Here is a 72089-nt window from a genome sequence, read left to right on the forward strand (position 1 = left end):
AGCGAGCACCCACCAGCGCCAAGGCTTCTCTTCTGCCTGTCAGAACCCGCCACCCTCTCCTGTCCCACACAGCCACGTGCAGCAAGACCAAGGACAATGGCATTGGGTGCAACACAAGATGGCATTACATGCTATGAGCTCTTAAAACCAAATATGGATCTGTGGTACCTGCATACTGGCAATGGCGCCAACGGGGCGTGTTATCTGATCTGCAAACCTCTCAACTTGCCTGCACGCCATCTTGCTGGTCCCGAACCCCCAAGGCAACCGAGATGGAGGTGCTCTTGGGAACCAGCAAGGAACGATGGACCGCGCTCTGTGGCCCAGTAAGTGGTGTCCGAAGGGACACTGGGAATAATAGGTGCAGCTTCCTACTCCAACGCCCGGGCCCGGGGCACTATTGAAGCATAATGCCATCTTTAGCAGGACAGACGGGGTGCTCATTTCCCAAGTTAATAGGGCTGTTATCACATGGAACGGCCTCCCAATTACAGCATCGTGGCCATTAGCAATGTGACGTGAGGTCCCGGCTGACAAGGGATTTATTTTGGGAAGAAGGACTGCTCCGTTTTAAAGAATACAATTTGAAGAAAAAAAAAATGCGGTCGCCCCCATACAGTGGTGGATGAGCCCCCAGAAGTGACTTCCATTCCTAAAGCAGCAAGGGTGACGGAAGGAGCAAGGTTAGTAGCTCGAGCACTGGTTCAAGAGGTAGGTAAGTGCCGCAGGGGCCGAAAGACGGCAGGCGGGAAGAGGGTGCTGGCGATGGGGGCAGACAGGGTGTGGTGATTAGACCGAATGGGGTTCATGAGTGGTGCGTGTGGTGCGTGAGTGGAATGGATGCGAGAGAGAAGCTCCTACGAGCTGCCAAACTCACATGATTTAAAACTTCTGTTACATATTCTAACTCCCATCCGGTGTATTTAAAGAAATAAGACAGTGGTCGTTAGCTACCATTAAAGGGTCAATAAAGGGTTCTCTCCGTGCCTCCCTACCTTTTCGTACTTATATCACGATTTGGCATAGAGACTTTCGAAAGCAGAGGCTGCAGCTCCATAAATGCCAAATAGAAAATACAAATACTTGTGGAGGAGGAGCCAAGTACTCCCACTCCACCTGCCCCGCCTACATTACCTGAAAAATACCAACCAAAGTATGTGACGTATACTACACTAAGTGAAGAGTATGGATGAGGTATGCCAGTGATTGGAAGCGCTAGAGCATGTTATAATAGAACACCATTCGAATCTGTTGATACTAGCTGCTGCACTCTAGTGGAACAAGTAGGCTCCTCCAACCTACTCCACAATTAAACCAAGAACAGTAAATGTTCCACCAAATTGGTGCACTGCTAGTTTACAAAGGTAAAGACAGGCATGTCAAATGAACAATTCCTAATGCCTCGAATGCTAATGTCCATGTAAAAGAGTGCTTCTCAAGCGAGACTTGTATGAATATTTTGTTTGCGCTCAATTGCCAAGGAATTTGGCAAATTCATACAAGTCTCGCTTGAGAAGCACTCTTTTACATGGACATTAGCATTCGAGGCATTAGGAATTGGGAATTTAACATGCCTGTCTTTACCTTTGTATACTGCACCAATAAGAAAGGAGGCAGAAGAGCAACGACTCTGTGCAGTACCCATAAGAATATCTATACCTAAGAGAATATGGGAAGTAAAGTACCCATTAAGGAAACCACACCTACATCCAAGACAATATGATGGCCATTTGAACGTGAAACAAAGAAACTGAATGACCAGGATGAATGGTGACGTCATATGAAACTGAATCACCCCCATATAGAAGATAATCAGACCTGAGAGGCAGACGATTTATGAAGAACGAAGTAGTACCGGGGATAAGTGACATCTTGGGATCAAGATAACGAGACATATGCCATAAGCATGATAAAGATGTGTAGTTAGATTAAACGTGTACAGATGCAATGAAACGCAAGCAGCAAAGCAATCATGAAGCTAGCCACATGCTTATAGTGAATAGATCGCAGCAAGCGCCAACATACACATATACATATATACCTCATAGATACCTATGGATTGACTAAATAATGAATGTTCCACTACGTATATAGCAGTCTTGAGCAACGAGGAAGGCCTCAATTCAGTCCCACAGTTACAAAAGCAATTGAATTAAACTGAGTATATTTCAGCTAAGGAGGTGGGTGAGCCAAAGAGCCAAGGTCTTATCACAACTAAAATTGGCTGACATTAAATACAATTACCGAGGAAGTACAGAAGCTCCTGTTCAAGAAGGTCAAGTGAAAACAAAGACATCAGAGGACTATTGGGGAATAAATCAAATACAAGAAAAGGCTCAATTCATGGTGTCCAGTCACGTGATGGAAGAAAGTTGGATGAATGAGAAGATCACACCTACACACGAAAGCCAGTCAGTACCCATACTCCTCAAAAAATACCAAAGAACAGTACAGACTCAAGGCCAACTTCAAACATTAATTGACACTGAAACATTGAGGTGATGATTAAGTGTTCTTTTAATTGGTGGGAAGCTAGTATCGAGACAAGCTCACCCGCACCTGGTTGTTCAGTCTGCATGCTGCTCACGTAGGTGGAAAATTATTTACGGGGGTTAGCAGCCAGCCAATTATAGAGGACCACATAGTTGGGGTCCTATAGTTTTTGTAGTCAATGGGACGTCGTACATTTAGTGTCGTTCATAGTGGCCATTGTTAAGATGGATTTCTGAACTCTGACCTGGAGGGGCAGAGGGTCAGAAGGCCAGCCTAGTTTCTTGGAACAGGGTAACCTCTGGACAAGCCAGACCAATCAGGGTAGCTATGGCAGGCGGTCAAGACTAAGTCTCAAGAGGGGTGAGGGTGATTGAAAGACCTCAATGAGCACACAAAGCAAGGACACTTACAAATTACTCCAGACAGGTGTTATATTAAAAATATAGACACATTTATTACAAGGCCTTTGTAATATCGACCATAGCAAAGAATCACAATAATACTAAAGTAAACCAACACATCACAATCAATACAATATATATACAAGACCGAGGGGTCTAAGGAGTTATCAGCACGGAATATGTAGACCACCTAGATGGGGAGGAAAACGGGCATTGCAAGTAATCTTTGACCCAGTTCATCATCAGAAATACACCTAACTAAGAAGCAGTCCAATCCCTACGAAGAGAGGAGCCTTATGCTCAATAGTACCTGCACGCGCTTGTGCCAATGGACAAAATAGGGTTTCTTCAATGGTCTCTGACAGTTCAGGAAGGTGGGTGAGGTGATGAAGAACGAGTCCCCACTACTCAAGCAGGACCTCCACTTGCGGGCAGAGGCAGGTTGAGAGTGCGGGATGGAGTCGCAGTTTCGCAACAGCAGTAGAAAAGAAATGGGCTCCTGCGCTAGGGGCCACCGGTTGGGGTATGGACTCCTCACCGGTCCCCGGCGCAGGCAGACCCAGACTTCGCCAGTTCAGTTCACGTTGCTGGCATGTTCGGATGCGACAAGCAGGACGTCTCGACACCGTGTAGATTCCGCGGTAGCAGGATTCAGGGTTGAGGGTGGTCACAAATGCAGTGAACATCCACAGGTCGTTGCCACAGCAGTGCAACACGGCAACCACGGTTACTCTGGTCCGGGCGCACTCGTCTCACTTCAGACCTGGAAATGCCAAGTGTACGAAATTTGGTGTGAGGGTGCCGTGGATACAGAGCTAGCAATAGACCTAGTTTCGAGGGCTTCCCCGAAACGGCGGCAGTGACAGAGCAAAACGTCCTGTGTAAGCTGGTCAGCCCACTGGTTGGCCCAGGGACACTTCCAAAGAGGCTTACCTCCAGGGTTTGATGAAGGTGCCGAGAATAGTTGGTCCCACTATTCCAATGGGTCGAAGCGCCTTCGCAGTCCTTCTAGGATGATCAGATGCAGAGGGGTCTCGCAGGACGACAGCGGGCTCAGGGTGCCAAACCTTTCAGCGGGTCGCCAGCGGTTCCTCGACTCGGCTTTTTGTTGCAGGATACTTGGCTCCTTATTCCTTGTTCGGTGTGAACTCAGGAGATCGACATGGTAGTGGTGTTTTCAGCCTCCTCTTATCCAAAGTTCCCTTCGCGCCAAAACGGAGAGGACCCAATGGGAGATCTGCTCACAAACACTCACTCCATACGTGGACCAATCACGGACCACAGTGGTCCCAGGCATTCAAGACACTCCAGACTCTCTGGCACCCAGGATGTGTATTGGGAACAGACATCCCAGCCCACATCCTGGAGGCACACACACAAGGCATGCAGAATCCCGCAAAAGCTTTGGGTTTCGCAGGAAAGTGCATGACCAAATAAGGACTGACCCGGGGCTAATCGACCTGGGGAAGGTGAAGGGGCAAGATGGCCAAAGGACAGGACAAAGAACCTCGTGGCATGGCCATTCTGAGAGCCAGGCCACCTATTCGTGCCAAACGCGGTAAGCGCGGATAACATGGCAAAAAAGGGTTCAAAACATAAGAAAAACGATAGCTGCCACCAGTCCCATCCGTGACACACCTGCACAGTTTGTAATAAGTCCAGCGAGAATTTCTAGGGCCTTTGGAATGACTAGAGACCCAAGAGTGCGGTAAAGTAAGTTACATTGCACTCTTGTTACATGTTGCACAAAAGCTGCAACATGAAGAAAGGACTAAGGCGAATGAAGTCTCCCAGTACTGACTGTCTTAAGGGCATGTCAGTTTCCCTACTTGAGTGAAAGTCCAGAGGAGTGCAGCTGAGGGCTGCGCTTCTCTGGCAAAGGTTAGATCAGGGTGTAAAAGAGCAGCAAAAGTTTGGGGGTTGACACATGGAGGGAAAATTACATTTAAATATAGAATCTTTCCTAACACTCGCCCCTCCCAGACTAAGGACAGGGGCAACTAATCCACCCCTGGATGAGTCTCTTGTTCAGGTCGGTTAAACATTCTGGACAACCCATCAGCATTGCTATGTTGGACACCTGGCCTATGCTCAATAGTGAAGTCAAAGCCTTGCAGACCTATGGACCACCTAAGCAACTTTGGATTCTCTCCCTTCATGTTCATCAGCCACTTTAAGCGATTATGGTCAGTTTGCACAGTGAAGTGGGTCCCATAGAGGTAGGGCCTCAGCTTCCGTAGGGCCCACACAACAGAGAAACATTCTTTCTCTACTGTGGACCATCTGAGCTCTCTGTCCTTAAGCTGGCGACTAATGAAACCAATAGGGTATTCCTTACCCTTCTCATCTACTTGTGATAGTACAGCTCCTATCCCAGAGTCAGAGGCATCTGTCTGCACAATAAAAGGTCTTTGGTAATCAGGGGCCCTGAGCACAGGGGCCTGGCACAAGGAGTCTTTTAAGCCATTGAAGGCCTCCTCACACTCTTCAGTCCAAGTTACCTTCTTGGGTTTCTTCGGAGTTGTGAGAGCAGTCAGAGGGGCAGCTATGGTGCCATAGTCTGCCATGAAATTTCTGTAATACCCAGTGAGTCCTAAGAAGGCTGTCACTTGTGTCTGTGTAGTGGGGGTAGGCCAGTATTTTACTGCTTTTATTTTACTGGATAGAGGCTGTATCCTCCCTCCACCTACTCCATGTCCAAGGTAGACCACTGATCCTTGTTCAATCTGGCACTTACTGGCCTTTATGGTCAAGTGGGCCTTCTGAAGAGCCTGTAACACAATCCCAAGGTGTTTCACACGGTCTTCCCAGGTGGCACTGAAAACTACAACATCATCCAGATATGCAAGACAGAATTCATCCAACCCATTCAACACATGATTCACAAGCCTCTGGAAAGTGGCAGGTGCATTCTTCAACCCAAAAGGCATTATCCTGAACTGGTAAAGAGCCTCTGGAGTTGAGAACGCTGTCTTCTCCTTGGCATGTTCTGCAAGGGCTATTTGCCAATAGCCTGCAGTGAGGTCAAACATGCTGAGGTACTTGGAGGCACCCAAGGTATCCACCAGCACATCTGTTTGAGGCAAGGGGTGTGCATCTGTCTTGGTGACAGCATTCAGAGCCCTGTAATCCACACAGAACCTCAATTCAGAAGTACCTGCTTTTGGAACCAAAACCACAGGGCTGGACCAAGGACTACTAGAGGGTTCAATCACCCCAAGGTCCAACGTTTTGTTGACCTCTGTCTTAATGTAAGACCGTACTTTGTCTGACATTCTGTATCCCCTAGTTTCGGTAGGTACACTGTCTCCTGTGTCTGTTATGTTTGCACCAAGGTGTCAAACCAGGGGACTGTGAAAACAGGGGGGAAAATTGCCTAAGCAAACTTTTCACCTCAGCCTGCTGATCAGAAGTCAGGTGAGGGGCCACTCGGACACCCTCAAAGGAGCTATCTGAAGAACTGCTTTGAAATTGGTCAGGGAGAGGTTCGGACTCCTCTTCTTCAACATCTGAAGCCAATAGCAGTGCTGCAATTTCAACTCTTGGGATGAAAGCCTTCAGCCTATTTACATGGAACACTTTTGGGGCCTGTCCAGGCCTTCCAAGGTCAAAATAGTTGAGCTCACCCAGGGGCTCCACCACTGTGTAAGGGCCTGACCACTTATCCTGTAAAGCTCTAGGCCTTATGGGATTCATGATTAGGACTTGCTGACCAGGTGTGAAGTTGATGAGGGAAGCTTTCTGGTCATACCAATGTTTCACCAGAGCTTGTCCTGCCTTCAACTTGTCACTAGCCAGACCCATCAGGAGTACCATCCTTTTTCTGAGCCCTAACACATAGTCTACTATGTTGGTAGTAATAGGGGGAATGGGCATCTCCCATCCCTCCTTGACTATGGCTAAGGGTCTCCGCACAGGGTGGCCAAACAGAAGCGCAAAGGGGCTGAAGCCAACACCCTCTTGTGGTACCTCTCTGTAGGCAAACAGTAAGCATGGTAAAAGAAGATCCAATTTTCTTCTTTGAGGTTCTTCTAGAGCCCCAATCATACTTTTCAAGGTCCTGTTAAACCGTTCAACCAGACCATTGGTCTGGGGGTGGTATGCGGAAGAAAACTTATAGGTGACCCCACATTGTTTCCACATAGCCTGCATATACTTAGACATAAAGGTGATGCCTCTGTCAGACACAACTTCTTTAGGGAAGCCAACCCTAGTAAAGATGCTAAGTAAAGCTTTTGCAACTGACTTGGCAGTCACAGTTTTCAATGGGATGGCCTCAGGATACCGGGTGGCGTGGTCGACCAGCACCAGGATAAACCTATTGCCTGAGGATGATTGGGGGTCAAGGGGACCAACAATGTTGATCCCTACCCTCTCAAATGGTACTCCCACAACTGGGAGTGGTACCAATGGAGCTTGGATTGTTGAACCACTCTTACCAGATAACTGGCAGGAGGCACAACTCCTGCAGTGACTTTCTACTTACACCCCCCGTCTTGGGCCAGTAGAAGTGCATGGATAACCTTTGCTTGGTCCTCTTAATACCAAGGTGACCAGCAAGGGACACTTCATGCGCCAGCTGCAGGAGGAAGGGTCGTACAGCAAGGGGAACCACCAACCTGCTATGGTCTCTTCTGTAGACTCTGTAGGCTCGCTATACAGGAGCCCACCTTCCCAATAAATCTGATGCTTCCCAGGAGGTTCACCCTCAAGCTGGGAGCAGGCCTGTCACCTTAGGCCTTCCAGAGATGGGCACTCACGTTGGCCTTTACTGAATTTTTTCCTGTCAGGACCACCTTCTACTAACAAATCGTTAAGTTCAGGATGGTCATTGGGGTGAAACACTTCAGGCATCACCACCTCCTCATCAAGTCCGGGTGATTGACCAACTACCTCCACCTCAGTGGTAGGCGAGTTAGTGGGGGATATTTTCTTTCCATCTTTTTGTTTTTTTGACTCCTTTAGCCTTGGGTTTCCCCTTTGGCTGGGGAAGGGCATTTGTCTTGGCCAGTGCTGCCCTCGTTTGAGACCTTGTGCAGGGTCTGTCAGCAGTATCTCCCACAAGCCTGAAAAGTTCTGAGATCATTGCCCAACAAGACATTTCCTGGGACACTCCTCTGAATGCTCACTGGAATCCTGACTGCTGTACCATTGATAGTAAGATTTACAGGTATTACTTGGAACATGAGAGGTGGGCCGTCAGCCAACTTAGTGGGCATCAGAGTAGCTCTGGCAACTTCCTCTGGGTCTACCAAGTCCACTACAGTTCAACTTCACCCTCTATCCCTAAGAACTGGAATATCTACTCCATTGATCAGCACACTGTCCTTAAAGTAGTGCTTGGTGTTATCTGGAATCCTAGCATACGCCTCTGAGACTTTAGGCTCCCAGGAACCCAGGGAAATTAAAACTACCTCAGCTTCTATCCCACTAGGGAAGGAGTCTGAGGAGAAGGATGCTCCGGTAATCTCTTCTTCCTCGTAGGAGGAGAAGGCCAGATTAGCAGAGTGGACCCCCAAGGTTTTGACCTTACATCTGGGATCCCCTTCACGTGGTCAGTTGCTCCACAAGCAAAACAAGATCCATTGGGTCTGTTCACACAGGGAGGCTTATTATAACCAGAGTTCTGTTTCGGAGGCTGACCTCCACTACCCTGAGAGTTCTCTTGTGTCTTACCCTTATTTTTCTTTTTGTGGCCCTTTTGGGAAGAAGATTTACCAGTTTCCCCACCCTCCTTATCTTTGAACTTTGTCCCTTCCTCCTGCTTACCAGGATGAGTCTTGTCCTTATGGGAAACTCGATGTGACACCCATAAATCTGCTGCAACGGCAAGCTTCTTAGGATCTATCTTCTTTGAATCTGCCAAATGCTGCTTAAACTCCGGGGAAGAAGATGCAAAAATATGTTCCAGCATGACAAGACTTATCATGCCTTTAAAGGTAGAAACCTTATAACCTTCGACCCAGCCAGTCAAGTTTTTTAAGGATTCGGTTACATAAGATACCCAAGTACCACCTTCTTTTTTCTTATACTCTCTGAATCTTTTTAAGGATTGGGCAGGAGTCTTTCCGAACTTTAAAATGAGAGTTTGCTTCAACATTGCAAAATCTGCTCTCTCAGCTTTCAACATTTCCATAATGGCACTGCAGCCAGAATGGGGCAGTCTGCTAAGTAACCAGGCAATTTTATCAGCATTGTCAACTTGTTGAACTTCACATGCATACTCAAATGTATTCAGCCAGTCCATAATGTCATTATTTTCCTCATACACACTGAGCAGATCTTTTGGAAACCTTGGTTGAGAGGAGGCCCAAGACCCATGTCCAGGACCCTTGGATCCATTGGCAACTTGAAGCTTGGCCAGTTCCAACTGGTGATCCCTGTCTTTCTGTTTTTCTGCCTGCTCTATCTTTAGTTTGGCCATATTGAAGTCAAGCTCCTTCTGCCTAAACAGCAGCTCTTGCTTCTTGAATTCGAGTATAGCCTCCCCATCAGCACTGGCAGAGGAAACGTTAGACATTACATCCTCCATGTCTTCATGGTTACTGTGGACCAGTGCAGCGGCAGAAGTATCAGTTCTACCAGTGAGAGCAGCCCCACCTCCTTCTGCACTGTCCTCTGAAGCTATAGCACTAAGCTGGCATTCTTGCCAGGCCATGATTCTTTGGATCATTTCCATTTTTGGGCCCTGAGAGAAGACACCTTTTTCAATGTTTCGGATTTCGAAGCATTTAAAGTTAACAAGGTACTTGTTTCCATACTGTTAGATAGGACTATGGCCTTTAAAAGGTTATACTACGACAGTTCACTATGTGTCCTGTTAGAAATAACTCGAAATGCCTTCACTCGTATGCAACACTGGATACCTTCAGTCCTATCCCACCACTGTACACCAATTTGTTAAGATGGATTTCTGAAATCTGACCTGGAGGGGCAGAGGTTCAGAAGGCCAGCCTAGTTTGTTGGAACAGGGTAACCTCTGGACAAGCCAGAACTATCAGGGTAGCGATGGCGGCGGTCAAGACTAAAGGCCTCATCACGAGTTTGGCGGTAACCCTTAAATCCGGCAGTCGCACTATTACCGCCGGATTTAAGGGTCCGCCAAATCAGGGCTTTGGCGGATTTCTCCCCAGCTCTGAGCTGGGGGGAAATCAGCCAAAATTTCACGCTATTACTGCCGGCGAGAAATCCGCCGGCGGTAAGAGCGCGAAAATTCCCCATTGAGCCCAATGGGGAATGGCGCATTCCCGAATGGGCTCAGTGGGGAATTCCATTACCGCCAAACCCGTGATCCGGCGCTAATACCGCCAGGGGGGTTTGGTGGTAGGGCTAATACCGCCGGCGGTAATACCACCGGCGTTACCGCCCAACTCGTGATGAGGCCCTAAGTCTCAAGAGGGGTGAGGGTGACTGAAAGACTTCAATGAGCACACAAAGCAAGGACACTTACAAATTACTCCAGACATGTGTTATATTAAAAATATAGACACATTTATTACAAGGCCTTTGTAACATCGACCATAGCAAAGAATCACAATAATACTAAAGTAAACCAACACATCACAATCAATACAATATATATACAAGACCGAGGGGTCAAAGGAGTTATCAGCACAGAATATGTAGACCACCTAGATGGGGAGGAAAACGGGCATTGCAAGTAATCTTTAGACCCAGTTCATCATCAGAAATACACCTAACTAAGAAGCAGTCCAAGCCCTACGAAGAGAGGAGCCTTATGCTTAATAGTACATGCACACGCAGGTGCCAATGGACAAAATAGGGTCTCTTCAAGGGTCTCTGACAGTTCAGGAAGGTGGGTGAGGCGATGAAGAACGGGTCTCCACTACTCAAGCAGGACCTCCACTTGCAGGCAGAGGCAGGTTGAGAGTGCGGGATTGAGTCGCTGTTTCGCAACAGCGGTAGAAAAGAAATGGGCTCCTGCGCTAGGGGCCACCGGTTGGGGTATGGACTACTCACCGGTCCCCGAAACAGGCAGACCCAGACTTCGCCAGTTCAGTTCACGTTGCTGGCAGGTTCGGATGCGACAAGCAGGATGTCTCGACACCGTGTAGATTCCGCGCTAGCGGTAGCAGGATTCAGGGCACAGGTCATTGCCACAGCAGGGCAACACGGCAACCGCAGTTACTCTGGTCCGGGCGCACTTGTCTCACTTCAGACTTGGGAATGCCAAGTGTACGAAATTCGGTGTGAGGGTGCCGTGGACACAGAGCTAGCAGTAGGCCAAGTTTCGAGGGCTTCCTCGAAACGGCGGAGGTTGACAGAGCAAAATGTCCTGCGTAAGCTGGTCAGCCCACTGGTTGGCCCAGGGATGCTTCCGAAGAGGCTTACTAGCAGGGTTTGATGAAGGTGCCGAGATTAGTTGGTCCACCTATTCCAATGGGTCGAAGCGCCTTCGCAGACCTTCTAGGACGATCAGATGCAGAGGGGTCTTGCAGGACGACAGCGGGCTCAGGGTGCCAAACCTTCCAGCGGGTCACCAGCGGTTCCTTGACTCGGCTTTTTGTTGCAGGATACTTAGCTCCTTATCCCTTGTTCGGTGTGAACTCAGGAGATCAACATGGTAGTGGTGTTTTCAGCCTCCTCTTATCCAAAGTTCCCTTCACGCCAAAACAGAGAGGACCCAATGGGAGATCTGCTCACAAACACTCACTCCATACGTGGACCAATCACGGACCACAGTGGTCCCAGGCATTCAAGACACTCCAGACTCTCTGGCACCCAGGATGTGTATTGGGAATAGACATCCCAGCCCACATCCTGGAGGCACACACACAAGGCATGCAGAAGCCAGCAAATGCTTTGGGTTTCGCGGGAAAGTGCATGACCAAATAAGGAATGACCCGGGGCTACTCGACATGGGGAAGGTGAAGGGGCAATATGGCCAAAGGACAGGACAAAGAACCTCGTGGCATGGCCATTTTGAGAGCCAGGCCACCTATTCATGCAAAACGCAGTAAGCACGGATAACATGGCAAAAAAGGGTTCAAAACATAAGAAAAACGATAGCTGCCACCAGTCCCGTCCGTGACACCCCTGTACAGTTCATAATAGGTCCAGTGAGAGTTTCTAGGGCCTTTGGAATGAATAGAGACCCAAGAGTGCGGTAAAGTAAGTTACATTGCACTTTTGTTACATGTTGCACAAAAGCTGCAACATGAGGAAAGGACTAAGGGAAACACAGTCTCCCAGTACTGACTGTCTTAAGGGCATGTCAGTTTCCCCATATGAACTGAGCAAAAGCCCAGAGGAGTGCAGCTAAGGGCTGCGCTTCTCTGGCAAAGTGTAGATCAGGGTGTAAAAGAGCAGCAAAAAGTTTGGGGGTTGACGCATGGAGGGAAAATTACATTTAAATATAGAATCTTTCCTAACAGCCATGTTGAAGGGAGGGCTTAGTTGCCCCACCTGATGTGAAGTATTCCATTATTTCTCTTTGTTACTCTATATAGCTATAACACCTATGCTTGGTTATTCCTTTAGAGCCAACCATGCTTCTAGATAGGTTTTAGAAGTTTGCCAAATAGTATGATGTTGGTAATGAAGCAGGTCAATACGTCAGATATGACCATTTTAGGGTTTAAGAACCCAGCTTTTTTATGAAATGATTGAGAGTTGAGTATCGAGCGATTGCTGATGTTCGTTGTACTCCCTGTTTTACTTACTTATAATAAAACAGACACATTTTTTGCCAAGCGATTTGTGTCATCTGACTCATTGATATTTGATTAAAATCTGCATCCCCATCCATCTTCAGCGTATTGCTACTCATCTTAAAGGGCTGGAAGTCTCCAGTTCACTTGGTAGCAGAGATTGGTGGTTAGATAAGATACCATCGGCCGTCGACATAAGTAACTTTAGGGTCTTGGCAATATCGCACAACCTTTGCCATTCGGCTGACAGGACTTGAAGCTCCCCATCGATTGTTGTTAGAATAAAACCCAAAACTTGCAAAACGGGTGTGACAGGGCCCCTATTTTTACATAGGAACCCCTCCCACATCTATGCAAAGCGGATCAGAAAGCAGCTCGAAGAGGCGGTAATGAAGGCGGTGATCCTGAGGGTCCGAAGACGAAAACGTGAGAACGGTGAGTGAATAAGACCAAAGAGAGTGGCAAAAGGGATGCATGCATAATAAATAACGGAGAGTAATGGAGGGAGGCGGGATAAAATATAATGCAAGAGTAAGAGCATAAAATATATGTATATGGGGAAAAATATTGACTTGAGTGTTGCCAAGTAATATATGAGGAAAATAGTTGTGAGGGGTAGCCACGCTATAAGGATATGCCCTGTTCCTAGATTTTAAAGAATGTTAGCAGAAGCCTTAATTTAGAGCCCCCTTTTATGAGGGACATATAGGAGATGAGATACATTTAAAGACTTTCTTAAGGGAATTGACTTAAGTTCCAGACAGAACAAGAATTGTAGAGGGTAAGACGAGTCCTAAGGAAAGGATTGTGAGGTGCACGTTTATGTGGCCAAGTCAAGTCTGTATGTTTTGTTTTATGTGGTTGGAAAGTGTGATGATGTTAGAGCTGGAAAAAGAAATGTTTTAAGTGATAAAGAAACGTGAAAGTCAAGACGTGAAATGTGATTATTGTAAGATTAAACTTTGATGGTTGTTTTTTAGCAAGATTTAAGTACAAAATGGTATTGTGACGGGAGTGAAGCTTGCGACGGTTGGTGCTCGCTTATAAGTATATGTTCATTGAAATGCAAAATTGAAAACTGTAACTAGAGCATAAGTGAAGTGGTACTAAAAAGAGAAGTAAAAGTTAGAAATGGAAGAAGTTACGCCATTAGTACATCTTTGCAAACAGCTACCAAAGCCCATGCTTAAACTTAAACAGTACACTGCAGAATGGGTTAAAGGGCCCACAGACAAAATGTTTATGCCATGGCCCCAGGACGGGTCATTATCGAGAACAGTTCTACAGCATATGATGACATATTTGCATGCTGCGTATAGAGGAAAAAAGTTAGAAAAGCGCCTAGCGAGTCTAGAGCTTTGGAAAATGTTTGAACACGAGAAGGAGGAGGAGCCTCCTTTAGATTGGATACTCAATATATGCAAAGAGGGGGGTGAAGAGCCTTCTGCTCCACCCGCCCTGTCTGTAATGAAAGACGAAATTAAGAAAGACGAAGGGTTATACCCATTTAGAGAACTTAAAGCAGCGACGGGATATAGCAATCCGTCATACGAGTCACCTACACAAAGTAGTGACGAGGGCCCAGAGAAAGACACCAAGAAAAATATCACCTCCAAAGTCCCAAGGGACAAGGAGAGACGTGATAAGGAGAGAAGTGATCAAGCAAGTTCATCTCTAGGCATAAGGAGAGAAATAAAGAGATGGAAGGGAGATAAGAATAAAACTGATGAGATAGCGCTCGTACAGAACGAGTGGTTGGGAGGTCAGATTCTACTTAAACTCGATGGTAAAGGCATCTAAGATGTAAGACAAAAGGGAAACCAAGATGAACAAGATAGAAAAGACAAAGAAAGGGAGGAACGATTGAGAGATGAAGGAGCGAGTAGAAAAGATAGACAAAGACGAGAACAGTTATACCAAGAGGAGCAAGCTAAAAAACAAGAGACAGCAGAAGAACAAATAAAGTGTGATAATAAAAGAAGAACAGCTGAGGAAAAAGAAAGATTAAAGGAGAAAAGAATAGAAGGCAATGAACAGGAAACGATAAGAGAGAAAAAATACAAAGGTCGATGGGAATAGGAAAAGCGAAGGGCAAATGAACTAAGGGATATGAAAAAGAAAGAGGAAGATTAAATAAGAGAAGAGGCAAGAAAGAGCAAAGAAATTGATGATGACAAGGAACACAAAACGAGACAAAGAGCACACAATCTTGAGTATAGACTGGGAAGACATAGAGGAATTATTTTCTGAGTCCGAGCCATTTCCAAGTATGTCTAGAGTAAATCTGGTAGACGAATTTGACTTACAAATCATTGGGGAAACGATCGATAAGGTATATCTCGAAATGCAAGCCCAGAAAGAAGCACAAAGGAAGGGAAAAAATGAACGTCTTGAGAGTACTCAGTTGTATGACACAGAGGAAGCCTCCTGTAGTACGAGACAGAAGGAGCTATCTTTAGACAGCTGAACATTAAATAGAGATGATGACGAGAGGAGTTGCACGAGTTGGGCACAAGAAGTATCAGATGAGGAAAGGGAATCCTACTCGAGGAAGGTTAGGAGTTTTATATGTGAACTAGAAGAACATCTGCCTTGGGATAAAGAAATAAGTTGGTCGGATTTAAAATTACCTATGTCTTTGGCATCAGAGCCAGTGGCACTGGCATATTACTACAGCAGTAGGTAGACAAATGATGAGAGATGAGAATGAGTTTGGAGCATCACAGTTCCTCTTATTAGAAAAGGGAGGGACCAGGCCACAGTATATACCATAGCCCCAGATAGAGAAAACTTAAAATGTAAACTCCTGAATTTAACCTCTGGTGCTGGAAAATGGATACATGAGTTAGAAAAAATGACGGGAGGGAATACATTCGCTATAGGGGATATTAAAGGTCTACTAATCACCATACTTGGTGAAAGAGCTGATGACGTATGGAAGTGAGCAGGTTACCCTGTTGTGACTACAGTCAACACCGCGCATGATGGAGCGCCATTTAATAACTGTAGAGCAGCAATTTGGAAAGCGCTTCGAGGGCTATATACGGACACTTCCGATATGGGAGCTATAATGACAAGAAAAATTAAAGAAGGAGAAAATCAGTTGCTTTATATTCAAAGTTTTCAAGACACGTGGGCACTTGAAACCTGGGAGGCTTGGGGGAAGTCTATACCTCTATTTTATCATATATTATGCCAAGGGCTGCCAGAGTAGGTGCAGATGCAGCTCAAGAAATTATTGGGGATAGAAGCAAAACCATGGTCGGAAATTCAGTTGACTATCATACATTATTGCAGACTCCTACAGGATAAGAATCGCAAAAAGAACGATGCACGAAAAGGTGACAAAGCAAAGTTAGTGCAGAAAAAGTTATCCAAGTATGCCATTGAAGGGAAAATGTTAACTAAGGTGGGCGGGTCAAACCAGCAGCAAGCAGTACCTATGCCACAAATATACAACCAAAGACAGTTTGATCAGACAAATAATGGATATACTGCAAGAGGAAGGAGATATCAAGGGAGAGGTTGGCAAGGTAATCTAGTATATTGGCAGAATATTCAGGGAGGTTTTCAGAATAACCAACAAGGGTTTCAGAAAATGCAAAATGGTCATCAAAACATGCAAAATGGGCAGATGGGAAGACAACCGCTTGTGTGTTGGACCTGTGGAATGACAGGGCACATAGCTCGTATGTGTAGAAGCCAAGGAATGGTACAGAATGCTCAGTTTTCAAGACAGGGAATGCCATATCCACCTGCCTATTCGCAGCAGAGTGGAAGTAGAGTTGTGCAAGATCAAACAGTGCAGCAGCAAGCGCCGAGAGTGCAGCAAGGCTTGCAACCACAGCATGTGACAGGTAATCAGCCACAAGGACAATCGCAGCAATCTCCTATGCAACTTCAACAAAACACAAGCACAGAGCAAACTATAATGCATAGAATAGGAGATGTCACTGTTGATGGATGGAGGAAATCCATTCATGAGTGATGGAGTGAGACTGTATCCACAATAAGATAGCTCAATGGGAGACCTGATGTGTTCAGTCCTATCTATTATGCCAACTCCTCGTGAGGAGCTGAGGATAGACGTAGTTATTGGCGGCAAAGCTTACTCCTTCTTCGTGGACACAGGTTCAACACGCTCGTGTGTACGTGAGGGCAGATTTTTAATGTCTGGCGATGCGATGAATACTCAGGGCTTTACAGGAGCTACGAGTCGAGTTCCTTTTACAGAAGAATTACCAATTTCCATAGGAGAGCACGATATGAAGGTGCCACTACTTTATTCAAGGCCAACACCTGTCAACATATTAGGATGAGATTTAATGACAAAAATGAATATGACCATTTCATTTAGTATGCTCAACACTGGGAATGCATTATTTAAACATGTGCAAAATGATCAGGGCATTCTCAGGGCAAGTAGCGCCTAGAGCAATACCGCTTGAACCCGAGGTGTTCCATTATGGAATACGCATCCTGTTAACATGACTGCCAGGTCTAGTGGGCAGAACCATGTATTTGTATTTGTATTTTATTTATTTGTAGCACGTGCCAGGCCCACAGGCATCAGGGCGCGAAAACTTAATCGATGTAATTACAGGAATATACAGTATTATACAATTAAGCGTAAGCTTGGGTCAAGCTCAAAGTAGTTATAGATACATACAGTAGTGAGTGGACTTGGATCACAGTGTTACATAGTCAAATGAACTTAAGCAGTTTATCATGAGGAACACAAGTTAGACAAGGCATAATTTTCAATAGGGTATTAGGGGCAGATATCTCTAGGTGATTGCTGCAATCAGAAGGCTGAATCAGATTTGAGCGAGGAGCCATGATTTCGTTTTCTGTTTGAAGGAGTTGGATGAGGGCTCAGAGCTGATGGTGGTGGGAAGAGAGTTCCAGAGCTTAGAAGCCATGACAGGGAAGCTCACACCCCCAGCTTTTTGAAGTTTAAATCTGGGCAGAGATAGGCTGTGTGTCTGAGCAGTTCTTTGGGGTCGGGACGAAGTGTGGAGAGAAAGGCGGTTGGAGATGTAAAGGGGGGCCTTATTAGCTAGGCATTTGTGAGTAAGGGCAAGTGTATTCATGAGAATACCAGATGAGCTTCTATTTAGACCACAGATACCTATGGATGAAGAAGAGGGACACATTTTCCTCTTAGCCTTAGAAGAAGCTATAGTTCGAGGAAATATGGCTTTGCTCGATGCAACTGATGATAAAGGAAGACGATGGAGCACAGTAATTACAATTGAGGAAGGCTGCAGAGTGACTGACGTCAATGATGAAGATTTGTTTGGAGATGACAGATCTGACGATTTTGTGATATTTGAAATGTGCATCACTTATTGGGTCAAAGCGATTAAGAGAGAGGTCCTGCAGAGAATGATTCTAGCAAAGAAGCATCCTGAATATTTTGACGAAGATATGGCAGAAGAACATTTAGTTGGACTGTGGCTTAATTGGACACTCCCTTTTTCTGCTATATACAAAAGGGTAAAAGGAAACATTTGAACACTCTGTGCATCTTAGTTGCAGAGTAAAGGAAGGTTTGCATTTGTGAAAGCCACAGTAGGTTATTAACTTTGGACTGAGGCATGCTTAAAGCCTTGATAAGAAAAGTGAAAAAGGTTATTAACTTTGGACTGAGGCACACTTAAGCCTTGTTAAGAATTAGGATATGCCAAACTTTGATTGTGGACACAGCAATTGGAAAAGAATACAGTATCCTGATTCATTCCATACAGAGTTCTTGTTCAGAGATACACATGGTGTTACTCAGTGATGACCTTTCTAGGCATATACTTACGTACTTTGAGTTGGTATTACGTATGTATCCGTCACTGGTGGGGAGAACTTGTTGCATTCCAGATTTTCTTGGTAATACTGACAATAAAAATATTGTTAGAAGATTGCTCATAATCATAACTGAAGAGTTTTAGAAGTTACCTGAGTTCAGTGAGGAAAACACAAATGCCCCTATCACCCAATGCAGCACATAGACTGGTCAGTGTGATGTTCTTTAGTTTAATTAACGAATACCCGCATCACGTTGGAAGACACACGGATGTGGTATCATTTCTTAGGGACCCAAGAAGTACTACAAATTTGAATGTGATCCTGGAAGGCATCATAATCCAGGTAGCGATCTTTTCTGAAAGAAACCACAGAACGGTATTGAATCTTAACCCCAAGGGACAGATCGAGGAAGTGATAAAAACCAAAAAACTTTGTTTATGCTGACAGGGAAGCTACAATGTCATCTGATCTGAAGCAATTTCAAGGTATTGATTAGGAACTGGTTGATGAAGCTGAGTTCATATCAGCTCGCAGAAATCATCTTTTTTCATGAGAAAGAAACATTTGCACCGCGACTGGTGGAGAAATTGGTTCCAGAAAGCAGCTAAGCTGATCGAAGACGAATGCTGCAGAAGACAGGTTTCCAGAAACAATCCAAAAATGTAGTGCCATTAAAGATATGTTTCTTTCCTTAGCATAAAATTATCGAGATGGGCAACCAGAGCAGCAATTTAGTGCTGCCCCAAGAGGACCGACGGTCTCATTGCCCTAGAAGCAGATGCTGTAGGATCACCTACCACTGCATTATTTACACATGTATTGTATTCATACTAATATTGCTTTCACTGACAGTTAGAACTGCTTTTTATATAGAAGCAAATGATGCAAAGGTTCCTATATATATATATATGTCTGAGCAGAAGGAAAAGGTAAACGTGGCAACTACAAGACAACCCAGGCCATTCATAGTCATTCCCGTCCCCAGGAAAAATGGAGAGATACCTAAGATTGAAATGCATGTCATTAGTAATGCATCACACACACTTGTTTCAAACACTACTTTTGAACGCCGGAGACTGGGTCGGCGAAACAAGCAAAATAAGGGATTGACAAAGGTTGGGCCCACACAGATAATGCACGCAGACACACCTGGTCCAGTAACAAGAAGCCCAAGCACAAGTCCCACAAGACAATCACGCGCAGAGATGATAGCAGAATCTATATGGCCGTTCTTAGCCATTGCCAGAAAAAGACAGAGGGAAGAAGAAAGACTTGCTGAGCTTTCTTCTACGCAGATAGCCCGGATGGATGATCCTGAAGATCAACCAGCCAGAAGAAGTTATAAAGATGTATTTAGAGATGTGGTCATAGAAAACTGCAGGAAGACCTTGATAATTAAAAGAAGCACACAAGAAGACAATTATGAACTGAATGGTTATCTAGACAGCACAGCACACTTGGGAAATAACATATGGTACCAACATATGACAGAAGTTGGACGTCAGATGAAGACTGCTTGGTATATGTACTCCTGCCATACGCATGGAGAAGCCAAAGATCTTTATAGCACTTGAAATTGATGCCCAGGCAGCTCATTGTCTGTCGCACATAAAACTTTGCAAAACAAGAGGTCAATTTATGGGAAGCGATGCTTCTCCTAAATGGGCAATTGAAAAAAACAGATCCAGATGAAGATGACTACATACAATATTTAAAGACGAGAAACAGAGCCCATACAAGAAATCACATGATGAAATATGAGAAGCCAGGAGTGAAAGGAGCTGGCATTAGATGGAAGTGAACAAAAAACTTGAAGTCAAAGGAAAATCTGCAGAAGAAGCTTGCAGATGGAAGAACAGAGGACAAATACACATTTGGGGAACAGTACTATCATCAGACGGATGAGAAAAAGGAGTGGAGATCTGCAGAGCATGGGTAGTTATTGGCTATTACCAACCTACTATTGATATAGTACAGAATGGAGACAAGCCATTATGGCCAAGACTTGCTAAACTACTGACATGGGTCGAAGTCAGGGGAGGACCATTCCAGATAGTACCATTAGAAAGTTCTAAGTTTTGCTTTAGGAACAATGGTACAAGAAAAACGGGGGAAATTCAGAACTGTGGACGAATATTCGATGCACCAGGAATTATGCATGGAACGGCAGTAATCATTGATCATTATTGGGCTTGTGGATCAAAAGCCTACATCAGACTGCCTAAAGACTGGGGAGGAATTTTCACAATAGTGAATGTCCATGAAAATGGAACTTTAGCAGAGGCCATAAACATACTGACGAAACTCCATGGCCAGATGATAGAAGTAGAGGATATTGCTGGTTTGGAAATCGTTTCTCTTGGATTCCACAATGGATGGCAGATATGTTACAATTACTTGGAGCCTTGCTATTATTAGTGATGCTTGGATTCTGTGTGATTAAGATAATAATCTTGCAATGTAAGAAAACAGCAAAGAAACCCATAGGTATTATGAACGATGTTGAACCAGGATGGAAGCCTAAAGACTTGACTGATGAAGAGATCAGAGACTTTGTGAAGTCTAGCATCCATGCACCCGAGGAAATGAAGTTCTTGTATCCAAAGGACCACAGAAAATATGTGGGAAGATGGATCTATTGCAGTCCAACTGGACAGCGCACGCTCATGGCATGGAACAAGGATGAGCATGTGAAGTCAGCTGGATGCCTGAAGGGAGTCATAAAAATATGGGTCCCTAAGAGGCACTTCTTCAGACCAGGATGTCTAGGAATTGAAAACGATATGAGAGTGGTTGATACATCGCCCAAAGGGGGGAGTGTAGAGGAGGAGCGAAATACCCCCACTCCACCTGCCCCATCTACATTACCTGAGAAATATGAACCAAAGTATGTGACATATATTACACCAATCAGAAGGCAAGAAGAAGAGCAATGACTCTGTGCAGTGCCCATAAGAATATCTATACCTAAGAGAATATGGGAAGTAAAGTATCCATTAACCATACCTACATCCAAGACAATATGATGGCCATTTGAATGTGATTCCTGATGAAACAAAGAAACTGAATGACCAGGATGAATGGTGACATCATATGAAACTGAATCACCCCCATATAGAAGATAATCAGACCTGAGAGGCAGACGATTTATGAAGAACGAAGTAGTACCAGGGATAAGAGATGTCTTGGGATCAAGATAAAGACACATATGCCATGAGCATGATGAAGATGTGTAGTTAGATTAAACGTGTACAGATGCAATGAAACGCAAGCAGCAAAGCAATCATGAAGCTAGCCACATGCTTATAGTGAATAGATTGCAGCAAGCGCCAACATACACATATACATATATACCTCATAGATACCTATGGATTGACTAAATAATGAATGTTCCACTACGTGTATAGCAGTCTTGAGCAACGAGGAAGGCCTCAATTCAGTCCCACAGTTACAAAAGCAATTGAATTAAACTGAGTATATTTCAGCTAAGGAGGTGGATGAGTCAAAGAGCCAAGGTCTTATCAGACCTAGAATTGGCTGACACTAGATACAATTAAAGCGAAAGAACAGAGCTCCTGTTCAAGAAGGTCAAGCAAAAACAAAAGATGTCAGAGGACTATTGGGGGATGAAATCAAATACAAGAAAAGGCTCAATTCATGGTGTCTAGTCACGTGATGGAAGAAAGTTGGATGCATGAGGAGGTCACACCTACGCACGAAAGCCAGACAGTACTCATACTCCTTAAAAAATCCCAGAGAAAAGTACAGACTCAAGGCCAACTTCAAACACTAATTGACACTGAAACATTGAGGTGATGATTGAGTGTTCTTTTAATTGTTGGGAAGCTAGTATCGAGACAAGCTCACCCGCACCTGGTTGTTCAGTCTGCATGCTGCTCACAAAGGTGGAAAGTTATTGACGGGGGTTAGTAGCCAGCCAATTATAGGGGACCACGTAGTTGGGGTCCTATAGTTTGTGTAGCCAATGGGACGTCGTACATTTAATGCCAATGTTGAAGGGAGGGCTTAGTTGCCCCACCTGATGTGAAGTATCCAATTATTTCTCTTTGTTTTTCTATACAGATATAACACCTATGCTTATGTATTCCTTTAGAGCCAATCCTGCGTCCAGATAGGTTTTAGAGGTTTGCCACATAGGATGACGTCGGTAATGACACAGGTCAGTATGTTGGCTATGACCATTTTTGAGTTTAAGAACCCAGCTTTTTTATGAAATGATTGAGAGTTGAGTATCAAGTGATTGCTGATGTTCGTTGTACTCCCTGTTTGACTTACTTATAACAGATAAACTCTTTGCCAAGCTATTTGTGTCGTCTGAATTATTGATGTTTGATTAAAATCTGCATCCCCATCCATCTCCAGGGTATTGCCACTCATCTTAAAAGGCTGGAAGTCTCCAGTTCATACTATTGCATGTCGATGCCGGCTGTTATTGTTTCTCAGGGACCAAGATGGGTTTGAAACTGCAGTAGGTAATCCTATTCGATTTTTTGTAAGAAAATGAAAGTCACAATTGATCGTGCCCAAACAATGGTACTAGTCTGCCTCGCTTCCCACAAGTTTACAGCAAACATTTGGAGTAGTGAGCTCCTACCATTATCTCGGTGTGAAGTTCCAGGAAAAGACGGGCCGGTCTCCTTTACACACTGGGCCACCAACATGGAAATAAACTTCTCTTAACTGTTCAGAAGGTTTTCAAAGCTAAAGCCTTACCTCCTGGACTTTGGGGCTTCGAAGGACAGAACAACCTGACCAAAGTTGAAAACAAGTTTGTTACACAAATCCTTGGTTTACACACAAGTGCATCAAATATTCCATTGCTACTAAAATCTAGAGGTAAACTTTGAACATTTTGAAGATTGAATTTGATCAATTTTAACGGCACAAAGAAATGCTGTGCTTTGTTATTGACTCCCAAGATGGCAAGTCATGCAAGTGTTTTAAGCACGTTGCCACCTTAATGAATAGACTTCTATAACAGAACCTTTCATTTTGCTTTGTTTTGACTCCAGACCTGACATTTTGAGGGTCCCCGTGCACATCCTGGTGCCTCATTGTCAGTTGCTGGGCAGAAGTTGGGCCGGAGCCTGTCCATGATTGAACAGACACTCCCAGTCTCAATCATGCAGATCCTTAACATTGGTGGATCTTGTTAAGCTTCCGGGACAATCATGGATAAAAGGAGGACTTTTGCAGCCATTCCACAGATCATATCGGAGCCACCTCCCCTAGAAGCAAATGCAGGTGCTGACGCCCCGAGGACGACCTCTGCAGCTGACCATCACCAGCTCCAGTGAAGTCCAGGCAAATCCCTTCTCTCTGCCTGTTCTCTCGAAGAACCTCACCAGTGCTTTGAGCGCTGAACTTGCGAGAACAACCAGATTGTGCCCCTGCATAAAAATCTGTGCCTTCTGATCCGTCCTAATTGTCTCCGGACCACTGGTGGACTGACCAGTTTTCTCCGCACTGCAGGTGACACGGTTCCGAGTGCATGTTTAGAACTTGGTGAATCCTAACCATGTACTACAAGATTCCTGTTCCTGCATTTCCAGCCATCCTGCATCAACATAAGCTGTGCAGGACCTGCTCCTTTGTTCGTCCTTTGAAAATTGCTGTTGCCACCTGATCGTAGTGACTCCCATTGAAATCTGTCTTCTTCACTCCCTGGAGGAGTCCTGAGGTCCTCTGCTCGCAGAAAAATCTTGTCCAAAGGGTGTTCAGTTGGAAGGTGCGTGGAACCAAGATCCAAGCACCACGACTGACCGAAACTAAATACTGTATTCAAAACTACTTCTGTACCTGTGACCCCATGGCAACCCTCCACAGAAGAACGTGTGTCCCCAAAGGATTCCAGAGCACCAGCAGTGGTCTCTGTAGAAATTGGAGTAAAGAGGGTAAGTTAAAACACCAGTTCCCTTCCCACCCTATCCTCCATAGGGTTACATGGGTGTAAAGTCCTGCCCACACCTCTCTCCTTCCCGACTTGGATCAATGGCAATCTAGTCAAGGATCCCCTTCTAGGCCTACCCTAGAGTAGTGGGATTGAGATATTTACTTACCTGAACTTGCCTTAACGTTGTGAATTTTGAGTCATAGCCAATGACCTTGTCAAATCACATAGTAAGCCTACCTGAACAGTGTAACATTGGAACTGATGATTTTAGCCCCCCAATCCATTTTAGGGCTGGACCTTCTAAGTGCTACTAAGTGTTAGAGAATTATTTTAGTGTTGATCTAAAGCATTTCAACTGAATTCTATGCATCTGACTGCTTAACTGTATTGCACTGCTTTTGAATCTACTCCTAAGGATGAATGTGTGTCTGTGTGTGTGTATATATATATATATATATATATATATATATATATATATATATATATTCAAGGAAAAAACTTTAGTTGCAGGGATGTTAAGGTGAGACCTTAACACAGCAAAACCCCTGAAATTCAGCTACATCAACCTCAACTTTGCGCCCCCTGTTGTGCAGTCTATGATGCATTAGGGACATGACAAAAGGGTTGCGTCTGCACTCTGAAAAAAATGTACGCAGTCCACCCACATGTGTCCTCTACTTATGCCCTGAAAATCAGTCACAATCAGGGGCAAATAACTGCACCAGTGTCCAGAATTGAAAACACTCTTACCACATTGTGTGCAAATACTCATGACTTACTTGCCCTCTCATTTCCCCTCCTCACCCACATGTCTGACTTTCAACAATACTCTGCTTTATAAAGATAACTTGAAAAGTACACATACCATATTATTACACAAATATATCAAACATAATCAAACTATGTTAGGCAAAAAGTGTATAACTGTGACATTATCCCCCATCTTGACTGAGAAACTACAAATACCAGAATGCAATTCAGCAAAAGGCAAAATAATTATCTCAAGTGCAATACTTTCAAGCAGTGACATAAGCACGTTTAAATAAAAATATGTGGATGCCATGTGTTTTCTTCGTGTGTTATGAGATATTTAAAACTAAGAAAACACAAGGCACAAGACTGTGAACTGTCTCGGTGACTGCCCCTTCTTAGCTTCAAAGCGAGGAAGTTTCCTACCCTCTCAGGCCACTTGCTTCAAGTAGTTTTTTAACACATGCTCATTTATTGGCAACATGGCCTGAGGGTGCAAGCTGGTACCTTGCTTTGAAGCTAATCAGGATCTGTCCCAGTTACTGCCTGGATGGGAGTCCCTGTGCCTGTTGTGTCACGTGCCAGACCAGTGATTGTTCACCCTTGATGTCACTGTACCTGTCAAGCCATGGGTACAGAACTACAAATAACCTAGGCTATCTGTAGTTATTTTATGCATGAACTACAGAAAGCTGCGATTATCTGGTTTTCTATAGCTGCGAATATCGGAAAAACTGCAGAAAATAAATGCTTTCTTTGTCCCCCAGGCCCTCATCAAGTGCCCCCTCATCTGTGCCAGCTCCCCCACTACCCAGATGGCCTCCTCATCTCCCCTGCCATCTCCCTTTCCCACCCCAACACACGCTTTTTCTGTGACGCAGTCTGCTTTGAGATGTCCGCTATTCGCGGATATAGCTTAAGTTACAGAAAAGCTTTGTGTTGCAAACTCAGTACCTAGACCCCCACAAACTCCCAAATGTCACTTGGTGCCCTCTAGCCACCCCCCCACCTCTAGCATGATGGCATTTGCCTTTATTTTCCCTGCAAATGGCTTTTTCCCTGCATTTCCTTTTCCCATATCATCAGCAATGGCCGCGGTTATCTCTTGCATCGAGAGGAAAACAATGGTGGCGGTTTTATTTCTAAAAGCCCCTGGTTTTGGCAATTTACCTGAGATATAGCTATCTATTTTTGAGGAGGGGCGCCCCCTTCGCATCAAATATTTAAAAAACTGCTGCACGGAATAACCCCAAACCACAAAGAGGCCTCTTTTAGACACTTTGTTCCCAAGTTGTTTCAGACCCGGTACAAATTCATCCAGCAGTTTGGGATGTGCAGTCCGGCAACAATTGACCTTGTTTGTGCAGGGGAAAATTAATTGGAAGTAGGTGCAACTTTTGAAATTTTTCTTTTTTTGTCTTCTTAATAACCTTTTTATTTTTTTATGAAACTTTGCAGTCTGGGGGAAGAGGAGCGTGCATCCCTAAACAACTTCAAGATTTCAGTCAAATCTGATAATCAAATGAAATGTTATTAACAAGAGAATTTTTCGAGGTTCCTATAGGAGTCCAACTCACTGTAACTATAGGGTGGTGACCACCACCCTATAATTTGAAGCATGATGTGTCTAATGTCCGGTCTCCATGCGGCGTCCTTACAAGGTTGTTGAGACACATGTGCTTCTTCAGTTCGGCAAGCAACTGTGCTCCTTTATTTACGGTGCTGATTAACTCCAGGCTAGAATATTGCAATAGCATCTTGGCAGGAACCTCGCAAGCTAACATTCAATCACTGCAGGTATCTCAGAATTGTGTGGTCTGAGCTATGTCTACCATTTCAAGGAGTAATCACATCGCCAAGGCCCGTAGGGATCTACACAGACTCCCAATAGGACATCACATAACACACAAAATACTAACCTTCTCCTACAAATGTTGGAACAACTCAAGCCCAAAATACTTAAAAGAACAGATCCAGGCAAAGATACCTGGACAGCAACTGCTCTCTAATTATGCCTGCTGTATGTTACATCCAAGATACAAGCTTGTCAAGTATGGCGGGACAATCTTAGACGTCCAGGCCCCTATTGTCTGGAATGCACTTGCTGAGCGCATAACATCAGCGGATACCCTGGAGGCATTCAAGGAAATGGTGAAACATCATCTCTTTAGCTACAAACCAAGCTGAATCAGCGAATGATAGTCTCCCGCTCCCCGCGATTCTGACCTGGCTGGCCCCCAACGCCCGTGTCTGTCTTGTACTTTTCATGTTCTTTGTGCGCCCTGAGGCTTCTGGGCATGTGGCGCGTAATAAAAATTGAATAATAATAATAATAATAATAATAATATGTATGTATATATTTTATAGTAAGTGGGTGACAATATTTTCCCAGAGGTTACATTGCTTAGTGTGTATTTGGAAGACCTAAGAGATCATTGTCTGTCTTTACTTGATCGTAAGGCCCTTTGTGTAGTGTGTCATGCAGTGGATGGAATGCAGAGTAACTCTTACACCAAATAACGAAACCAACTACGGAAGATTGCAAAGGTTTTTCTGTTTCAATATCAATTGTCTAAAACATGAAGTTACAACGGACATCAACAGACGTCGCACAAGCTCTCAGCGCATCATACAAAAAAATACATTCATGTAGCAAAAATGTGTCATGCGCTATGTGGCAAATAAGACACACCTACGAGGGGTTGTGATACGTTTAATGGGAACATCTGATTATACTTTCTATAAGGGGTCAGGTTGTGATTCGGTCCCTACTGTCAGGTGGACACCTTGTGCCCACCTCTAGTGCTAGTCATCCTCATCATTCTTAAGTACATGGTATATTAATGGCTCTCAAACTATAAGGCCCTTCATTATATGGCCCTCTACAATTGGTTGCCATGCTCGTGCAAGTCTGGTACATTCGGCTCACTAGCAGCATGTAAGCTTATATCCCAGGTGCCAAGACGTGGATTTGAATGTACCTCCCCACCCAATTAGCCCAACATCTCTCATCACCAATGCCTTCTGCTAGGAAGATTGTCTTTGAACTTGGCCTTGCAAAGTATCCTTGTCTCTGGGAATATAAGGGCATGCGGGCACAAACTATTATTGTTCTCGAACTCCTTGCCCGCTTCTCTTTCCATCCTTGGCTCAAGTGACGAGAGACCACGATTGGATGCATTTTGCTGCATTTAATTGTCTCAAATGAATAAAACTTGGCACTCATGGTGTTCTTTCTTTGCACCTTATGAAGGGATGGTTCAGCATCTCACGTTCACCGTCTTCAAGAATAGATAACCAGTCTTGGCTGCTTCAGCCTTGACACAAGGACAGCCTCCCTTCCAGACTCATCCATGATCTCAGTTAATTCTTTGCTGCAACACAGTTTCTCGGCACTTCTCTTCATTGGTTTAAGCTTCCTAAAGTTATGACACCGATATCCAGTTTCTATAGAGCGGCGGCTTTGCCTGCAGGCTATTCACTACGTATAGCGGCTTCTAAGATCACTTGATCTACTTGCGTTGATGCATCTGTACCGTTATTAAACAGCTCGCATTTTCTGAATCACTCTTCACACGTGCAATCTTCTTTTTACATGTGACCGTTTACTCAATTCTTCATCTCGTCATCAGTTTCTATAAGGTCATACGTCTTCTTCAGCCAGTCTCCTCTGTGCGTCACGCTCGCTTCTTGTGACGTCACCAGCTAGTTTTATTGCTCTTTTTTATATTCCTTCGGGGATTTCCTCCAACAGATTGTTATGTCTTCGGGAGTACATCGGATATGGTTTTTTTTAGTGGATACCTTTTCTCAAAGATTTGCTGAAGAATGGTCACAACTGCTGAGGCCAAGCATGGCACAATCTCAGGCCTCCAACATCTAACTGGCATTACTGGCGTTCTGTGTGGGCTAATTGTAGCGTGAGACCACTCTCACAGCCCTCATGAAACTAAGCCTTGCCGCTTTGATACATTACATTGATTGGGTTTGGCTGTTCTCCGTTTCTCCCTGTTCACCATGATAGGTTGTCCTCCCAAAATCCACCCCAGGGTGGATTTTGGGAATCCATCTTAAAAAACTGGTGCTCATCGTTGGGATGCGGTCTTCGGCAGTTCAGTTTATATAAAATGGGAGCCTAATAATACCACAATATCAGAATGTAGGTCTCTGCTAGCATCCATGCTACTTCTGCCATGCATTAAGGATCTGAGAAGACACCTCTGTGTGAACCCTTTGTGTGCCAATCATGCAGGAGGAAGAGGTCCTCAACTTGCGGCGCACCATTGCATTGGTTCTCATGACGAGAAGAATAGACGCCTAACATGCCTAATCTCCTGAGCTGCAAATTATCTCGCAGCATTCCTGGAATGTTTCGTGTTTACTTTATCAACACCCAGTGGAGCAAAAATGATTAGTATCAGGGCTTCCAGCAGGCAGGGACTACACAGGGTGGAGCCTTGTGAGTCTCAAAAAACTGCTCTTAAGCCAGGATGCTACTGCGTCTCCCTCTGTTATCCACCAATAAGCAGCTGGTATGATCTCTCCTGTCTGCCTCTTGGAGCGCACTCCAGGACACTTGTGCCGTTTTAAGAATGCAGGGAAGCGACATGCAAGAGAAATACAGTCATCGTGCAATCAAGCAGAGCAGCCAAGACTTCTGGCCCATAATATCAGACTGTGTAATTTAGTATATATGGCTCCTGGTTCATTTTACTGTTAGGGTAAGTGTTGAGACAAATGAAATCACCACCATGCCCAGTGTGATGTACATGCTCACACTGTTTCATGTTTGAAACATTATCACAGACATATTTGTCAAATATAAAAGTATGTTGTCATTCTTATGACTCCAAAATGCTATTTTATTTTATGCAAAACAGCCAGGATGACCCATTGGTGCTATTTGTGCCCCTTCCTTTTCTCTTCAGAAGCATTGGCGTCACCCTGATCATTTAGTCTTACCGCAAAGCCATCCTGAGTTCCTCAGACAGCCCTGGAGTATGGCAGCTATTGGTTCCACCCAATTTAGGGTTTTCCAGGTTCTACTACAAAGTGAAGGGGTACCGTGCCTTTTTGGCAGGGCTTAATCTATGGGGTTGTTTACCAAGGCTCAGCCGCACCACTTATTTCTGGGCCTTGGCACTTATTTCTGAGCCGAGTTTGATTAAGTTGTGGTATTTGACAACTTTATTATTTTAATTGTCAGGCGTAGTACAAGCAACAACATGGTGGACTAGATTGACAGGTCATGGTAATTATCCATTTTCATGAATTACAATGATTTGGCAGGTGACAGGGCTGGTCACTCATCCTAGGCATGCCTGCACACTGCTCCACTCAGCTCCACTCAGCCTGCATGACATTGGTGCAAATTCCCGCCCTTAATAACCAGCAGCACTGCCACAGCGGGACAGGCTGTCAACAACAGGACAGTCACCAGTCCGCAGCCCCAACACAGGGACAAAGCCAGTGAAAAGGGCAATGTTGAAGAGGAGTGCCTGCCAGGAGGGACAGCCCATATTAGAAGGCCTTGCCGCAGTGCTTGACAGGACATGTCAGGAGTTCAGTAATGATTTGCTTGTATGTGTCCATCAATTCGCCATTGCAGGAAAGCATGTCGGCTCGTGTGTCTGTGGTCAGGGGTGGACTGGCCTATAGGGAACTCTGGAGATTTCCCAGTGGGCCTCTGCTCCCTGGGCCTCTTTTGTGTGGTACTTCCAAATTTCCTCATAGGAAAAGCATTGGTCTTGCTGAAAATGTGTCATATGGGGCCATTTTGGACATTATTTCCAGGGCCTCTTTTAGTTCCCAGTCCAGCCCTGTCTGTGGTCAGAAGGTCATTGATAGAATGAGAGGAACATGTTAAGGATGCTGTGTTCTAAAGAACACTTAAACATTGAAGTTATTTCCAGACACACTAATATGTTATGTCGACAATGCCAGAGTCTGATCACCTTCAATGAACCGGCGGGAGCGGCAGCTTTAACCCCGCATATGCCGACACTGCATCGAGCAGGCGTGGGTGGTGTCCGCCTCGGTGTGTCACAGGCGTGCTGGCTCTCATTTTCTTACAAATGGAGCACTGCTTCTTGGGTATTTGCCCTTTGCATGAACCATTGTGTTGCCTCTTCTGCCATGGACAGACAGTTCTGGGATCCCATGCGGTTCAGCACCGGGTCAGCACTTTCCTGTAAAGTTCAGCCAAAAGGCCTCGACCAGCGTGCATTCAAATGCGGATTCTCTCTTTATTCTCATCTTGAACCGTCCGTATTTAGAGGGTCAAGAGGACCCCCGTCCATCGGGGACAGTCAGCTCCGACTTACCATATCATATGATCGCACCGCCTGACCCTGCGCTCAGCAGAGTCTCCCAGTCCAATCCTTTCCCAGACACCTCTGCTGCTGAGATACTGGTGAAGGTGTTAAGGTTGGGCGTCTCTCCTGCGGACATTGCCATTAGATGAGGAAACCACAGGATGCGCTGGGGAAATAGCGCACACCTCTGCTTGAACTTGCCATTTGAAATAAACCCCCCTGAACAGGAGTTCCTCACTAGGACATTAACCAGGTGCTGATGTCAGCATCTGCCTGATATGAAATAACTCTGGCGAGATAAGCAACATGCACAGCTGTTCAGAGAACAAGTAAGTAAACACATCATAACCACTATCGAGATTACTGGGACACGTTAATACATAGATACATCGAGAAAAAGAAAACGAAGTTTCTGCACGTACTATAAAGGTACCACAGGGCTTATCCTCTCGATCTGAAAGTCACTTCGCCTAGTAAGATCGGTGTCTCTGTCCTCCTCTCTTGCCTCGCCGCGCCTTGAAACACTTGTGTATAGGCGCGTTACTAATGTCATATATCATATCATATCATATCCTGCTGTGCAATGCAGGACTCTGGGGCCAACAACAGAACCCGTACATCAAGAGAGAAGCTCTGTCTGAAGACCATTCCCTTACATCAAGCCCTTTCCTCCTCCAACCCCGAAGCTGAGCCTGCTGCACACCTTAGCTTCAGACCCCTGAGGCTGAGTATGGCTACACACCTTAGGTTCAGACCCCTGAGGCTGAGTGTGGCTACACACCTTAGGTTCAGACCCTTGAGGCGGAGTGTGCTGCACACTTTAGGTTCAGCTTTGAAGCTGAGTGTGCTACACACCTTACGTTCAGCAATGATTACACTTTGAGGCTGAGTTTGGCTAAACACCTTAGGTCATCCTTGAGGCTGAGTGTGGCTATAGACCTTAGGTTCACCTTTCAGCCTGAGTGTGGCTACACGCCTTAGGTCCAGCCTTGAGGCTGAGTGTGGTTGCACACCTTAGGTCCAGACTTGAGGCTGAGTGTGGTTGCACACCTTAGGTCCAGCCTTGAGGCCGAGTGTGCTACACACCTTAGGTTCATCCTTGAGGCGGAGTGTGGCAACAAACCTTAGGGGTCACCGTTGAGCCTGAGTGTGGCTACACACCTCAGGTTCAGCTCTGGGGCTGAGTGTGCTACACACCTTAGGTTCAGCAATGAGGCTCTCAGTGTTGCTACACACCTTAGGTCCAGCCATGAGGCTGAGTGTGGCTGCACACCTTAGTTCGAGCCTTGAATCTGAATGTGGCTGCACACCTTAGGTTCAGCTTGAGGCTCAGTGTGGCTACAAACCTCAGGTTCAGCTTTGAAGCTGAGTGTGCTACACACCTTGAGTTCAGCATTGAAGCTCAGTGTGGCTGCACACCTTAGGTCAAGCCATGAGGCTGAGTGTGGCTACACACCTTAGGTTCTGCATTGAGGCTCAGTGCGGCTACACACCTTAGGTTCAGCTTTGAAGCTGAGTGTGGCTACACTCCTTAGGTTCAGCATTGAGGCTCAGTGTGGCTGCACACCTTAGGTCCAGTCATGAGGCTGAGTGTGGCTACACACCTTAGGCCCAGTCATGAGGCTGAGTGTGGCTGCACACCTTAGGTTCATCCTTGAGGCTGAGTGTGGCCGCACACCTTAGGTTCAGCCTTGTGGCTCAGTGTGGCTACACACCTTAGGCCCAGTCATGAGGCTGAGTGTGGCTGCACACCTTAGGTTCATCCTTGAGGCTGAGTGTGGCCACACACCTTCGGTGAAGCCTTGAGGCTGAGTGTGGCTGCACATTTTAGGTCCAGTCTTGAGGCTGAGTGTGCTACACACCTTAGGTTCAGCTTTGAAGCTGAGTGTGCTACACACCTTAGGTACGGCAATGAGGTTCAGTGTGGCTGCAGACCTTAGTTCCAGTCATGAGGCTGAGTGTGGCTACACACCTTAGGCCCAGACATGAGGCTGAGTGTGGCTGCACACCTTAGGTTCATCCTTGAGGCTGAGTGTGGCCGCACACCTTAGGTTCAGCCTTGCGGCTCAGTGTGGCTACACACCTTAGGCCCAGTCATGAGGCTGAGTGTGGCTGCACACCTTAGGTTCATCCTTGAGGCTGAGTGTGGCTATAGACCTTAGGTTCACCTTTGAGCCTGAATGTGGCTACACACCTCAGGTTCAGCCTTGAGGCTGAGTGTGGCCGCACACCTTAGGTTCAGCCTTGCGGCTCAGTGTGGCTACACACCTTAGGTCCAGCCTTGAGGCTGAGTATGGCTACACACCTTACACACCTTAGGATCAGCCTTGAGGCTGAGTTTGCTAAACACTTTAGGTTCAGCCTTCAGTCTGAGTGTGGCTACACACAATAGGTTCAGTCTTGAGTCTGGGTGTGGCTACACACCTTAGGTCCAGCCTTGAGGCTGAGTGTGGCTGCACAACTCAGGTTCAGCCTTGAGGCTGAGTGTGCTACACGCCTTAGGTTCAGCTTTGAAGCTGAGTGTGCTACACACCTTAGGTACGGCAATGAGGCTCAGTGTGGCTACAGACCTTAGGTCCAGTCATGAGGCTGAGTGTGCCTACATATCTTGGGTTCGGCCTTGAGGCGGAGTGTGGCTACACATTTTAGGTTCAGACCCTTATGGCTGAGTGTGGCTGCACAATTTAGTTTTAAGCTTTGGGGCTGAGCATGCTACACACTTTAGGTTCAGCTTTGAAGCTGAGTGTGCTACACACCTTAGGTTCAGCAATGACTACACATTGAGGCTAAGTTTGGCTAAACACCTTAGGTTCATCCTTGAGGCTGAGTGTGGCTATAGAGCTTAGGTTCACCTTTGAGCCTGAATGTGGCTACACACCTCAGGTTCAGCCTTGATGCTGAGTGTGCTACACACCTTAGATTCAGCTTTGAAGCTGAGTGTGCTACACACCTTAGGTACGGAAATGCGGCTCATTGTGGCTACAGACCTAAGGTCCAGTCATGATGCTGAGTGGGGCTGCACACCTTAGGTCCAGTCATAAGGCGGAGTGTGGCTACACACCTTAGGTCCAGCCTGGAGGCTGAGTGTGGCTACACACCTTACACACCTTAGGATCAGTCTTGAGGCTGAGTGTGCTAAACACTTTAGGTTCAGCCTTCAGTCTGAGTGTGGCTACACACATTAGGTTCAGTCTTGAGTCTGGGTGTGGCTACACACCTTAGGTCCAGCCTTGAGGCTGAGTGTGGCTGCACATCTTAGGTCCAGCCTTGATGCTGAGTGTGGCTGCACACCTTAGGTCCAGTCTTGAGGCTGAGTCTGCTACACACCTTAGGTTCATCCTTGAGGCGGAGTGTGGCTACAGACCTTAGGGTCACCGTCGAGCCTGAGTGTGGCTACACACCTCAGGTTCAGCTTTGGGGCTGAGTGTGCTAAACACTTTAGGTTCAGCCTTCAGTCTGAGTGTGGCTACACACATTAGGTTCAGTCTTGAGTCTGGGTGTGGCTACACACCTTAGGTTCAGCAATGAGGCTCAGTGTGGCTACACACTTTAGGTCCAGCCATGAGGCTGAGTGTGGCTGCACACCTTAGTTCCAGCCTTGAGGCCAAGTGTCGCTGCACACCTTAGGTTCAGCTTGAGGGCCAGTGTGGCTACACACCCCAGGTTCAGCTTTGAAGCTGAGTGTGCTACACACCTTAGGCTCAGCATTGATGCTCAGTGTGGCTGCACACCTTAGGTCAAGCCATGAGGCTGAGTGTGGCTACACACCTCAGGTTCAGCTTTGGGGCTGAGTATGCTACACACCTTAGGTTCAGCAATAAGGCTCAGGGTGGCTACACACCTTAGGTACAGCCATGAGGCTGAGTGTGGCTGCACACCTTAGTTCCACCCTTGAGGCTGAGTGTGGCTGCACACCTTAGGTTCAGCTTAAGGCACAGTGTGGCTACACACCTTAGGTTCAGCATTGAGGCTCAGTGTGACTGCACACCTTAGGTCAAGCCACGAAGCTGAGTGTGGCTGCACACCTTAGGTTCAGCATTGAGGCTCAGTGTGGCCGCACACCTTAGGTCAAGCCATGAAGCTGAGTGTGGCTGCACACCTCAGGTCAGCTTTGAAGCTGAGTGTGCTACCCACCTTAGGTACGGCAATGACGCTCAGTGTGGCTACAGACCTTAGGCCCAGTCATGAGGCTGAGTGTGGCTGCACACCTTAGGTTCATCCTTGAGGCCGAGTGTGCTACACACCTTAGGTTCAGAATCTTGAGGCTGAGTGTGGGTGCACACCTTAGGTTCAGCCTTGAGGCTCAGTGTGGCTACACACCTTAGGTCCAGCCTTGAGGTTGAGTGTGGCTACACACCTTACACACCTTAGGTTCAGTCTTGAGTCTGGGTGTGGCTACACGCCTTAGGTCCAGCCTTGAGGCTGAGTGTGCTACACACCTTAGGTTCATCCTTGAGGAGGAGTGTGGCTACAGACCTTACGGTCACGGTTGAGCCTGAGTGTGCCTACACACCTCAGGTTCAGCTTTGGGGCTGAGTGTGATACACACCTTAGGTTCAGCAATAAGGCTCAGTGTGGCTACACACCTTAGGTCCAGCCATGAGGCTGAGTGTGGTTGCACACCTTAGTTCCAGCCTTGAGGCTGAGTGTGGCTGCACACCTCAGGTTCAGCTTTGAAGCTAAGTGTGCTACAAACCTTAGGTTCAGCATTGAGGCTCAGTGTGGCTGCACACCTTAGGTTCAGCATTGAGGCTCAGTGTTGCTGCACTCCAGAGGTCCAGTCATGAGGCTGAGTGTGCCTACAAACCTTTGGTCCAGCCTTGCGGCTGAGTGTGGCTGCACACCTTCGGTCCAGTCATGAGGCTGAGTGTGGCTACACACCTTAGGTCCAGCCTTGAGGCTGAGTGTGGCTGCACACCTTAGGTCCAGTCATGAGGCTGAGTGTGGCTGAACACATTAGGACCAGCCTTGAGGCTGAGTGTGGCTGCACACCTTAGATCCAGTCATGAGGCTGAGTGTGGCTGCACAGCTTAGGTTCAGCCTTGAGGCTGAGTGTGGCTGCACACCTTAGGTCCAGCCTTGATGCTGAGTGTGCTACACACCTTAGGTTCAGTCTTGAGGCTGTGTATGCTACAGACATTATGTTCAGTCTTGAGGCTGAGTGAGGCTGCACACCTTATGCTCAGTCTTGAGGCAGAGTGTGGCTGCACACCTTAGGTCCAGCCTTGATGCTGAGTGTGCTACACACCTTAGGTTCATCCTTGAGGTGGAGTGTGGCTACAGACCTTAGGGTCACCGTTGAGCCTGAGTGTGGCTACACATCTCAGGTTCAGCTTTGGGGCTGAGTGTGCTACACACCTTAGGTTAAGCAATGAGGCTCAGTGTGGCTACACACCTTAGGTCCAGCCATGAGGCTGAGTGTGGCTGTACACCTTAGTTCCAGCCTTGAGGCTGAGTGTGGCTGCACACCTTAGGTTTAGCTTGAGGCTCAGTGTGGCTACACACCTCAGGTTCAGCTTTGAAGCTGAGTGTGCTACACACCTTAGGTTCAGCATTGAGGCTCAGTGTGGCTGTACACCTTAGGTCAAGCCATGAGTCTGAGTGTGGCTGCACACCTCAGGTTCAGCTTTGAAGCTGAGTGTGGCTACACACCTTAGGTTCAGCATTGAGGCTCAGTGTGGCTGTACACTTTAGGTTCAGCATTGAGGCTCAGTGTGGCTGCACACCTTAGGTCCAGTCATGAGGCTGAGTGTGGCTACACACCTTAGGTGAAGCCTTGAGGCTGAGTGTGGCTGCACACCGTAGGTCCAGTCTTGAGGCTGAGTGTGCTACACACCTTATGTTCAGCTTTGAAGCTGAGTGTGCTACACACCTTAGGTACGGCAATGAGACTCAGTGTGGCTTCAGACCTTAGGTCCAGTTATGAGGCTGAGTGTGGCTACACACCTTAGGTCCAGTCATGAGGCTGAGTGTGGCTGCACACCTTAGGTTCATCCTTGAGGCCGAGTGTGCTACACACCTTAGGTTCAGACCCTTGAGGCTGAGTGTGGCTGCACACCTTAGGTTCAAACTTGAGGCTCAGTGTGGCTACACTCCTTAGGTCCAGCCTTGAGGCTGAGTGTGGCTACACACCTTACACACCTTAGGATCAGTCTTGAGGCTGAATGTTCTACACACCTAAGGTCCAGCCTTGAGGCTGAGTTTGGTGAACACTTTAGGTTCAGCCTTCAGTCTGAGTGTGGCTACTTACATTAGGTTCAGTTTTGAGTCTGGGTGTGGCTACACGCCTTAGGTCCAGCCTTGAGGCTGAGTGTGGCTGCCCACGTTAGGTCCAGCCTTGAGGCTGAGTGTGCTACACACCTTAGGTTTATCCTTGAGGAGGAGTGTGGCTACAGACCTTAGGGTCGCTGTTGAGCCTGAGTGTGGCTACACACCTCAGGTTCAGCTTTGGGGCTGAGTGTGCTACACACCTTAGGTTCAGCAATAAGGCTCAGTGTGGCTGCACACCTTAGTTCCAGCCTTGAGGCTGAGTGTGGCTGCATACCTTAGGTTCAGCTTGAGGCTCAGTGTGGCTACACACCTCAGGTTCAGCTTTGAAGCTGAGTGTGGCTACACACTTTTGGTTCAGCATTGAGGCTCAGTGTGGCTGCACACCTTAGGCTCATCATTGAAGCTCAGTGTGGCTGCACTCCTTAGGTCCAGTCATGAGGCTGAGTGAGGCTGCACACCTTATGATCAGTCTTGAGGTGGAGCGTGGCTGCACACCTTAGGTCCAGCCTTGAGGCTCAGTGTGGCTGCCCACCTGAGTTTTAGCATTGAGACTCAGTGTGGCTGCACGCCTTAGGTTCAGCAATGAGGCTCAGTGTGGCTGCACACCTTAGTTCCAGCATTGAGGCTGAGTGTGGCTGCACACCTTAGGTCCAGCCTTGAGGCTCAGTGTGGCTGCACATCTTAGTTTCAGCATTGAGGCTGAGTGTGGCTGCACACCTTAGGTTCAGCAATGAGGCTCAGTGTGGCTGCACACCTTAGTTCCAGCATTGAGGCTGAGTGTGGCTGCACACCTTAGGGTTCAGCCTTGAGGCTCAGTGTGGCTACACACCTCAGGTTCAGCTTTGAAGCTGAGTGTGCTACACACCTTAGGTTCAGCATTGAGGCTCAGTGTGGCTGCAAACCTTAGGTCCAGCCTTGAGGCTGAGTGTGGCTGAACACATTAGGATAAGTCTTGAGGCTGTGTATGCTACAGACATTATGTTCAGTCTTGAGGCTGGGAGTGTGGCTGCACGCCACCTTATGATCAGTCTTGAGGCGGAGCATGGCTGCACACCTTAGGTCCATTCTTGAGGCAACAAAGTTGAGCTATGTAAGGCTCCTTCATCTCCTGTCCTAGGACATTATGGAGGAAAGGAAATGTGGAAAACGAAAGGGAGCTTTGTCGTAACCTAGGGCGACTAACACCTGAATGCGACAGTCTTTGCTCTGTCTTCCCTGCCCTCACAGACCTCATGCTTCTCCACTTCACCGCCCTGACGGGGCATGCGCGCGCTGCCTAAAGACAGCAATGCCAAGTGGAGCACTGGGGACTTCACGCATCCAATGCCGTCACAGGAGCTGAGGCCACATGGCATCTGATGTAGATGATGTCACAGGAAGTGATATGGCACAACCATTACCCCTGATGGCCACCCAGGAACTGGTACCACATATGTGAAAAGAACACTGCACCGCTGTAACATTAATGCAATTAGATCACCGGCTGCAAGACCGAAAAGCAGATCGATCCAAAATAGATCCACGGGTAGTGTATGTTCGGTCAAGAGACAATGTAACTCGTGCACAAGAAAACCCTGTGGAGCCCATGAAACTTGGGGGAGTGCGACCCCCGTTAACCAAACAAGAGCAAGACAAAAGAAGGCAGCAAAAACTATGCCTGTACTGTGGAAAGTCATGACACTTTCTGAAGGACTTCCCAGTAAAACCCCCTAGGAAGGTCGTCAGGGCCACTGAGAAAGATGAGGAAAAAGAACCTAAGTCGGAAAACTACCCAGCTCGACAAACGTAGAGGTCAGTTTGTTGAGTGAGAGAAAGGAGCCACCGACCTCACACTTGGCTATACCAGTGATCCTAATCAACAACCAACGGTCCTCAAGAATGCATGCCATTGAGGCATACATCGACAGTGGGGCAGTCGGAAATTATATTGATTTGGATCTGGTTGCAGGGACAGGACTCCCCTTATGTTTCAAGCCGACTACTGATAAGGTGACTACAGTTGATGGAAGTGAAATTGCTTCTGGACCCGTTACCCAATGCACAGCTGAAATAACATTGCTGTGTCAGGATGGGCATAGAGAACTAATTTCGTTTGACATCATCAAAGCGCCTCAATTTCGGCTTATACTGGGGATGCCATGGTTAGTTGCTTATAATCCTTTGATTAACTTGCGAGACAGGAAATTAACCTTCCCCAGTGACTGTTCTCTAACCTGTTATTACCAAGAACAGAAGACAGCTTGCAGTAGTTCAACAACTCCCCGAACGACATCTGTCTTGGGTGCAATCACTAATCTGCCTGAGGAATACTGCGATTTCCAGGACGTATTCCAGAAGGACCAGGCAAATACCCTGCCACCCCACAGGCCCTATGACTGTCAAATCGACCTTGTCCCTGGTGTCCAGGTCCCCTGCCGGAGATCTATGCTCTAACTGAACCCAAAAACCTTCACCTGAAGGCCTATTTAGACCAATACCTCGCAAACGATTCATCCGTCCATCGAAGTCCCCTGCAGCCAGTCCTTTGTTCTTCGTACCGAAAAAAGAAGGGGATTTAAGGACCTGTATTGACTACCGTGCATTGAACCAGATCACTGTAAAGAACCGTTACCCTTTGCCACTCATTCCGGAAATGCTGGACCAGGTCAAGGATGCTCAAATTTACACCAAATTGGACCTTCGGGAGCATATCACCTGGTTCGGGTCAGAAGCGGTGACGAATGGAAAACTGGTTTCCGTACTAAATATGGTTTGTTTGAATACCAAGTCATGCCCTTTGGGTTATGCAACGCGCCGGCAGCATTCCAATACTTCATGAATGATGTCCTGAGAGAGCTAATTGATGTCTGCGCCTTAGTGTACATTGATGACATCCTGGTGTACTCAACTTCCAAACAAGACCATGTCAAACATGTCTGTTCAGTCCTCGCCAAACTCTGTGAACATCATTTATTTGCCAAGATGGAAAAGTGCCATTTTCACGTAACCGAAGTAGAGTTTCTAGGCTTTATTCTTACTCTCGGAGGCATCAGGATGGACCTGCACAAAGTCGACGCCGTTCTGAAATGGCCATCACCAACGTCTGTAAAAGGAGTACAAAGCATGTTAGGCTTTGCAAACTTTTATCGCCGGTTTATACCAGACTTCTCCCAAATCGTACACCCAATCACCGCATTACTGCGAAAAAATAACAAAAAATCTGCCTGGACTGAAGACGCACAAAAGGCTTTTCAGGAACTAAAAAAAAGATTCACCTCAGCACCAATCCTGCGACATCCACGTCCAGACCTCCCGTACATCGTGGAAACGGACGCCTCCAGTATAGCAATGCGAGCTGTCCTCTCTCAAAAGGATCCCGAAACTGGCCAGCTACATCCCGTGGCCTTCTGGTCAAAGAAGTTCTCACCCCCAGAAATAAATTATGCAATAACAGACAAAGAACTCTTGGCAATCAAGTCTGCCTTTAAAGCCTGGCGACACTACCTTCTGGGAGCCAGACACACCATTACAGTGACCATCGAAACCTGCAATATCTTAAAACAGCCAAAGCCCAATATTCACACCAGCTGCGATGGGCTCTCTTCTTCGCCGAATATGATTTTGTCATAACGTTTTGACCTGGCGTCAAAAATGGAAAGGCTGACGCACTTTCTCGTACTGACACTAATGACTTGGTTTATACGGCTCCAGATCCAGTCCCCATCATACCAGTAGACAAGCTCTTAGGCCTTACTACTGCCTTAACCCACACGGAACTGAAAAAAGAAATTCAACAGAACATGAATCCGGATGCCCACCTTGCGTGGCAAGCGCAAGGAGAACAGTATTCCGTCCAAGACCAATTACCATTCTTCAAGGATCGCTTATACATACCCACCAAGAACTTACAACAACAGGTTATTTCAAGTGACCATGACTCCCTAATCGAGGGACACCCCGGAATTACCAAAACCTTAGCCAAGGTTAAACATAACTTCTGGTGGCCTACCTGGCGAAGAGATATCATCCAATACATTCAGTCTTGTGGAGTCTGCGCACAGAATAAATCGCAAAAGCACAAACCATCTGGCCTTCTGAAACCTTTGGACATTCCTCCAGCGCCATGGCACACTCTTTCCCTCGATTTCATCACTGAGCTACCTACCAGTCAAGGGTTTAACACCATTCTTGTAGTTGTCGACCTATTCTCAAAAATGGCCCACTTTATTCCACTCAAGGGTCTTCCAGATGCATCCACGTTAGCCAAGGTATTTCTGGACAATATAGTTAAATTACATGGCTTTCCGTCAGTCCTGATCTCCGATCGAGGTAGTCAGTTCGTTTCTAACTTTTGGAGGAAGTGATGTGCTATGGCACAAATTGACGTTCGGCTATCCACTAGCCATCACCCTCAAACAGACGGCCAGACCGAACGGACCAACCAGACCCTAGAGCAGTACCTGCGGTGTATGTTACATCACAAGCTAAGGGACTGGAAAGACTTGCTATGGATAGCCGAGTACGCTTATAACAACTCCTTACATTCCAGCACGGGACAAACGCCCTTTTATACTCTTTATGGGAGACACCCGCGTACCTCGGAATTGGACCTCCCAACCAAGCTTTTAAAAAGGCCAAAGAACATTTAACGCACGCCAAAGACAAAAACAATTTGCCGACCAACACAGGACTACGGCTCTCACTTATCAAGTAGGAGACATGGTCTGGTTAGCAACCAGATTTATGCCCATCAAAGGAACCCTGACCTTTCAACCCAAGTATGTGGGTCCCTATACTATCAAGGCAATTATCAATCCAGTGGCTGTCAAATTAGATTTGCCATCCAATCTACGCATCCACCCAGTATTCCATGTGTCCCTGGTAAAACCGATGCAACCAGGCACACGCATTGGAACGGCATCTAAACCCATTCTTGTCGACAGGGAACCAGAATTTGAAATTAAAGGTATACTGGATTCTAAGTACTCTAGGGGTAAGCTATACTATCTAATAGATTGGAAGGGTTTTGGACCACAAGATAGATCCTGGGAACCCAGCGAAAATGTTCACGCACCACGTTTAATCAAAAGGTACCATCGAAACTTCCCGACTAAACCTGGACCGGACAGAAGGAACACCTTGAGAGGGGCTTTGGGGGAGAGTGCTGTCACGACCCTCACCCCGAAGCCCCCCTGGCCTACCCATGGGCCAGTGGGAGCCTTGACCCCAGTCCCCACTAAATCCCAACCCAGGCCTTCTTGGGGCCAGTCCTGGTGCCTTTGGTGCCAGGCTCATACTTAATAATGAGTTTGTGCTTAGGAACTACTTTTTGTTACTGTCATTCAATGTGGAAGCATCCACAGAATCAGGCTTCTTGGAACCTGGCTTGGAGAAGGATGGTTTGGGTGCGGCACCTTGGAACTCTTTTACCTGGACTTCTTTCTTGAGCTATTTAAACCACGCCCGACTGGACTGACACGCTTCACATTAGTTTGCAATTCTGCAACGTGACGCTCACCGAGTTCAGCTTCAGCCACGAACCTCGGATAAACAGCATCTGCAGAAAAAGAAAGAAGACATCGTTAGAAAAGGTTGCAGCTTACCTGAATTCCATCATTAGCAGTCCTCAGCTCTTCCGACCGGCATCCTGGAACCAGCGCTCCTTCGGATCGACGGACCTGCAGAAAGGGAAGGACAAGGCATTAGACATTTTGCACAATTAATGAACTCTGCCAAAAGGCTTACCTTCCAACTCGCACTTCATTCAGCAACATCTCTGGAATTCTACACTCCGGCGGATCACCGCGACCTGTGAAGACAAAAGATAACAGGTTAGCAAAGGCAAGGCACCTTAGCGCTGTGTTAAGCGCCTACTCGCCGCATCAAGGCGCTCCAAAAAACGCTAATACTTACCAGTGAACCCTGAATCCAGTCTTTGCCACGAATTGGACTTCCACGTACCTAAGGGAGAGAAAAAAGACATTGTTAATTCCAGAAGGCATGCTAGGACAGCAAAACACCATAGCCATAAGACCTACCTGAAAGACTCACGTCGGGCCGGCATCAGTGAAGTAACTCGACCGCCATTTCCCGCAAAGCACTACGCGCCCCGGCCAAGACCGCAGGACGGAGAACCCGCCAACGTCAAAAACAAGGATTCTTCCGCTGGTCACTACTGGGCATCGCAGGAAGGGATACCTGGACACCGATTGCTGGGTGGCGCCCCCGTGGAACCAGGTGAGAGTAACAGATGTACTATTAATTATAGGGACACGACATCTCGTAGCTCCCTTAATATACTCCAAAAATACACCCATCAACATATTGGGGAGAGATTTGTTCAGTAAATTTAATTAAACTATATCATTCACAGAAAAAGGGATGGTGTGTGCCATGCACAGCATTTATTATGTCCAGGTAGTGGGTCTTATCTTGGCAGCACATGCGCAAACACCTCGTGAGCACAGCCAGTATATCGCAGCATGTTCCTTTACGGGGTCGAAGTTCAGCTAGGATTTGTCCGGGAAAACTAGGGAAGGTGTTCCGACTGGCTTCAGAATTCCTATTCCGACCACAGTGCCAGAATTGATGATTTAAAGGGGAGAACAATGGTGTTAAAGTTGGAAGTATTAGTAAAGTGGACAGACATTGTGATTCTGTGTGGACCAGATGATGAATGGCGAACAGTGCTGTGCATTGACCCCACGTTGACAATTTGAGGCGTGTCGGACGAACAACTTTTGGCTGATGAGATGGAGGAAGGAGAGATGTTAGAATGGGCACCAGTTTTTCCACAACCTGAACTGGGCATGGTATCTTAACAGTTAGTGAAGAAGAAAACATACCCACAGAGGAGGTCTCAGAGAGGTGCCAGATAAGTTATGGACAAAGGGACCCCACGATGTAGGGCTACTGAAAGGATTAAAATTGAAACAAGGGACCCTGTTGCCCCAGGCAAAACAATACCCATTGACTAGAGTAGCAGATGAGGGGATATATTTCACTCTGCGCGCATTATGGCAGCAAAGCATAATTCAGACATCGACCTCCACCTGCAACACCGCAATCTACCAATAAAGCAAACAAAGGGAGGATCGTCGTTTCATTTAGGATATGCGTCCCCTAAATGAAGTGGTAGAAGCAGAATTTCACGTTGTTCCAAAACCTGCCACAATATTGTGCAATATACCAGCAAATGCAAAATACTTCAGTCATTGACTTTTTTTTTTCTATACCCTTGTACCCAGATTCAAGATACCTGACTGCTTTCACGTATTGCGGAATCAAATTTTAACATACCCATTTGCCCCAGGGGTATTGTGCATCTACCATTCCCCTCTCCAAATACCAAGCCAGAGGGGCAAGATGGCGAGCCAACCACCCTAAAACCACTCCTCCCCCGAACCCCACCACTGACCTGCCAAAGTTAACCATGCCCGCTCCCCTCTCTATCATACCAGGCACACCCTGCCCTGCAATCATGCACCCCCCCGCCATGCCCACAAACCCCCACCACCTTCCACCTCCCTAATAACAGCACGCCTAGCCCTAGCAAGAACTGAAGCCGCATCCCTCTCCCCCTCTGACCCTGCTACCCTCTCTCACACTCCAATCGCAACAAAGAAACTAAAGAGGAAATGTACCTGGTCCCTCTCAATCTCTCAGCACTCTTCGCCTCCCCTGTCTCGACCCACCACCTCATTCCCGCAATCACCTCCTTCCTCCGTGGCTTCACCCTTCCTGAAACCCCTCTCCCTCGATTTCTCATCAACTGCAACCGAAACTCCTAACCGCCCACACCCCACCTTCAAATCCCTCGAACCAAACCCGATCATCTTAACACACGCAGCCACCCAGTTTTTCTGCTCGCCCACTATTCCCATCGATCATCACCCACCCTACCCCTCCCCCTCCCCAGTCTACACTCTCTCCACCACCACCCCCTTCCGCTCCAGCTCCGAGACCAACCTCGCCTGCCGATGTGAACTGCATCCTATTTAATGCCCGATCCGTAGCAAAAAACAGACACTGCATCTTTGACCTCCTCGTCTCTGACAAACCAGACCTGGCTTTCATCACCGAAACTTGGTTCTCTGACGACTTCGCCCCAATCGCTAATGAAGCCTTCCCCCCTGACTAGTCCCTCATCCCACTGAACCGTCCCTCCAGAGGAGGGGGAGTAGCATTCGTCTTCAAGTCTCTCTTCCACGCCTCAATCATTGACAATCAACCTTCCATTCCTTCCTGCGAATCTCTCCACATTAAACTATCCCTCTCCCCCTTGCTCTCACACAGCTTCCTAATAATCTACAGGCCCCCTGGCTACGATAGACAATTCGCAAACAACCTCTGCGACTCTATTGCCACCCTTCAACTAAACCATCCCAACCTCACCCTTCTTGGAGACTTCAACATATGGCTCGTCATCCCCACCAACCCTATGACACACTCTCTGGTTGACAGTTTAGACACAATTAACCTCCAACCCCCCATAAATGGCCCGACTTACTATAAAGGACACACTCTTGATGCCATCTTTAGGTCCAACACCCTGATTCATTTAAAGCCCCGCACCCCTATCATCTGGTCCAATCACTTCATTGGATTGTTCACCATTCGCTCACCTGATCCCCTTCCCGTAGTCGAATCGGAACCTCTGAATCTACGCAAATGCTGGAAAAAACTAATAATCGTCCCGGACCTAGCCGACGCACTCCTTCAGTCTCCACCACCTACCGGCCAACTCAACAATCAACTAACCTCTGACACCTTTGACTCATGGCTCAACGCATCTCTGATGCGGCTCACACCCCCTTGCAAACTATCAACCCGCCGTGGCCTCTTCCCCAGATGGTTCACTCCTGAGTTGAAGATCACTAAACAACAATTTAAATACCTAGGACGCAAATGGCAGAAAGACAAAACCCAGGAGAGCAGGGCCACCTTGGCCCGACACCTTTATCAGTACAAGGCTGAAATCCGGAAAGCAAAAAAAGCCCACTACAACTCCGGAATCGTAAACTGCAAAAACCCAAGCAAAGAACTCCACAAAATAATCTCCGAATTCACCAATACGGCTTGCACCACGACCGTCCCGACCCCCTCACAATCACTGTGCGACTCACTCTCCCTCCACTTTTACACCACGGCTCTCGAAAGAACAAATACTCTAGCCATCAAACTGGTTCTCTTACATCCACCAGGTAATTCTTCCCCCATACCGGCCAGCCCACCAACTGCGACCACTACGCAACGAACTTTTGAATCCTTTAGTCCAATATCACCAGAGCAATTTCTCAAACTTCTATCTGCCCGCAAACCATCTGGCTCGCTGCTGGACCCTTGCCCTGCCACAACCCTCAAAGAAATGTTTGCTTCCACCTGCGCAGGAGAACACACAAGATCCATCATAAATGCCTCCCTTTCCTTTGGCATCTTTCCCAACACATTCAAAACCGTTCATGTCAAACCTCTAATTAAAAAACCTTTGCTCGACCCTCTCGAGCCCAAAAACTCCCACCCCATCTCAAACACCAGGTTCCTTGCCAAACTCATTGACCGAACCGCCTACTCCCAACTAAATGCCTTTGTCGAAGCCAACAATCTCCTAGACCCCGCCCAATCAGGTTTCAGAGCCCGTCACGGAACTGAAACCACCCTAACCCCAATCTGGGATGACCTCAAAATGACAGCAGACTCTGCGGGATGCGCCGCACTAATCCTTCTTGACCTATCTGCCGCCTTTGACACAATCAACCACTCAATCCTCCTAGACCGCCTTCACTCCCTAGGAATTTGTGGAACCGCTCTTAAATGGAAAGCTTCATTCCTCAAAGATAGGTACCAAATAACGATACTCTCCACCTATACCTCCCAAGCCCGACCAGTCGACACGGGAGTCCCACAAGGAGCATGCCTATCCGCCGTCCTGTTCAATCTCTACTTGATCATCCTCCAACCAATAATTAGTTCACAACATCCTGTGTTACAACTATGCCGATGACACCCAACTAATTCTAAAACTCCTGAACTCAAAATCCAACTCCCGGCCTGACCTGGCCTCCTGCCTCCTTGACATAGAACTCTGGATGACCCAAAGCCACCTCTTGTTAAACCCCTCCAAAACGGAAATTATGGTATGTGGTAAGTCCGAACTTCTTCCGCACCCACTACCATGGCCATCCGCCCTGGGCAACTCACCGACCCCCTCCAACTCAGTGAAAAATCTTGGATTCACCCTTGACTCTGACCTAACACTCTCGCGCCAAGTCAACAACGTCTCAAAGTCCTGCCACTACCACCTTAAAACCCTTAGGCGCATTTTTCCCTAACTCTCCTTTTCCAAAAGACTCTCCGCGGTCCAATCAATCGTTATATCAAGACTGGACTACGCAAACCCCCTATACCTCAGAGTCCACACGTACCAACTGAATAAACTCTAAAGGGCACAAAACCCGCCAGCCAAACTGCTACTTGCGCTCAGCCCAAGAGACCACATCTCCCTAGCCCTTAAGACGCTGCACTGGCTTCCAGTAGCCCGAAGACCTTCAAAACCTTATGCATCTCCCATCGAGCACTTCATAAAACCGGACCTCAATATCTTCAAGACAAGTTAAAATCCTATCACCCCCCCACGCACCCTAAGATCAAGTTCAGCCGGCCTCCTAGTCATACCTAAGACAAACTCAGTCAGGTTAGGCGGATCATCATTCTCAGCCTCGGCCCCCATGCTATGGAACTCACTCCCACCCCACATCCGCCTAACTGAGGATTTAACGTCTTTCCGCAAACTGCTGAAAACCTGGCTCTTCCCCTAAAACCAACCCGTACCAAACTAACCTGAACAAACTAACAGCATCTCAATGACACCGATCCAACAAACTACCTGATGCGAGAAATTGATAGCTAATAACCTCTAATATAAATAAGAAGGACAAACAGAATCAAACAAATAAAGTAGATCAAAGCAATTAAATGGTTAATAAGAGTAAATCATACGGATACGGTAAAGAGATTTAAACTCCTGAAATGGACATAATGCATGAGGAGTGAATGAAGTGAATGGCGTGGATGACATAGTTAGAATGAATGAAGCAGGTGGAACAGTTGAATGCGCTGTGTGGAAGAATGCATGCGTGGAAGAACAGCTGACTATATAGTTCGAATGAGTTTGGAAATCGAATGTGTATGTAGATCGGTTGAGTGTATAGAATGGATGAACATGTTGAGCGGATGAGTGTGTAGAGCGGCTGGGTGTGTAAAGCGGACGAGCGTGTAGCGCGGATGAATGCGTAAATACAGAGAAGTGAGTAGAGCGCAGGAGTGCGTAAAACAGATGAATGTGCAGAACGGATGAGCGTAAACCAGATGAGTATGTAGAGCGGATGAGTATGTAGAGCGCATGAGTATGGATAGTGGATGAGTACGGAAGTGCGGAGAGTGTGTAGATCGCTGGAGCAGATGAATGTACAGACCTGGCAATGTATAGAGCAAGGGTGAGTGTATAGAGCGAGGATGAGTGTATAGAGTGAGGATGAGTGTATAGAGTGAGGATGAGTGTATAGAACAGATGAAGGTATAGAACAGATGAGTGTAGAGATGAATATATGGAACAGGATATTGCTGTTGAATGCGTGAAAAGCACAAGTGCATAAAGCGGATGAGTCGGGGTAGAGCGGAGGAGTGCGGGGAGCGGAGGAGTGCGGGGAGCGGATGAGTGCGTATGAATGCGGAGAGCAGATGAGTGTGGAGAGCGAATGCGTGCGGGGAACTGTTGAGTTCAGGGAGCGGGTGAGTGCGGGGAGCAGGCAATTGCGTAGGGTGGGTGATTGCGTAGAGCAGATGAAGGTGTAGTGCATGCGAGGGGATAAAGCGGACAAACGCCGAGAACGGATGAGTTACACAGACCGGGTGAGTCCGTAGAACGGATAAGCATGTAGAACGGATGAATACGGAATGCATGCAGAGTGCAGGGAACGGATGATCGAGCGGAGCGGGATGGATGAGCTGAGCTGAAAAATGTGTAGAGTGGAGGACTACATAGAACAGACTAGTTGGTAGGGCCGGAAAATATATAGAACAGACGAGTGCATATGAGCGAATGAGTGCTTAAGAAAAAAGGGGTCCGTAGAGGGGGTGAGTGCGTAGAGGGGGTGAGTGCGTAAAACAGGTGAATGCATAGCACGTGTGAAGGCATAAAGCGGAAGAATGCCTGGAACGAACGAGTGCCTGGAAGGAACGAGTGCCTAGAGTGAATGGACGTGCTGCGTAGAGTGGACGAGTGCGTAGAACGAACAAGCACAGACGGCATCCAGTACTGATGAGTGCGTAGAATGGATGAGTACGTAGAGCTACTGAATGCGTAGACCATAGGGCATACAGGAGTGCATGCCTGGGGCAGACTGAAGCACGCGGGACGGACTGGAGCGCACGGGGTGGGCTGGAATGCATGAGTGCATGGAGCAGACTGGAGTGTGTGGAGCAGACTGGGCTGCACGGAGTGGATTGGGGTGCATGGAACGGACTGGAGCGCATAGAATTGCGTGACGTATATAGTATGGTTTGGAATGCAGAGAACATTTGAAAGAGCATATAACCCATCATTTCATACCACCATGCTTACTCTCTCCTTTACATCACCACTCAACTAGAACACAGAGATAATATGACACCATTCGGTATAACTGTTCTCATGCCAACATCCGCCGCACACTCCACATCATTCTAAGTAAACACTGCTGGTTACACACCCCCCAGCTAGGCATTCTCCTCAGGCCTAACGCAGCCACATCCGGTCTGGATAAATCCGGCCAGAACGAACACCTACTCCTGATCTCTCAACCACCACACCTACCGCTAAGAAGCAGCTATTACACGAATAACCCACCAGCTGCACACATACCCGGTGCTTACACGCACCTTTTGGCTCTCTCTACTCTCTCTACTGATCTGAACTTCGGTTCCCAAGGGCGTTCAACCTACCAGCGCCTTCAGACCATACCAATGGTATATAAGGCGCTATATAAATGTAAAATAACAATAACAATAACAAGAAGCACGCTGCTGAAGCAGATGCAACGTTATTTTAGCTGCCACTACAATTCTGAATAGATTTGCTACTGATGCAGCTAAGACACACCAAAGACACGCCCATCGGTGCCATCATGGGGCCACGCCCTTCACATGCCCCTGCAATTCCACGCATACAGTTGATATCATCGTATTCACACGTTCACAAGCTGTGCATGGCGACAATATGCTCAATGCCGCTGCAGATGACCAGGTGCTGGCAACTAAATCCACTCTATGCAAGATATGGGCTCACATGCCATGTCTAGTTATCCAGTGCAACATACAACGCTGCCATGCCCAGGTGCTTCCCTCACAGGCAGCTGACAATGGCCAAGTACTGGCATCCTCCGCTCAATAGTGTCTCACACGGCATGAATGGCTACCATGTGAAAAATGCAGCCCGCCATGCCCAGGTGCTGCAATAATAACTCAAGGGCAGCATCAAATGTCCAAGATCTGCCATCCTATGCCAGGTGATGCCTTATATGCAAAGTATAGCCATGATGTGAAAGGCCATGCCCAGGTGCTGCCATCCTATACCAGGTGATGCGTTATATGCCAAGTATAGTCATTGCGTGAAAGGCCATGCCCAGGGGCTGCCATCCCATACCAGTACCAGGTGATGCCTTATATGCAAAGTATAGTCATTACATGAAAGGCCATGCCCAGGTGCTGCCATCCTATACCAGTACCAGGTGATGCCTTATATGCAAAGTATAGTCATGATGTGAAATGCCATGCCCAGGTGCTGCCATCATATACCAGTACCAGGTGATGCGTTATATGCAAAGTATAGTCATTACATGAAAGGCCATGTCCAGGTGCTGCCATCCCATACCAGGTGATGCGTTATATGCCAAGTATAGTCTTTACGTGAAAGGCTATGCCCAGGTGCTGCCATCATAGGCCAGGTGGAACGTCCTCATATGCCCAGGTATAATTATCGTATGTTAAAGATAACATATACTCAACATGGGCATAGGAAGGATGTTCCTGCGTAAATTAAGATGTCCTGGGAATTTCAGACTGTACCAAACACACAAAACAGGGCCCTGTAACTAAGGCTGGCTTTACCCTGTGCCCAAGCCAGGCCTCGTGATCCAGCTGCACCGTCTCCCCTCCACATTGCAGCCCACCCCCCACTTATCCGTTGGTCTCTTTTAAAACTGTTCGGGTGGGTGGCAGGATGGCGGGGCGACTGTGGTGGGTTCTGTAACCCCATGCTTGGGGGGGGATAAATGAACGGATCCCGGACATGTGAAGCCGAATAGGGCATCTTTCAAAACAAAGCAAAGAAGTTTGCTTAAAGCAGATGCCTCCCCACCCTCGGGACAGAGGGCTGAGTCGGCGCTCTGCTCAGCACCGCTGCTGACAGCCAGGGGAGTGCCCAAACTCGACGCCGCCTCCAGGTTCCGGTTCCTCTCCTCACCGCCCAGGAGATGAGGGCCAGGTAGAGAAAAAAGACCCTCCCCAAGCCCCCCCCCCCCCCCACACCCCCCATTGCTGCAATTCACTGCCAGGCGGCACCAGGCATACACGACGCAGCCGGCTCTAACTTGTCAAAGGGACACCTCTACTTTGCTTCTAGGTACTGGGCTGCTTCTAGCAAATGCAGCCCAGCTTATAAGAACTTTGGGGGCCCCACACACTGTTGCTGCTGCTGCTTGCCAGGTTACCCTCTAGACACAGAACAAAACCGAGGCCTGCAGCCAAGAAAGGAACTGGAGGCAGCCAAGTGAGCCTTTGTATTATAGTCACAGAGCATTGGACAAAGACTCCTTTTCTATATTGGTATTGACTCTATTTTATATTTTGAAAGAACTTTTTGTGATATGATATGGCATTTATAACACGCCTATACTCAAGAGTTTCAGTTTCAAGGCGCGACAAGGCAAGGGAGGGGGAACAGAGGGAAGACAGACAGCGATCCTACTAGGCCTAGTGACATTCAGATCACGCCAGTGGAGGGGGGGGCGGGAGGGGAGAAGTGCCAGGGGAGGCGGGGTGGGAGGATGGCCAAGTGCAGGGCAATGAATCAGGAAACAACATGTAGCAGCCCACGGGTGGCAAGTGCGAGTGTTAGAAGTGCAGACAAGTGTCTAGTAAGTGCATGAGAGGGGACTGTAGGGTTACGGATACAAGCCACAAGTACAGGGGGTATCAAGAGGCAGTGTGGGACGGCAGCTGGACAGGCAGGGGTCTGGCACGAAATCAGAGGGTTTCCAGGTGACTTGTGCATATATCCAGACGTGGACCCCTTGCTCACTTTCTTAGAGAGGCACAAATCCACCCTACTGATGAGGTCCAACCTGACTGAAACACGTGTCTGGGGTTTCTGTTGGTACTCTTGTTCAGAGGAGAATTGCCTAGCATTTCGGTGCTGGACTGCCCCAGGGCAGGACAAAGACTGATATGTTTGGGATATTTCTTCTCTGTGATCGATAGTGAGCTAAAGACTCTGGGTAAGTCTTTCGTAACCAGGACTAATGTCTGGCAGAGAGACTCCCAGGAACCCCCTTGTCAATTTGCAAGAGTAAGAAAGAGGACTTTATTTTTAAAATTGACTCTTTAGTGGTTTGAACTTTTTTTGTTGTTGTTACACAGCTGCTGAGGGATAGTGATAGTATATGTTGTGTGTTTTACTTTAAATAAAAGTTTAAAATCTGCTGGTGGACTGGGAGAAAGGAGATATTTAAATACCAACTAAAGGGACTGCACACCAGCATTTCATTATATGACTTGCCTTGTATGTGTATAAGGTTATTACAAATCAACACAGAAACAAAAGAATCACTTTCAATAGTATCGCCCTTTCGAAATCTGTCCCGCCTGAAAGAACTGAACTTTCCATAAGGGCCATGAATCAATAGAGTATTTTTAGAGATTGTCGGGACTCTGCCCTACCTAGCCCCAGGCCACTTAAAGCCCTGGTGTACAGCATGCACTTAGAGAAGTCTGTGATAGTAGGAGTGAAGCATCCACTTTTGAAGCATATGTGCGAGAGGAGTACATGTAAGGTGAGGGGGTTGCAAGAGCATGCTGTATTATTATCATTATTATAGAAGGGCAGCTAGGTGGCAGAAGAAGGTGGGGGGCAACAACTCCGAAATCACAATCTCTCCTTGGTGAGTTCATCCAAGCACAGGCAGGAAGCCTACGACAAACGTATGAAAGCGACCCAACCTGAAGTCCCATCAGTGGTGGGCATTGAAAAACCCACCCGCTACTCACAAACAGCCTTAAAAATCACACATCAGCAGTGAGCAAATCAGGAGAAGTGAGAGATCAGAAAGTGTCCATGACCCCCTTTCCGAGACAACATTGGTGGGGTGTAAGCCCCAACAACAGCTGCAAGAGAAGCAGAGTCTGAACCAGTGAGGTCCAGGCGGAGTACGGAGGCGGGTCAAAAACCCCAAGGAAGGGCGCGAACGAGTCAATCGGAAATGAATAGATGAGAAGGATAGGAAGGAGGAGGAGGGGTAAAGAACTGAACATCATTCCTAGATATTGAAAAGTCACTGGAAACCAGCGGAGCCGAAACACAAGTGAAGATGTGTGAGCAATAAGGAAGACTTGATAATGTGCGGCCATCCAGTGCAGAAGGCGAAGGGGGACGGGCTTATGAAAGCCAACACGAGGGGTGCAGCAGTGCCTCAAGAGGATGGAAGAAGCGTCCGGATTTCAGTTATCTTACAGAGATAAAAACGGCACGTGTGTAAGACATGAGGACCTGCTCTGAAGATGCAAAGGGAGAAACATGAATCATGTGTTTTAGCCTAAAGTAACTGGTATAACGAAGGGAGGGAAAGAGAAAGGAGCGAAATAAAATATAGAGGAAGGTAGAGTACAAAAAACAAGTATTTCTACTCTAGAGCAAGCAGGCTCAAGATGGCGGCCAGCCATTTATAGCTCATCGGCCAGCACACGTGTATGCCAAGATCCAGCGAGGGATGAAGGTGAAATGACGATTGGAGAGTCATTGGCATAGAGGTGGGCCATTAAACAGAGAGGTCCTACACACAGGGCCATCAATAGATCTATAGCCACAGCAAATAGAGGAGACCCACCGCGCCTCCTCCCCGAGCAGAACAACCCGGCAAAGATCCGGAAGAAGACCCTTCACAGGAAGAAGCAAAGACATACAAAGATAAGTAAGAGCAAAGCCAGGTGAGAGCTGTGCCAGGAAATACCCAAAGGTAAAAGGGAAGGCAGAGACGATTGACGCGCAGCATTGAAGAGAAGGTGTGGTTCCAAGCGGACCAAGAAAGAAGGGGGCAGGGTTTGGCATAAACAGCCATGACTAAAGTCAGAAATTGCAAAAGAGCAGCTTATTTGAATGCCCAGAACAGCAGCGAGACTGCAAAACAGAAAGGACGGCTTGCATGGCACGCTCTAGTCATGTGGGCGGTGCCCTTGGCTTGATGGGTAGGGTCCATGCACTGCGTCTGCATTGGCAGGTATCAGTGCGTCCTACCAGGGTTTGAATGCTCATTGCTAATTCTACTTGAAGGAACATACACAATATTCATTTAGTTTCTCTAGAGTATTTAAACTAGGCGTATCCGAGATACTTTGATCCACTGCCGAGTTCGCCTTTTAGAGCTGTGATGTGTTTGGACTGCTTTTTCCGGGTTTCTGAATCAGAATTCATTAGGACTCTACTCTTTTGTTCTAATCGGCTTTTGACTCCTGTTGGATTTGACCTTTTCCTCAGCACAGACTGACCTCTGGGAAATGCTCCTTGGCGTATCTTCTTTTGGCCCCTTCCCTAATTTTTCATGACTTGGACTCTCCCAACATCTCTAAATGAACTCTTGACTTCAAGGCGTGTCTGTGACTATGCATATTTTGCTAGATTCCAGACTCAACACCTACTGTAGAATTGTTCTGTCCGCATGTCCAAAGGTTTCAGACTTATTCCAAGCTTTTTCATGAGAATGGCTCCTTTGGGTGCGGTTTTTACTTGTATGTGGACTAGGGGTTTCCGTATCTCTGGTCTAGCAGTCAGACTTCCTCCAGACACCCCACATATCATGCTCAGGTACTGTGTTTGTTGCATACATCCATCCCTGTTTATCTGTTCCTTTGTATGATTACATGTCACACTGAGCTGTCTTCTGTCTACATTTCAGCTCCGGTGCCATCCAGTTTCCCATTCCATGTTTTCATCACCACCTTTAACCTTAATCACCAATGAGAGTTTCTGCCCAGTGATCTCAGAAGAAGTGCAGAGGCTGTCCCTTGGGTCTTGGGAAATGAAGCAGCATGTTTGGGAGCTACAGATAGTGGGTAACAGAAGACTCCTGCATTCTGAAGTACTCAAGCTTCCATCACAGAGTTTACTAAAGTACTCAGGCTTTACTTATGGGGTCTACTGAAGCATTCCAGATTACTTTAGAGTCGACTGGAGTGTTTTTTAAGTAAGTCTTCCTTATTGCACCTATTAAATTGCACCACAAAGGCGTCCACCTCTCAGCCCCAGTGCACCTATCCCAGAGAATGCACCCGGTCTCCTCCACAAGACCCACTAGGTCACCCTATGCAAACATGCTCTCAGTACCTAGGGTAAAAAGAGCCAGAGCAGGGGGCTCTAGCTTCCCTTACCTCGCTGCCTTACACTGGAACACCCTTCCCACCTCCCTGCGATCTGAACCTTCACTGACTGCTTTTCGTAAAGCCATGAAAACTACCCTGTTCACCTAACCAACACCATATGTCCAAGTTCTCATGAATAACATGTATGATGTATTATGTTGTATGATACCACCTATAGCTGATCACAGGTCCCTGCCTTACTGTAACCCAAGGCACAACCTGTACCCAGTGTAACTAAGTCTCCTTACAAGTAACAGCGCCACAATGCCCTTGGGCTGCCTGCGCGCTATATAAATGTAATAAATAAATAAAAATAAATAAAATAAAAAGTAAACACGCTTCCCTTATTGCGTCTAATAAAGCACACAAGCTTTCCCTTTTGAGTCCATTGAAGTACTACTGCTTTCCTTTTACAGTCTACTAAAGTGCTCAACTGTTCCTTAATGAGTTTAAGTACTAAAGCTTTCCTCATAGCACCTACTGAAGTAGTTTAGCTTTCCTGGTGTAGCCTACTGAACTTCTGAAGCCTTCCTTTTTAAGTTTATTTATGTACCCGAGCTTACACCATTACGTCTATCAAAGCACTCTTCACTGCTGGTCAGATAGCACAGAGAGCTAAGCACTCGCCCCTGATATCTGTGTGCACACTGGTGTGGCAGGTTTGAGCCTTTCATCATTCCGAGGTCAATACATTGAGTACCACTCTGTGGGTTAATAATGTCTTCTGTTATTTCACCGCTCTGAGACCGATGGGTGTGTAGTGCTATATAAGAAGTACATTATTATTATTTCCTTGTATAGTCTACTGAAGTATTCATGCCTTCATATTGAATCCATTGAAGTAATCAACCTTTCAATATTGAGTCTATTGAAGTACTTACTGTTACCTTATAGAGCCTATTGAAGTCTCCTCACCTTTCTTGTTGAACATATTGAAGTATTCAAGCTTTCCATCTTGAGTCTATTGAAGTACTTACCGTTTGTTTATGGAGTCTATTGAAGTGTCCTCACCTTTCTTTTTGAACATATTGAAGTATTCCAGCTATCCTTATTGAGTCTATTGAAGTACTTACTGTTTGCGAATGGAGCTTATTGAAGTGTCCACACCTTTCTCATTGAACATACTGAAGTACTCAAGCTGTCCTTATAGTCTACTGAAGCACCCAAGCTTCAATATATAGAATTAGTGGGAGACGGTAACTTCAATATATAGAGTATATTATAGTGTGAAAACAAAATAAAAATATCGAGGCTGAGTACCCCAAAAGGAAATACACGGAACACGGGTTACAAAGGAACATACAAAGTACTTTATTTTATACTGAATACAGTTACTAAGAACAGAGCAAAAATCAGATAGCTATCGGCCCTCAATACAACACAACCAACTCCAGCGTGGTTCAGTGTGTTCAGTGAGAGACGCTGTACATTAGAATGCATTGTATTTTTATACTCTTTGTGAGCACGATGTCCAGCCCCACTTCGGGTTAATATTCCGCTAATGCATCACCGATCTACGGTTCATGCCAAGTCTCGCACATCCGCATATAACTGGTTTGCTTTTAATACATATATCAACAAGCCTATACGGCAACTGTGTATTCTGGGATTTTCCATGTAGATCTTCTCAAACATTAATACAATGTAGTTAAACAAGTGTTCTACATTCAGTATTTGAATACATTGTTCTTAGCATATGCTCGCGGATTAGTTTCATTGCACGAGTAATCCTTTATACACAGGTCAACGAAGGACAAGGTCTCAGTTCACGACCTCAACAAGTGGCCTGCTGGCAAGTTACATATTAGCTACATACAGAGGTCAAGACGGCCATGTTGTATTTTGGAATGACATTTTAACTCACAGGGTGACTTTACAAAGCGAACCTAAAATGGCGGATTGACCTAAAATGACGGCTTACATTGATTTTAAGGTCAGGACCTTGCAACACGGATTTCTTCGCAAGCGACTTATAAGCAGCTTGGCATAGGCCAATATTCATATATTTATTGCGATAGGAGGCACAATATAATTTCTCATTTGACAAACCTTCCTTTTGGCCTATGCCAAGTGCAAAAACTACTTTGGATCTCCTTGCAAATAACTCCATGCATCATCGTCCATGCACCCTGAACCGCTGTCCTAAATATCTATTGCCATTAAGTCATTCGCTAAAATTTCTTTCAACACATATTCTTTGGAAGTTTTATCTGGGGCATACACTTTATGTCCTATTGAACCTATCGCTTGTGCGCAACATCCCCCTAGCATTGAACATATACTAGGTAGACACTGAGTACAGCAGCAAAGAAACAACAGAATTCCCAGAGTAATCAGCCAGGCCGAAAGTACCTTCCAACCCCAAGATCACAAGAAGTGCCAGAACCAAGCGCTAAGATCCCAGTTTCCATCGGGAACATGCACTTCTGAACTAAGGACATGCAGATTCTGTATTGCCTTGAAGATAGTTGGGGAGGAATCTGGTACAAAAACACAGCAAGCGGACCCCACTAATTTACACACTCCACCACGTTCAGCCAGAATGACATTTAATGCTATTCGGTTTTGAAGTGCTACTAGTCTTATCGCCTTCTGTTCTAATGTCATATTATAGAGTATGTCCGTGGTCCGGTTGATGGTTCTCTCCAGTACTCTCGCTAGTCTTCTGATATCTTCGGAATTCGCTATCTGCCCCCAAAATGGCATAACTGATTTTGCTATATCTCCCAAGATCTGTGCTGGGGTGTCACCATTCTCGTCCCGCCGTGGACGAACCTTTGAAACTTCTTTTGTACTAGCTATAAACACCCCAGGTAACAGGATCCCTAAATAACAGGTTCCCTGCCAATCCCTGGGCAACCATAGGAATGCTACATTACCGCAGACAAAGTAGACAGGTTCGCCTTTATACAAAGGTCTGTTTTCCCCAGTCAAATTTGCAACGTTGGCATAACCTAGGAAATCTCCCATTGACGAGTTCCATTCCTCTGTGTGCAAAAAGAAACTGAATCAGGGCTATGATTAACAGTGTAAGAAGGAGGCATGGCATCCTTATTGCCTATCAGAGCCATTTTAAAGGAAATCAAAGATTGGAAAGGACGAGACAGTCTATCAGAAGGCCTAATAGAAGCAACGTTAGGTTTACTCCTGTTTGCGAAAAGCGAGCATCCTAGGGGAGTCAAAACACGTTTCTCAAAACTATTCAAATTGGTGCCATCAAAGTTCCCTGAGATGCTATCATTCCAACGGCCAAAGAACAGTGCTCTAAGAGAAGCATAGCAAGCAGTTGTCAAAGGTAAAGGATGAATATACCAACCTAGTCCCTTATCCCTGTGTTGCGGTAAATGTGAGCAGACCCAACAGTTAGACTTCTCAAAAATGGCATGCGTAGCATTCATGGTAAGTAGTAGAGTATTACTGTGGTACCTTTGTCTATGCTGAGAGTCCCTAGGGGACAGAGTATGCAAATGTACAAAGGGAGTAGGAACAGCAGGTACATTTTCAGTGGGCAACAAGGATGCATTTCCTCAAGGTACCACAATCCTAAAACAGTGACTATTATAAACCCAAATATCATTATAAAAACACTGCAATACGTTTTCGGGGCCCAGGCATATTGTCCATTGTCCCGGTTGGTCACCCCCTCATTTACAAGTCCCATACGAGCAGTAGCGGTAGCAGGCATTGTAGTCTTCACACGGATACCCCCAATGTTTGTTGCTGACGACCTCCCGGCCGCACGACTTCTTAGTCCTTCCACAACCCTAGCCAACAGAATCCCCTTTCTCAAATTTGGGCAAAAACAAGCCCTCGATGATCCTTTTCTTCTTCGAATGCACAGCCGAACTGTGGCGTAAGTCTATCAGATGCACAGCAAAACCGTGCCGTAAATCTATTTTCTTGCACGCAGATTGTACCTTACTTTTCCCGGTACTGATTGATCCGGAAACAATGTGTCATCACTTCCGTTGGAAGCAACGTATCAGAGACAAGTGAAGATGCCGAATTTGAAACAGCAGTCTCCGGATGCAAAACTTTAGGAGAGTGTGGAGACAAAATGGCGGCTTCACCAAGCCTCACGGGCTCAGAGAGATTCTCCGACACACTCTCGACGCTATTTACTGCTTTTGGATCGTTGGTTGCAGCATTAGCAAGGGGTTCTGTTTCTTCTGTAACGTGTGGCACTGGGTGAGGAAGTTTCTTGACGTGGATCCAGTTCTTTCTTCCAGAGACCCGCACCACTGTTTGGGTGACCAACAGAACCTGGAACGGGCCACACCAGTGAGGCGCAAGGTAGGAAGAGCGCTCAAATGCCTTGATGAGCACCCAACTTCCAGGCCGTATACTGTGGCCCGGGCCTTCGTATCGCACAGGTAAAGCTTCTCGTATCTGGTGATAAATCAAATACAGGTTTTTAGTCAACTGGCTGCAATAATCTGAAAGTAATACATTTTCAACATTTCTCAATGAATTGCATTTAGGAAGGTTCCAAATATTGGCAGGTCTCAGAGCCCAGTCTTAGTTTGAGGGGTTGTACGCATGTATAATAACAGGATCGGTAAGGCATCCTGCCATTTTAATTTGGTGCAGGCACACGCATTAGCGAGCTTGTTCTTGATGATACCGTTGTGTCTTTCTACTAGTCCGGCGCTCTGAGCATGTCTGGCCAAATGGAACCGTTTGTCGATCTGTAATGCCGCACATATCTGCAGAATTACAGCAGCGACAAAATGTGGACCATTGTCCGACCAGATAACTCTTGGTAGCCCGAACCGTGGGAAGAACTCCTTTAACATGGTTTTCGCAGTAGTCATGGCTGTAGCATCTTTGACGGGGAAAGCCTCAACCCATTTACTTAAAGCACCGATGACCACCAGCACATATTTTTTATTGTCACATCGTTCCATTTCTATAAAGTCAAAGTGGATAACTTCAAAGGGGAAAGAGGGTGGACCAAAACGTCCCCTTGGAGTTGATGTCCCCTTTCCCACATTGTGTTGTAGGCAAATCATGCAATCCTGGACGTAGCGCTGGGCAATTTTCGAAATTTTGTCATTTGCCCAAACTTTCTCTAACATTTTTGTCATTTTCTGGGCAAATACATGCGTAGGACCATAGGCCATGATGACCATCATCATTATATATGCGTCAGGGAGTAGCCATTTCCCTTCATCTATGTCCACCCAACACCCGTCATCATCAAGTTTCCCCAAGCCTTCAGCCCACCTCTTGGATTCTTCTAACGTAGCATCAGCTTGGATATCCCGTAAGACCCAACACCCTGAGGCAAAGGACGGCTCCTACAAAGATGGCTCCAGGTCGTATCTGCAGGTATCCGCAGGAGAAGCAAGAAGCCAACAATAAGTAAGTGTGGGAAGGGTAGGGCTAGAAGCAATCACTTCACGCCATACTACCCAACCACTCATCTAACAAAGCATCACCACTCTAAACCCGTTATATCTGTAACATATTTTGCATTTGGAATCTGTCCTATACATGTAAGAGTTGCATTTAGAATTGCGCCCAATGGCCTCTTTGTGAAAGTTGCATTTAGAAGTATTCCCAATAGCCACTCTGGAAACCTGAACTTAGAAGTGTGCCCAATAGCCTCTCTGTGAAAGTGACACTTAGGAAAGTGTTCTGTGAAAGTTGCATTTGGAAAGTGTTCTGTGAAAGTTGCTTTTAGAAGTGTCCCCAATAGCCTCTCTGTGAAAGTGGCATTTAGGAAAGTGTTCTGTGAAAGTTGCTTTTAGAAATGCTCCCAAAAGCCTCTCTGTAAAAGTCGAATTTAGAAGTGCTCCCAATTAACCTCTTTGTGAAAGTTGCATTCAGAAGTGTTCCCAATAGCCACTCTGGAAAATTGAATTTAGAAGTGTGCCCAATAGCCTCTCTGTAAAGTTGCATTTAGAAGTGTTCCCAATAGCCATTCTGGAAAGTTGAATTTAGAAGTGTGCCCAATAGGCTCTCTGTGAAAGTGGCATTTAGAAGTTTTCCCAGTAGCCTCTCTGTGAATTTAGAAGTGCGCCCAACAGCCTCTCTATGAAAGTTGCATCTAGAAGTGTTCCCAATAGCCACCCTGAACGTGGAATTTAGAAGTGTGCCCAATAGCCTCTCTGTAAAAGTGGCATTTAGAAAAGTGTTCTGTGAAAGTTGCATTTAGAAAGTGTTCTGTGAAAGTTGCTTTAAAAGTGCTCCCAATAGCCTCTCTGTAAAATGTGCATTTAGAAGTGTTCCCAGTAGCCTCTCTGTGAAAGCTGCAATTAGAACTGTTCCCAATAGCCTTTCTGTGAAAGTTGCATTTTAGAAGTGTTCCCAGTAGCCTCTCTGTGAATTTAGAAGTGTTCCCAATAGCACCTCTGTGAATTTAGAAGTGTTCCCAATATCGTCTCTGTGAAAGTGGTATTTAGAAGTGTTCCCAATAGCCTTTCTGTGAAAGCTTCATTAAATCTGTTCCCAATAGCCTCTCTGTGAAAGTTGCATTTTAGAAGTGTTCGCAGTAGCCTCTCAGTGAATTTAGAAGTGTGCCCAATAGCCTCTCTGTGAAAATTGCAATTAGAAGCGTTCCCTGTAGCCTCGCTATGAATTTAGAAGTGCGCCCAATAGCCTCTCTGTGAAGTTGCATTTACAAGTGTACCCAATAGCCACTCTGGAAAGTTGAATTTAGAAGTGCGCCAAATAGCCTCTCCGTGAAAATTGCATTTAGAAGTGTCCCAAATAGCCTCTCTGTGAAAGTGGCATTTAGGAAAGTGTTCTTGAAAGGTGCATTTAGAAGTGTTCCTAGTAGCCTCTCTGTGAAAGTGGCATTTAGGAAAGTGTTCTTGAAAGGTGCATTTAGAAGTGTTCCCAGTAGCCTCTCTATGAAAGTTGCATCTAGAAGTGTTCGCAATAGCCACCCTGAAAGTGGAATTTAGAAGTGCGCCCAATAGCCTCTCTGTGAAAGTGGCATTTAGGAAAGTGTTTTGTGAAAGTTGCTTTTTTTTGCCTCTCTGTAAAAGGCAAATTTAGAAGTGCTCCCAATTAACCTCTCTGTGAAGTTGCATTTACAAGTGTACCCAATAGCCACTCTGGAAAGTTGAATTTAGAAGTGCGCCAAATAGCCTCTCTGTGAAAATTACATTTACAAGTGTTCCCAATAGCCACTCTGTGAAAGTCGCATTTAGAAATGTTCCCAATAGCCTCTCTGTGAATTTAGAAGTGCGCCAATAACCTCCTTGTGAAAGTTGCATTTAGAAGTGTTCCCAATAGCCACTCCGGAAACCTGAACTTAGAAGTGTGCCCAACAGCCTCTCTGTGAATGCTGCATTTAGAAGTGTTCCCAATAGCCACTCTGAAAGTCGCATTTAGAAGTGTGCCCAATATCCTCTCTGCGAAAGTTGCATTTAGAAGTGTTCCCAATAGCCTCTCTAGGAAAGTTGCATTTAGAAGTGTTCCCATTAGCCTCTCTGTGAATCCTGAAGTACTCCCAATAGCCACTCTGAAAAGTTGAATTTAGAAGTGTGCCCAACAACCTCTCTGTGAAAAGCCGAATTTAGAAATGTGTGCAATAGCCCCCGTCTGAAGGTTGAATTTAATTGTGGGCCCAATAAACTCTCTGTGAAAACTGAGTGGGGTGCATAGAATGGATAGCTGTTCACGGTACGGACTGGAACGCATAAATATTGCATGACGTATAAAGTATGGTTTAGAATACAAAGAACGTTTGAAAGAGCATATAACTCATCATATCACACCACCGTGCTTACTCTCTCCTTTACATCACCACTCAACTAGAACACAGAGATACTATGACACCATTCGGTATAACTGTTCTCATACCAACATCCGCCGCTCACCCCACATCATTCTAAGTTGACACTGCTGGTCTCACACCCCCCAGCCAGGCGTTCTCCTCAGGCCTAACGCAGCCCCAGCTGTTCTGGATAAAACCTGCCTGATCGAACACATTCTCCTGACCTCTCAATCACCACACCTACCGCTAAGAAGCAGCTACTACACGGATATTGCACGAGCTGCACACATACCTGGTGCTCACAGGCACCTTTTGACTCTCTCTACTCTCTCTACTGATTTGAACTTCGGTTCCCAAGGGCGTTCAACCTACCAGCGCCTTCAGACCATATCAATGGTATACATGGCGCTATATAAATGCAAAAAACATAACATTACATAACATAACATCCATTGCATAAGCATTTACAGTCTCCCTTGAAACATGCATCTCTGTAAGGGGATTGGTAGCAGTTTGTCTAGCTATCTGATCAGCGAAAGCATTCCCTTTCCCTATGTCATCTGTATTCTTTCGATGTGCTGCACATTTCATAACTGCTAGCTGAGTAGGGAGCGCAAGCGCTGAGAGTAGTTGTAATATTAGGGAGCCATGTTGGATTTTATTGCCATGTGAAGTTAGGAACCCTCTCTCTGACCAAAGTCTCCCAAAGTTGTGAACCACCCCAAAGGCATACTGACTCTCAGTATATATATATATTTACTGCAAGCCCTTCAGAAAGTTCACAAGCTTGGGTCAATGCTATAATCTCAGTGGCCTGCGCAGAGTTATGTGTAATTCTCTTGGTTTCCACGACTGTGCCTTATGCGGTGATTGCATAAGCAGCTGTGGATGTACCATCCGGAAGCTTGAAGCAAGAGCCATCACAGAACAGCTCTCCTTGCAGATTATCCAAAGGAGTGTCTTTCAAATCAAGTCTACCCTTTGTTTCTTGTTCGGTAGTATACAGACAGTCATGTGACTCTTCATCGCCGCAAGTAGTATCTTGCGGCAAAGGTAGGAGTTCAGCCGGATTAAGAACACAACACCTCTTAATTTGAATGTGAGGAGCAAACAAGATCAATTCATATCTTGTCAACCGTGCAGAAGTGAGGTGTTGCGTTTGGGTTTGTTTCAGTAGAACATCTACAGAGTGAGGCACCATCAGGGTTAGATCATGGCCTAGGACCATTCCCTCACTCTGTTTTACAGACGCAGCAGCAGCAGCGACAGCTCACAAACATCTTGGCAAAGCGCATGCCACAGGATCAAGGGCAGAAGAAAAGTAACTGCACGGCCTATTCTTCCCTCCATGTTCCTGCGTTAATACAGCCAAAGCAGATCCATCACATTCATGCACAAACAACACAAAGGCCTTTTCATTGTTTGGTCTGCCCAAAACTGGTGCAGAGCATAATGCAGTCTTAAGTAAGTCAAACGATTGCTGGTGTTCCGCGTTCCATGGCAATGGAGAAGAAATGCCCTTCTTTGTCAAAGCCAACATCGGTTTGATCACTAGTGAAAAATGTGGGATCCACAACCTACAGTAAGAAGCCATACCTATCAAGGCTCTAACTTCCTTCTGTGTATTTGGGACAGACATGCCAGAAATGTGTTTTATTCTTTCAGGTGTCAATCTTCTTCCCTCCTTTGACAGGAGATAGCCTAAATAGGTGACCTCCTGGCAACAATATTGATATATTTTAAGCGAAGCTTTGTGACCATGCTTAGCTAGATGGATAAGCAATAACACAGTGCCCTCCTTACAGGTGCTCTCAGAGGCAGCAGCTAAAAGCAAGTCATCAACATATTGAAGCAATGTACAAGTAGAGGGCAATTCAAGGGTATCAAGCTGTTCTTTCAAAGCCCTACTATAGATGCTAGGACTCTCTGTGTACCCTTGAGGTGCACGAGTAAATGTGAACGAGCGTCCCCCTAAGGTGAACGCGAACACGTATCTACTATCCTTGTGTATAGGAATACTAAAGAAAGCATTCTTTAGATCCACAACACTAAAGTAAGTAGCTATATCTGGAATCATGGTTAAGATTGTCGTCACATCAGGCACAATTGGAAATTGTGGAGCAACGACTTTATTAATGGCACGTAAATCAATTATGAAACGGAATGGAATTGCATTATCGCCTTTCTTGTACGCGGGTAAAATCGGACTATTGCACAAACTTCCTGAAATTTCTTCAATCACCCCGCGATGCACAAAATCGGAAACAATGCATTTCAAAGCTTGCTCGCCCTCAACTAAAATCTTATACTGGGGAATGCGTGACAGCTCAATTCCATGTTTCAAAACTATCTTAACAGGTTCAATCTGTAAAACACCGACATCATTGTCATCAACAGCACATAAGCTCTCTGGTACATTAATGAATTCTGGCGGCAAAGGCCTAGTCAAGAATTGCGAGACAGAGTATTGCTGTGGTGAAATCGTCAAGCGCACTCCATCAGAAGAACAATAAATCACTGCATTTAATTCTTTTAACAGATTCAACCCCAGCAAGTTCTCCCCACAATTCAAAGTCAACAGAAATGGACTGTCATGATCTCTGCTTCCAAAAGGTCAGGGTTTTCCCAACTCCCTTGGAAGCAGATCCATAACCCAGGTTCCGAGTGCCAACCAGTCCCAATTGGGACCTTTTGGACCCAGTTCTGGCGCCAGTGGCACCAGGCTCATAAATATGCCAAGTCCCAGCGCTGGAAGCGCCGGGCTCATAATGCTTGGGTGGACTTACCTGCAGCAGACCATGCTGCTTACTTGCCTGCCAGTTGAGCCTCTGATCCTCTTCTGTTTGGAACTACTTTTCCTGTTGGGTGGGGCAGGAGCCACTCCCTAGATTCAGAACACTGGAACTCTTCTGGAAAGCAGGAACTCTTTTCTTACCTAGGCGTGGCTGTGGAAGGAGACACCTAAGCACTACAGGAGGCTATTTAAACCACACCCGATGGATGAATCTTGCTTTGCGTTATTCTGCATCCTCTGCAGCAGAACGCTCATCGTGTCTTCTGCATCTGATCCTGGGCCTAAGGAAAAAGGCTTACCATCCTGAATCCAGTCTTCAGCAACACCTATAAAGACAAAAAAGAACAGGTTAGCATTACGGTCTTCAGTGACAGCTCTTCACTTACCTGGTCCATCGGCTGTCACCAACGCCTCGCGCTGCATTCCGGCATCTGAAAGACAAAGGCTTAGCTACTCTTCGTGCGCTCCGGAGGTCTTCACACTGCATTCCTGCATCTGAAAGACAAAATCTTACCAACTCTTCGCACGCTCCGGAGGCCTTCGGCGCTGCATCCCGCATCTGAAAGACAAAACAAGGTGCGTTTAAAGACATTGGGGAACTTTAATACTCACGTGCCATTACTCCTTTCCACATCTAATCCAGTGGGTATTCCGGCACCCTGCAGCCGCTCCGAACTCGTACCTGCAAAATAAAAAGACAGTTAGAGCGCATCGTGAAGCAGGCAACAAGCGCTTACTTACGTGCTTCCAGGCGCTTCTATTCATCACACGGGCTCCATCTTCAACTCACTTCAGCCTGTCATCCGCCATCGCCGGAACCCTGCAAAACAAGAGACATCATTACTAAAGACTTTACAGACATTTGAATGACTCGAAACTTACCGTTCGTGCAGTAAACGACAGACAGCAGTCCTCTGAAGTCAAGAGGCCTGCGCTACCTATCCAGTGAAGAAACTGGTTACAGCACCCTGCCCCGAGGCAGATGGAGAGCACAGCGTTCACTTACCTAAGACATCTTGCCCTTCGAGTCAGACATACAGTGCACAGAGGTCCAGCCCAAAGAGCCAGCCGTGTGTTACACATCACCTTTGAAGATACGGTATACGCCCAGTCAAGACCGGCGCCTCTACGGGAATCAGGTGAGCGTTACATGGACAGTGGTCCGTAAAGGGACCCAAAGAAATAGGTACCGGCGAAGAAACCGGACAAACAACCGGCGCGCCAGAAAACCCTACAGAAACATTGGTTTGCCCTGACAGTGAAATGTTTGGAACCCGTGAATGATCAATGGAACACTTCTGTGCTCCAGTGTCTATCAAAAATTGATGTTTCCTATTTCCCACCACCATTTCAACGTAGGGACCTTTCTGATTCATGGGGATAGGTGTAGGTTCCAAACCCTGCTCGAAATCTGATTATCCTGTGAAAAAGGTTGCTGAGCATCCTGTGTAAGCTGACCTCTACCAGGACCCCCTACACCCGGGTGACCTCTGGATCGCCTACCCATATTCCCGAATGTGTTATTCGACCTTTGTCGAAGGACGAGGCATTGTGTACGCCAATGATCCTCTTGACGACAATAGGCGCACTGGTTAATGTTCACAGGACCCAAGGGCACATTCCCTTGCGGGACATACTGACCTCTACTCTGAGAACTACCCCCTCTGGGGCCTCTAACAATTTTCTGTAATAGCACTTTAGTCTTCAAATCACCTTTTCGTTTTTCAACTCTATCTTTTTCATTATTGACACGACTCTCGTAGTACTGAGCCATGTGCAGTACTTCTGATTGCGATTTTACCTGCCAAGCGCTCTCAGAAGACATAATTTATGACTGGATGTCAGGCAGCAATCCACGCACAAATTTGTCCACAAATAACCTTTTCCCAGACTCTGTGCCTAGGTCTTGGCTGCTGAAATCCAAGACTACCTGATCGAACCGATTAAAGAACTCGGTAGCACCCTCAGACTTTCCTTGGACACAGGCCGTAAGTTTGTCCCAAATAATTATTTTCTCTGGAATTATGGTTTTAAATTTTGCAATAATTCTATCAGGCAAAGTTAGTATCACCTGAGGCGGTCTTTCACCAGCTGGCCTTTCTCCATCGAGTCTAGTTATATTCACCCATGTATCTCTCAACCCTGGTACGTCGTTTATAGTTCTAACTTGTTTCCACAAATCTACGGGCAGGAGTACAGGGAATAACAAATCAATATCACCTATGGTGAACACTGAGGATTGCAAGACGGACTCTATTTCTTTATAGAATCCTGTCGGATTTTTCCTAATGTCAGGAATAGATTGCCTAATAGTATTCACTTCCTGTCTTGAGAACGGGACGTGAACGAACTGTGATATGTGTAGGAATGTCCACAGCGACTATACCCCGTGCAGCATCGGCCGTAATCTCAACCTTTGGGACAAATGTCGGAGGAACCTCTCTCATAGGCAACTGAGAAGTAGATGGCTGCGAACGCTTACTAAGCAACAGAGTTAAATCGAGCGCTAAAGCAGTCAAAGAAGTGTCAAGTGAAAAAAGCTCTCTTGTAAATTCTCAATAACTCTGTGGGACAACTAATCTTTCTTTGTACACAATCATCTTGTATGTACTCTATCATTACCTGTATCACTTTCCTCTGCATTTGTGGCGTATACTGACTATATGTGTCATATACTTCAACTGGAGTTATCGACACATCTGAAATCCATCTAAGCGCGTCCTTCGTACACATTCGTGTTTCCTCAGATATCGATTTACAACAAGGAAGGAACCGTTTCTGCACATACATACTTTCCCCCTTGTCATCCTCATTCTGCAACTTGTCTAGCTCCTTTCTATACCCAAATAACCTCTCGACGTGCTCATTTACTTTCTCCACAGTGTCGCTAGAAAACACTAAAGTGTTTAGATCCCTTAACGCTTGCGGGAGATCTGTATTATTTAATTTTCCCCACATTACACATAAATGAATCCCTAAACCTTCAATAAAAACATTTTTCTCAGGAAAATTATCCATATTACAAAGTGTGGCAAAAACATTAGCTTGATCATCCCTCTCCATACAATGCTTAGCCCATGCAATCAAATCATGTTTCTTCTCTGGTACAGTATTGCGAGTGACAACCTTTGACCCTGCACCTCGATCGACTACAAGCGGCTCAGGACCACTTGGAAGAGAGGGAGCAGGCAAGTTCAATGGAGGTACTGTAACTGGTGCGATAAGAAGAGGTGGAGGAGCCGGAGGAAGAGGAACATTAGGAAGAGCAGGAACAACGGGAACAACAGCAGGTAGAGCAGGAATAGCAGGAGGAAGAGGCAAAGCAGCAGGAAGAGGAACATACGGAGGTGGTGCAGAGGCACCAGGCCTTCGGTCATTTAACAATTTGTCTATGAATTCATCGGAAGCATGGAGGTCTTTAGAAGGATAGATTTTCTGAATTCCAAGTGAGAAAGCCCTATCCATATTCCTAGTCGATTCAGAATGTTTATCTTGGACATACAATAATGCTTTTTCGGCGTTCGTCTTATGACGGCGCGCATGCTTTTCTCTACTTTTAAGTTGTTGCAATGCTTCTTTTTTCCAATTCTGCAAAACATCAAATGCTGCAGGTCGGGCCTTTTTCTTTAATAGAATTGACTCTAAATACTCAATACAAGGGATTTCAAAACTACCATTGATTGGCCACTGAAGTTCGGAGGCATGTCTGGTTTGTCTGTGCCAAATGTCATTAAATACTATACTTCCAATGCCATGCTTACAGTACATAGTACATGCCGGCGACCCCTCCTGTGGTGCAGGATGGCTTAATTCCAAAGATTGTCTATCATTGCGGAACAACGCCCTGAAGCAGGTAGACAATTTCCCAGGCATATTAAATTATTGGTGTTACCTGGTCAATAATTGTGTCTGCAGATACAATGCACCAAATTCAAATTATCAGGGTTGAATTAAGAGTCGGGTCACGACTCACCTGAACAAACCTAAGGAGGTCCAATCGGATTTCAAAGAATCTTACCTAACTAATCTTACCTCGTGTATGGTGATTTCGGCAAATCTGCCCGCCTCGATAAGTGGACCCTCGTCACGATGCCGTCTCGTACCACAAGCTAATCGTTCAGGGATCGGGTCGTGCAGCGCTGCTGAGGTGTCGCATCTCGTTCAGTGGGGCCCCCTTTTGTCACACCGTCCGATCCCGGTCCGATAGCCTGCGTCAACCTTCAACAATCCTGCATTAATCTTGAGGGTCCCTATTGGGGCACCAACTGTGAAAACAAAATCAAAATATCAAGGCTGAGTACCCCAAAATGAAATACACTGAACACGGGTTACAAAGGAACATACAAAGTACTTTATTTTATACTGAATCCAGTTACTAAGAACAGAGCAAAAATCAGATAGCTATCGGCCCTCAGTGCAACACAATGAACTCCAGCGTGGTTCAGTGTGTTCAGTGAGAGATGCTGTACATTAGAATGCATTGTATTTTTATACTCTTTGTGAGCACGATGTCCAGCCCCACTTCGGGTTAATATTCCGCTAATGCATCACCGATCTACGGTTCATGCCAAGTCTCGCACATCCGCATATAACTGGTTTGCTTTTACTACATATATCAACAAGCCTATACAGCAACTGTGTATTCTGGGATTTTCCATGTAGATCTTCTCAAACATTAATACAATGTAGTTAAACAAGTGTTCTACTTTCAGTATTTGAATACATTGTTCTTAGCATATGCTCGCGGATTAGTTTCATTGCACGAGTAATCCTTTATACACAGGTCAACGAAAGACAAGGTCTCAGTTCACAACCTCAACAAGTGGCCTGCAGGCAAGTTACATATTAGCTACATACAGAGGTCAAGACGGCCATGTTGTATTTTGGAATGACATCGTCCACCATTTTAACTCACAGGGTGACTTTACAAAGCAAACCTAAAATGGTGGATTGACCTAAAATGGCGGTTTACATTGATTTTAAGGTCAGGACCTTGCAACACGATTTCTTCGCAAGCGACAGCCAATATTCATATATTTATTGCGATAGGAGGCACAATATAATTCCTCATTTGACAATAGAGTATCCTGAACTGTTCAAGCCTTCCTTATTGTGTCTACTGAAGGACACACATTTTCTTTATTAACTCTATTGAAGTACTAATTTTTCCCTTATTGACTTTATTGAAGTTCTCACACTTACCTTATTGAGCCTATTGAAGTACTCATGCTTTCCTTCTTTGGTCTATTGAAGTACTCACAGCTTCCATACTGAATCTATTGAAGTACTCAAACTTTCCTTTTGAA

This window comes from Ambystoma mexicanum, chromosome 5p, assembly GCF_040938575.1.
Source record: "Ambystoma mexicanum isolate Mex_15411 chromosome 5p, UKY_AmexF1_1, whole genome shotgun sequence".
In the NCBI taxonomy this organism is placed as follows: Eukaryota; Metazoa; Chordata; class Amphibia; order Caudata; family Ambystomatidae; genus Ambystoma; species Ambystoma mexicanum.